General features: G+C 39.6%; 1 protein-coding gene across 1 annotated transcript; it reads left to right on the forward strand.

The window, feature by feature from the left end:
• The first annotated feature begins 30198 nt into the window (after positions 1–30198).
• On the forward strand, positions 30199–60683 carry LOC128857027 (pituitary homeobox 1-like). The gene is made up of 3 exons (XM_054092546.1): positions 30199–31697; positions 59655–60028; positions 60177–60683. Exons 1-3 carry the CDS (start codon positions 30977–30979, stop codon positions 60627–60629), a joined length of 1548 nt encoding a protein of 515 aa, XP_053948521.1. The 5' UTR covers positions 30199–30976; the 3' UTR covers positions 60630–60683.
• The last annotated feature ends 265 nt before the right edge of the window (positions 60684–60948 follow it).

Genomic DNA, 60948 nt, shown 5'->3' on the forward strand with positions numbered 1-60948 from the left:
TACAGAAAGCTTCCTATGAGTTCGTCACACAGGGTGTAATATAAATAAAAGTAGTACAGTAAACTACAATAAAACCGATCTTACTGTAGGGTAAATTACAATTTATTCAACTAAAGGAAAGCAAACTATTTTTTATATTCTATTTTTGACAAAGAAGTACACATTTGAACATATTTATGTATGTATTGTACATAAAAGAAGTTAATAAGACGAAAATAATAATTATTAAAAAGAATTAATAGGTTTAAGTAAACGGTATACTTTTTTTTGCTGATAGTTTCGTTGAGTAGTGGATTTTCCAGCATAACAATGCAGCCGTTCAAGCTTCCAAAGTTTTTATTTGAGTTTTTGGGAGCGAAAACATTGCAATTTTAGAATGGCTTGCCTAAGCGCTGAGTCTAACACAATCGAAAATGTATGGGCAATACTTTCTCAATCAGTTTTCAAACATGAAAAAAGTGCCGAGAAAGTGGTATTTATTACCTTATCAGCTTATTGTCTATTGCCTCAATATCTGGAGAATATGGCGAGTGGGGTAGCATTTCCCATTTCTGTGTTTCCAGGTAGGTTTTAATCGCATCAATTGAAGTCGATACTGATCCCCAGTGATGGTTTCGCTTGGTTTTAACAGCTCATAATAAATAACACCAACTTGGTCCCCCCAAATACATAGCATAACCTTCGCAGCGTGAATATTCGGCCGAGGCGACGACTTAGAAGCATGACCGGGCAGTCACCATGACTTTCTTTTCTTTCGATTGCTGTAATGAATACATTTTTCATCACTCGTCACAATGCGATGAAGAAACCCCTTCCTTTTTTGCCGCTGGAGCAGTTGTTCACAGGCGAAAAAAGGACGTTCAACATCCCTTGGTCACTCATAAGGAACCCAAGTCCTCTGTTTCTGAATCATTCCCAAAGCATGCAATCGCTTGGAAATGGATTGGCGGGTAACTCCTAATACTGAAGCAAGGTCTTCTTGCGTTTGACACGGATCCTCATTGAACAATGCCTCCAATTCAGCGTCCTCGAAGGTTTTTGGCCATCCCTCACGCGGACGGTCGTTAACATTAAAATCAACGGCTTTGAAGCGACGAAACCAATCTCGGCACGTTTTTTCACTTAAAGCAGCATCTCCATAAACTTTTTGTAGTTCTCGATGCGCTTCAGCCGTCGTTTTTGCGAATGAAAGTGAAATGAAAATCAACACTTCCCGCAAATGACGATTATTCGGCACAAAATCAGACATTTTCACAAAAGCAAAAGTAGATGATACCAAAACAAAATCCCGAATGTGTCGAAGCAGTTTGCTTACCATATGTCTAAGCTTGGTTTATGACGTTTAGGTTATGTTAGAATCGACTAGAGACACACTGCTGGCGACATCTTAGTTGCGCAATTTGGCTTCAGAAAGACTGACGTTACCATCGAAAGGGTGCACAGACTCGTGAATAGTATACACAAAACTTTTGAGCAGAAGACGTATTGCACACTCGCACATTTCTCGACATATCACAAGCCTTTGATCGTCGTTGATTTGTCATGACGGATTGCTATAAAGAAGGAGACTCTACTCATAAATTATTACACTTTTATCGAGTTCTACCTCAAAGACCGACATTTCTTTGTTAAGTAAAATGAAGAACACTTTGAACTCTGTGAAAATTTAGTTGGCGTCCGGTAAGGCATTGGAATGGGCCGAATCCTATACTGGACCTACACCCACGATTTATCAATCACTGAGGAAACTATCGTTTTTGCGGATGCCACCGCTGTTCGCTAACTCTAACCCCCAGAAGGCTTCACTTAAACTACAAAAAGGACTTGTTGGTTTAACTCAATGGCTAAAAGATTGGAGCATAAATTCCAATGAGACTTGGAATTAAACTCCGAAGTCTACGAGGTGAAAAACCGAATCGCCGAGAGAGCTCAAGGATATACCAAGAAGTGTATATTTGAACTGCTTTGAAGATTGGAAAAAAGGCTGGCACAAATGTATTATATCTGAGAAGGAAGACTACTTTGAAGGAGATAAAATAGAAATTGATGAATAATTCTGCACATTCTACTACCCCTCGCACCCTGTCAGTAAAAACCAAATGTTAATTCGGTCTTCCTATATGGTTCTGAGATCTGGCTTGTGTCGATGTCTTCAAACATTTGTCAACAATTGACTCAGATTTATGTGCCGTATCTTTTGACGGGAACAATCGCTAATATGGACCTTCTTCTGCTTACTAAAAACTGAACAGTTAACTCCGAAATAAAAAGACGAAAATGGAGTTAGATTTGACAGACTCTCCGTAGAGAAGACGATACTATTGCCAAAATGACTTTTGAATGGAATCCGCAAGGAAGTCGATGCAGAGGTCGCTCACGTTAAAGTTGGATGCGCACAATCTCCCACGAGGAACCAAATCAGACACATAGCGGCTGACAAAAATCGTTAGAGAACATTTGATTCCGCCCTATGTTCCGACCAGGAATGCATGCAACTTAACTTTTGCACGAAGCGCGGAAGGTTTTTAAAAATTAAACTACCTTGCTTGGTGTTTCAATAATAATCTCCTCTCTTTATTCATCTTTTCTTATTTATAACTTATTTACTTACTACTACATTCATAACCCTAGCTTAATTCTTAATATGTGTGAAGCGTAGGATTCTTTGTATATCTTAAGGGGAGATATACACCTAGAAGGTCGTGAAAAATCGATTTTTTTTTTTTGCATTTTCTTAAAGTTTGAGGGCTCTAGAATATCTAGTGAAAAGGACAAGGTAATATTTCGATAAATAAGCTAGTTACAGCCGAGAACGTGAAACTTGATTTTATGGGCCGGAGCTGACAGGCAAATTTCAAACGTGTTTTTCTCAAAACCACGTTTTTCAAGTTGGTACCCAAAATTTCTCGAAAAGTAATAAACCGATTGCCTTGAGGCTTTTTGTGGTTATTCTATACAACATTATCTAGTAGATGTCATAGGATTTTTTTTTTCCGTTACATAGTTTTTGTTCTATAGGCAAAATAAGAACTCATTTTTAGCCCAATAATCAATACTTATGTTCAAACGTCCGCCATTTTGTTAAAAATCGATATTTTCAAAATCGGCTACGACAAAGACTAGATTTTAGTATCTGGTTTAATAATCTTTTTGGTTTTCTTATTTCAAATGATTTTTGGAGAAACGCCATTGGGTACCGCGGAGGCTGATTTTTTCAAGGACTTCCAAGGATTCTACATTATCCTTTACAATTCTTATTATTTTAAGCTAAAACAAATTTAACACATTTTTGAATATATGTACTTTTAGATAAATAAAACCCCAATCATACATTTTAAATAGTTTCCTTTGAAAAAAATTCATAAAAATGACCTTTTTTCCGGCTTTTAGGTGTATATCTCCCCTTAATTCTATGGAAAGCGGACCATAAGTGTTAGGTGACGGCCGCTTCCTCCATTAGCAAAGTGTCAATGACATATTTGACACTTTCGCTAATGGTACATAAGTGCTTCTATTAATTCTTTATTTATTGGGAATTGGTGTGTGGTATTAACTTATGGTTAATTGCTTACATACTGGGTAAGTAGTGTGTGGTATGGGTGGCGTTAACTTGCATTATAATATTTTTTTTAAGGGGTTAGGGGTAGTCAGAATTTTCAAAAAATTGAATTTTTTGTCTGCGTTTAATTACAGTATAATATCTTAAAAATATTGTGGTAAAATTTAAAGTGAGTCCGACAAATTTTTTTCGAGTTATTCAATAATTAACAAAAAGCGCTCGGGCGTACTGAAGCGTTCGAGAGCAAGTAGCTAGTAGCAGCTGCAAGCAACTGAGCGCTAACGATAACACTCGAGAAGGTAGAATGCTACGTAGGCAACAGCAAATCGATATTGTGGAAGCTGCTATGGCAGCTGAAGAACTATTATATGGTCCAGGAATAGAGGACACGGTGTAAGTAATTAAATAATTTGTTTAATTCTACAAAAATCGTTAGCAAAACTTTAAATGCGTTTTCCTCAAAACTATGTTTTTGAACTGGTGATCACTAAAACTTAAAAACCGCTTTATAGATTTCAGTAAAATTTATACTGCTTTTGAAAAACATAAAAAACTCGTGCCTGAGTGAAGGGTTTTTTCTTTTCTGAAATTTCGATTTTTGTTTTAACAACACTAGTCTACAAGGAAAAGTATCCGAAATAATTTAAACTAATATCTGCTTCTCTGTCCATGCAAAATTCGGATTGATAACTAAAATTAATTTATTAGTTTGAGTTTTTACGATAATCGTATCTTTCGTGTTTAATGGAACTAGGCCGACAAAATTTAACCAACATTCAGACCCAGAAACCAGACTATATATTTCCGAAGGTTTATGATGCGCTGAATCCAAATCTGGCCTCAGAATTGCTCTATCGGCTCTGGTTTTCGAGATATCCTAACCTAAAAGTGCAAAAACCCCCATTTTTGCCCATATTTGAGGTTATGTAGCCTTGCAGATGTTTTCTTTCACCAAAATTAAAGGATGGCATCTTTAAATACAATCCTTCTTTTTTCAAATGGCGTTTTGTTTGCTCAAATATAATTTTTTGTCGCAGAGATATCGCATTTTGAAATTTTCATGTTTCGAAATTTTCCTACACCTGAAAATCGATTAAGATAACATAGACATGATATAGTCGCTTACTAATTTTCTTGGGTTTGAGGGCCTGAAATATATGGATTAATAGTATGTAAATTTGGAGTTTGTGGGAAAGCCTGCTTGCGGTTATGTGGGTTAGCCTGCTCGCGGTATGATAGGGGTGGTTTCTAGGGGTTAGGGCTGTGTGTGACTCGGTACCCAAAGGTTAGATAGTGTAGGGATGTGGTGAGTCAGCACACTTATGGTGTGAGACAAAATTTTAAGAAAAATAAGACTCAATTCAAGAAAATTAGTAATCGAATATATCATGTCTATGTTATCTTAATCGATTTTCAGGTGTAGGAAAATTTCGAAACATGAAAATTTCAAAATGCGATATCTCTGCGACAAAAAATTATATTTGAGCAAACAAAACGCCATTTGAAAAAAGAAGGATTGTATTTAAAGATGCCATCCTTTAATTTTGGTGAAAGAAAACATCTGCAAGGCTACATAACCTCAAATATGGGCAAAAATGGGGTTTTTTGCACTTTTAGGTTAGGATATCTCGAAAACCAGAGCTGATAGAGCAATTCTGAGGCCAGATTTGGATTCAGCGCATCATAAACCTTCGGAAATATATAGTCTGGTTTCTGGGTCTGAATGTTGGTTAAATTTTGTCGGCCTGTGCAATTAATTGTCAGTTTTTTTCTTGAAAATCTGAAAAATACTTCCTGAGGCTGCCATATTGTTAAATTCGAAAAAAAAATCTGCGATCAGGCACAAGTTTATCTATAAATAAAACTAATTTCTCCTGTTCGATTGATTTTAGATGAATCTCCAAAGACTTGTGATGATCACCGCAAAGGACTTCCGGAGAAACGGGCTCCACACAAACAGCGATAACTTTAACAATGTTTTTTTATTAAATTTTGCTAAAGTCAAGTCGAAACAAGATGTATTAATGTTATGTTTTTATTTTTGTAAAATAAAGCTGGTCAGTTGCAAAAGAAAATTATTGAAAATCATCAATTCATTCATTTCATTGACTACCCCTAATCCCTTAAATAGTTTCTTTATTTAGGTCATCTAAATGTATAATTTGTCAAGGAATAAAAAAATTAAAAATGGCATGTGAAATCCCAAGATCATAACATCTGAGACGTAAAATATGTAGAACAATTTTAAGTGAAATGCGGCGGATATAAATTTTTAGAGGTATTAAACCTTCAACTCTGTGCATCTGTTGGTCCCCCCCAGGGAAAAAAGAACTGCAGAGTTTAATATACAATAATTTTTTGGTAATCACCTAACATTTCAACTGCGATATTTGAATACATACATACATATACATGTATATATTGTATATTATATATTAGTTACATACATTTTTATACACATACACACAGATATACATACATACATTCATATTAGCATGTAAAACTTTTGTACATTTTTTAACTTACATCCACTAACTGAAATGAGTTAATTGGAAGTGTTTTGTTTTCTTTTGTATTATTCCAACAATAATAAAAACACCTAAAACAATTTTAAATATATACATAAAAAAAGTTAGTCATCAAATTCCGACACGTACAACATCTTCACACTTATTTATTGTATATGTACTTTGGATATGCTGAGAATGATTTGAAGAGTTCGTTTCGTACCTATTTGGAGTTAGTGTCGAAGTTTTTCACAATATTTTTCTAAACACTTTTAAACAGCAATCATTATTTATTATGATATGTTCGCCTGTTAAAAAACGCTACAAAGGCAAGAACATTCACACTCTCGTAGCTGACTTATGTTGGATTTTTTTTGTTTTTAGATAATTTGCCAAGAGACAAAAGAAACAGAAAATTGTATGTTGAATGATTTATTTTTAAATCATCTTTGTATTTATTTGCTGAAATTTGTTTGAATTCATATGGAACTGTATACTTTTAATTAACCCTTAGAATTAGTATCCGCGTATCTGCACAGAGGTACAGCTGCGTGCATTAAATAGAAGTGGAGACTGAAAATGTATGCGGATTTAATAAAATGTCTGTATATATATATTTTTTAATTGGTGCATTATTATTCACGCATATATAATATATAATAAATACATATACATATAACCGATTGGGGAATAAGTTCGTAGCGTTTTTACCGAAGACTTTTATTTCAACAAAAAACGAAAATTACATCAATAAGTTAATCAATGTAATATTCGCCGTTGCTGTTTCCAACCTCCTCCCACCTCCCGACTAATTTGTTTATGCCGTTCCGCCAAAAATCGCATGGTCTGTTGTCAAAGAAATTGTTGAGCCAAACTGGCCTCAAAGGACCTCTTTGTTGTCAAAGGTGACACTTCACACCCTTCATATGGTTTGACAGAGAGCGGAAAGGATGATAATCGGTCGATGCAAGGTCCGGAGAATACAGTAGATGCTGAAGGGCCTCCGATTTTAGCACTTCAAGTGCGCCTTTGACGACTTTTGCAACATGGGGCCTGGCATTGTAGTGGAGGAGTATGGTTGGTCCATTTCGATCAGGTATTTTCAGTCAAATAGCCTCATTCACGCGGAGTAGGTGGGCAATGTAGAGCTCGTTGCAGTGCACCATGCCCTCCCAGTCCCACCAAACACTTATCAGGATCTTCTTTGGATGAAGATCCTTCTTGACTCCCTGCTTTGGCGTGTCTCCTGGAGTCGCCCACTCCTTTTTTGCTTCATATTGATGTATAGACACCATTTCTCATCTCCCGTGACGATTCGATACAAAAAACGCTGTCGATGACCGCGCGTTGCTCGATGGCGGGCGGGATGCTGCGTAGCAATCTGAAGGCGACTTTCTTTGTTTTTTTCGTTGAGCTTGTGAGGCACCAAGGCTCCCAATTTCGCGGTAAATCCCATTGAGTGAAGGTGATTGTGAATGGCTTTATGATCGCCGTTCATTTGTTTCGCCAATTCACGACTGGTTTGGTGACCTTTCTCTGTTCTCTTTCAAAAGTGATTTGAGACGTTCTTCATCAATTTCAGAAGGCCTTCCGCTCCGCGACGTGTCAGCGACGTCAAAGTCGCCATTTTTGAATTTTGCAAAACAATTCCCTGCTGTAGACTCGCCTATGACACCTTCTCCATACACGTCGCTAATGTTCCGGGCTGCTTCGGCCGCTTTTTGACCTCAATGAAAAGTAAAGAAGTTTTCCATTTCTAAGCCTCAGAACTAATAAGAAATTAAATAGCTCAAAAATAAGCCCCCCCAATTGAGTATCACTTCATCTTCGGCGAAGTGCAACACAACGTCATGCATTATTTCCACGTATGCGTTCTGATACATACAAATTTTTATTCAATGTTAAAGTCCCCATATCTTTGGATGAAATAAAGGAGGTACTTTTTCGAATAGGGTTTTTCGACAGATCACGCGTGACTACTGTCCTACTAAAGACATAATTTTTTTCAGTATGCATTGACATTTCATCACAGAAAGACTCGTGCCTAAACAAAGTTTGCAAAACATACAATTCCATTACGAAATTCTGTGCTCTGTGTTCATCGCCCGCTCAGGCTAACTTATGGTGTTCAGCGAAGAGGCCCATTTTTGGCTAAATTACCAATAAACAAAATTACCATATTTGAGCCGAAGAACAACCCAAGGCCATCCAAAAACAGCCATATTACATCCATTAAAAACAATCATTTGGTGCGGCCTATGGGCTGGAGGAATCATCAGCTCATATTTCTTCAAAGACGAGGCTGGCGCGAATGTAACAGTGAATGGCGAACGCCATGGTAAACAACCTTTTAATGCCGGATACCGGAAATTGAAGTCTGTGATCTCCACAATATTTGATTCTAACAAGACGGCGCTACTTGCCATACAGCCCGTGAAGCAATGGGTTTTCTGCACCGTCGTTTCGGTGAGCAGTTTATCTCTCGTCTTGGTCCAGTAGATTGGCCACCGAGATCGTGTGATGTCACACCTTTGGACCTTTATTTGTGGGCGTATGTAAAATCTAAATGCTTTGTGGTTAAACCAGCTTCGATTAGAGCATTCGAAGCAACTTTACTTAAGTTTACACGAGATAGTGACCGAAATCTTCCAGCGAGTCATTCAAAATTGGTGTTTACAGATGACTCTTTTTGGGTGTTTGGCCGAGCTCCTCCTCCGATTTGTGGTGTGCGTCTTGATGTTGTAACACAAATGGAGGGGCCTACAATTTCAAGCCGACTCCGAACGGCAGATATTTTTATGAGGAGCTTTTTCATAGCAGAAATACACTCGGAGGAAGTGTCTTTGTCTGCCAAGGGCCGACGGCTATTAAAAAAAACGTGGTGCTTCATGCTCGGCGTGTCGAACCCCATAACTTCCGAATGGTAGAACGCATTAACCCATTCACCGACATAAATATAGTCCAACTGTGAAAGTATGCGATGCCGTACCTGTTGGTGGTAGCAGAGAAAGAGAAAGAAAGAGAAAGGACTCTTCTGTGTTTGAAATATCAGGTGGAGAAGGACTTAGTGTGCCAAACTCAAAGAAACGATTGGCGAGTCTTGTTAAACTCGGCCGGAAGCGGCAAAGCAGGAGGAAGACATTCTTGGTCGAGCGTTTTGAATTATTGATGATCTGTCGCACGGCAGTCGCTGTTTATTTTTATAAGATAGCGCGATATGAATCATGGGAGTCCACTTTCTTGTATGTACATTCGTATATATGTTTTACCACTTCCAATAATTTGTTGAATCATTTCAAGTTTTTCGTGAGTGCGCATCTCGTCCCCATCAAGATCATAAAAAATATGTTTTTTTTTTATTTATTAAATAAAAAAATACTACTTATTTTGTATACAGAAAAATCAAAAATTTTGACTTCAAATAAATTTTTATGAATTTAATAAAAAAAAAACTCATAGTCCTCAAATTATTGTTGAACATATTTTACGGCTCAGATCTAGGGATCTTGTGATTTTGTATGCATTTACAACATAATCTTTAAGAAACCCGTATGACAGATATTATTTTTTGGCACTTTTTATTATTTATCGTTAGAGGAACTTCCTTATTTTGAAAAAAGTTAAATTTTGTTGTAATGTGTAATAGGCATACCTCAATGCTAATTTCACTTTCCTCATCCATTAGCTTTTGAATGCAATACTTTACCGACAGATGTACAACTTTAACAAACAGTCAAACTAAAGTCAACATACACATAATTCGTACCATGAAAATGCGTACAATCCAAAACTGTGAAATCACACGACATGAGCAGAAGTATATGGCTTTCGGAACTTACCGTCAGATATTCAGGTGACAATGGAGATGAACGACGTTGCTGATGCCGATATCGATGATGAGCGGCCGACGTAGGCAGCGAGAATCGTAAAATTCACTTTCTTTTTGCGCCTGTGATGTGAGAGCTTAGTTCATAGCAGAAGGCAACAACACGAAATGGTATTCAACACGCACTACACGGGTACGATCGAGAGAGCGGTAATACTTAGTATGCATGTATGTAGGTGAAGAGTACAGATGTTTTATAGAACTAATTATGAGCACTAAGTTGACGTTGTGGGTGACGAACAGAGATGAATGCGATTGACTGAGCAGCAGGTGTTTTTGTTTGTTGAGTTTTTATTGTTTTCTGCGGCTGTGTTCAATTCTTTACATTCTTTAATATTTCTTTGAGGTATGAATCAAGTAAGTGAATCAAGGGGCAGACTGTTTAACATGGAAGTGTTTATTTACATACACTCATGCATATGTATGTATTTATGTATGTACATATATAGATAACATTTCAACACCCACTGTTATCAAATAATACTTTTTTAATTTTTAATAACCACTTCATGAAGCACAAATAAATATTTTATAATACCGATCACACATTTTTTTATTTAATAATTTTTTTTGTTTTTGTTTCGCCGCCAATTTAATGAGTTTTATTAAAATTGAATTTTTTAGCCTATGAAATTTTATTTATTTTTATTACAAAACATGTGTTAATTGACGCGAAAAACGTTCGCCTCTGTAGACACAAAATAACAAACCGGCTTCGATAAAGTTTCAACAAGAACTAAAATTGTACATAAATATTCGGCTGTTGGTCGATTTGCACATATACATACATACATACAGTATACGTATCCGAAAGCTTTACACAGTGCGACAAGGTGTGTTGCTTTTCGGGCAAAATAGTTCGTGTGATAAATTTCAGTTTAATTTCGCTCTGAATGATGAAATAGCTAAATACGTCTGCCACGGGTACCGACGAGTTTCCCATTCAAATTTTGCAATCAAAAACAGCTTCACAAGGGCAAAAATTGGATTCCACAAAATGCGAGAAAACACTTTTTATAATTTTTTTTTAAAGCGTGTTAAATCGAGGATTGCCAGATCGGCACTTCAACCATTTCACCTACCTAAATCAAATCGTAAACGGAAAACTAGGCATTGGCAAACCTCCGAGTATATTTCTGCTATGAAAAAGTTCCTCATAAAAAGATATCTGCCGTCCGGAGAGGGCTTGAAACTGTAGGTCCCTCCATTTGTGGAAAAAATAGAAGGAGGAACACGGCCAAACATTCAAGAAGGGTTTAAGCGCCAAATATATGTGTATATATATAAAGGGTGGTTAAATTTTAAGGGCCGATGTTGAATGAGAACCTCACCTAAACGTGAAGTTTTTTTTCTGCATTTCATTTGACATTTTTCAATTTCAGACTAACTCTATTTGAATCCTGGAAAGATACACAATCGAGCCACGCGTTAAAGCTATTCAGGCTTATTATGAAAACGGGCGTTCAAATGGCAACAGTGAATGGCCAATTTTCGTAGAAATTCATCTTCAGTGATGAGGCACATTTTCACCTCAGTGGATTCGTCAATAAGCAGAATTGCCGCATTTGGGCGAATGATAATCCAAGAGTGATTGCCGAAAATCCAATTCACCCACAAAGCGTGACTGTTTGGTGCGGTTTATGGGCCGGCGGCATCAATGGGCCGTATTTTTTCCAAAATGAGGCGGGTCAGGCACTTACTGTGAATAGTGTTCGCTATCGTGAGATGATAACGAACTTTTTATGGCCCGAATTGGAAGATATGCATGTGGACGATATGTGGCTTCAACAGAATGATGCCACTTGTCACACAGCTAACGAAACAATGGCGCTTTTGCGCGAAAAATTTGATGGTCGAATAATCTTAAGTCGCGGCGATGTCAATAAGCCAGCAAGAATTCAAGAGCTAAGGGAAGAGGTAATTCGTCACATTAACGGCATAGAACCTCAATTATGCCTCAGCGTCATCGAAAATTTGGACCATTGGATGGAGGTGTGCTGCCGAGGCCGCGACGGCTGTTTGGCCGATATTTTGTTCTATGCGTAATTGAGTCAGTATTATCATAATAAAGAGAAATTACAATAATTTTCTAAAAAAGTTGTATTTGATTCAAAATCAATACCGGCCCTTGAAACTTAACCACCCTTTATATATTCAGAACTGACGTCTAGATGTTAGTAGTGAATAATTCCTAGATGGCACCCGTTTTTACGTTATCTTGGACATTTTTCAAGCGCAAAGTGTTGCGGAACAAACTTTAGCATCGTTCTAACAATTCATTATCATTATCTTTTGGCACTACAGCTCCACGTGCGACTTGAATACATCTCGATCGCCTTCGACTTTTTTCCAATTCCTTATCTGAAGATAGCCGTGACACTGGTACAGTGTGATACAATACCTGGAGACAGGCCCGTGCGCAGAACCTCAGATTTAGGGGGGTTCCAACTTTTGTTGCAGTGCTATTTTTTTTTTTTTTTCATATCGATTCATGTGAACAATTTTTTTTTAAACTTCGCCCCCCGTGCGCACGGGCCTGCCTGGAGAAGATATCTACATTTTCACTGATAGCCAGGCGCCTATAAATAAAATCACTCACAAAATAGTCGAATACCTCCAAGGTAGCCATGAAATGCCGCGCAAATTTACTAACTAGTCGTGTTGGAAAGGTTTTTAAAAAACACATCAAATCAACCGAAACGTCGTCAAGCTTTTACCGTGGATCTTTAACAACTGACTTTATTTTCATTTCTTTGATTACATTAAACTTATTGTTAACATCTATTTCTGCTATATTTTAAAATGTTTGCTTACTTATGCGTAATGTTGACATTCCTGGTATGCAACCGATAAATAATTTTGTTTTCGGAACTTAAGCGGAAATGAGTTTGCTGTAACAAAGTTTGTTGTTTATTTTATTTTGTACTTATTCTTTTTTCTATGAATGCATCAATCGTGTCATTTTTTATGTAAGTGTTTGCGTTTGAGTTTGTGTATGTAACTCGCATTTCTTAACGAGATGTCTGAGTCATTTCATCTAATGATAACATGGGTTCCTGGCCATTGTGACATTGAGGGGAAATTGGATTTTCTCAGCCCCAGATCCCACAATTTTGCTTGTTGACGAGGCCACCGAGGTGGAAATGGGCCTCATCACTCAAGATGACTTTTCGATCCGGATCAATTTCATGCATTTGAACGACCCAATCAGCAAAGACACGACGTTGTTGATGATCGGCCGGCTTGAGTTCTTATGTTAACTGGTCTTTATAAGCCTTAAGACCTAAATCTTTATGTAAAAAATGACGTTTGTAGAATACCTAATTCCAAAGAGGAATGGACAAACCTGGGTTTTCTTCAACACTTTCAGCTGTTCTTGAGCGACGTGCACGGGTTTTATTTTTCACATCACTAATTTTTCCAACAGCTCGAATTTGTTCACCAATTTCTGTATTGCGGTCCGACAAGGTGCTTCACGATGACCCAAAAATGTTCGAGTTTTACGAGCCGTCTCTGCCAAGTTTTCACCATTTTTATAGTGAATTTTAATAATTTCAATGCGTTGTTGAAGCGTGCGGCGTTCTATTTTTATTAATGGCGTAGTTTCTACTTGTCAAATATCAAAAATGACAGCTTCAAAATAACACCTGTTATTAGAAAACCCTTTATAATAAGCAACTGTTTATATTGAGTTATTATTTAATTTTTTTTTTTTTCAAAAAGTGTCGAAACAAACTTAGGTACACTATATTTTCTCATAAGTTGAGCCTTTTTTTGTTTTATTGTTATAATTTTTTTTTTAATGAGCTATGGCAGGACTTTTTAACCCAGAAAACAGGCAGGCCCTTAATCTTAGAATTCCGATTACTGCCGAGCTCTTATAGAATTTCAGAGTTCTTAGATTCATCATAAATTGCCTCAATTTCTCCTTTGAGTGCGGTGTACCGAACAATTTTGTCTTGACATAACAAAAAAAAAAAAAAAAAAGAACTTAATCGGCGTATGCAATGAGCAAAGAACCAAAGCAATAGAAAAAAAATAAACAAAATAAGAAGGAAAAAAAAAATCAAAACATATATACGCCTCTTTTGAGACTCTTAAACAATATAAATTTCAAAGTTATAAAAAAGTTTAAAAATGAATTGATAATCAGACAGACCTGATACACAGGTAGAAGTCTTATACTTTGCATTTTCTATCACTTCTGCGTTTATTTTTTTTAATTTTATATTTTATATTTTTTTAAATTTTATATTTCTTTAAATTTTATATTTTTTTAAATTTTATATTTTTTTAAATTTTATATTTTTTATTTTTTTTTCTTTTTTTCACTAAATCTAAATTTACGCTTCTGATGTAAAGTTGCTTAATTCTTTAAGAGTATTTGTGTCTCTTTTTTACAATTCGTCGCAATCAGCTTAACTCAGAACTGCATCGTATCTTTCTCTATGCTTCGGGCAGGCAAAGATCAGGTGAGCATAATTGTCGGTGATACTGACTGGCATTCAATACACCTAACATATAGTATCTGTGTCGATTACCTTAATTCTCTTTAAACACTTTTTGCCATACGTTTGCCCTGTTAACAGTCTGTATAGTTTGAATTTTTAAAAACTTGTTCTTATCCGTTAAAATTTATTATTTCCTCTTCATTTTCTTCTTCTTCTCAAAACCAATATACTTACTCATTTAATCACTGAGAACAACTTGCCTCTTTCAACTCTTTCGTATATTCCATCAATAATAAAACATAATCCAATAAGGGGTTAACAGGCGCACTAAACCTCACATTGTTTCATATTTCACCACTTCTGCAAATGATTCACCATCACTATTGAAGACACAAACCTGCTGCTGAAAAGTTCAATGTGATGGGTGCGTGTCTTTGCTTACTAGCGTTGTTAACAGCGTCCGCCAATTTGGTGTGCTTTTTACAATCTATGCTTTTGTATTGTGCTTCAGCTTCTTATGGAATGCGTAAAGTTCTTAGCAGCTGTATTTCTCATAAAGTTGCAGTCGCCTAAATGCAATTAGTTACGCGGCTATGGCGCAGATTTTAAACCTTAAACAGTTTCTCCATTCTATACGCCACAGAGGTTTAAATTGTATACCAAACGATACCAGGGATGACTAAAAATAGTTTAATTTTGTTTGTGTTTTATTCCTGTTTCTGTTGAGTTTTGAGTCATGTGAAGAAAAATATAATACATATATTATATAATAAAAAAATAGAAAAAAAATATTTCTCTAACATTTTAGGAGATAGATATAGTAACTACCGTTTTTTTCCGAAATGAAGACACTGACTTATAGTACGTTCACATATAAGTAGATGATCTACTTTTTCGCGCTTAACTCAAAATCTGTAATTAAAAAGCGCGATTTCCCATACAAAATTTCTCTCCCAAAATCTGAGATTAAAAAATAATCCTAGAAACCAAAAGCGCCGAAATATTCCACCAAAGTAATTTCTATGAAGAAAATCCTCTCAACAGTGTTGGCAGTATAGAATCAAAGCACTTTCTTATAATTGCTTGAGTACAACAGGCTATTTCACTTTCAATGACATATATTCTGGAAACACGTTGAATCTGGTATCTTTTACCTTTAGTGATTACATTTGGCGATACTTTCTTGCCATCAGGACGAATTACCAAAATACAGGTAACACGTGCACTATCGCAACCGGTAGAAGGAACGTAAATTGACAAGGAAGCTTTGTGTTGAACTGTCGTTTCAGCTTCATGGCCTAGGAATACCGCGGATGAGAATCCATAGTAATCATCTGGGAGAGTTGGTATTTCAAAAATCGATGACATCAATAAAAAGCTTAAACGCAAGTGCGCACTTAACAACTTCATTGTCTTCCAGCTTAAACAATGTTGTTGATCTCCTTAGAGGGAGTTCATATCGTTTAAGGAAGTTGTCCAACCTGTGCGACGATGCTTTAAATTCTTCTGTGGATATATCAAAATCAATTGCTGTTTCAAGGGCACATTTTCGAATATCAGCCCTGTGCACAACCAAAGCCATTGCTTCCTGCTTGCAATCCATTCCCTGATGCAATCTCCCAACTCAGAAAATAACGGCTGCCGACCTGATCCAACTCTGCGGTTTTTCTTATTTCCTTGGCCCACCAGTTGTCACAGGTAATCGAAATCTGCACGCCATTTACGAATCATACGGAGATCCACCATCTGCTACAAGATTTTCACCCCTGGACTCTTTCACAATTCCCTTTTGTACTCATTTGTATACATCTCAGTAGCAACACTGTATCTTTAAGACGGCAAGTCTCGCCGCGGCTGTAGAAGACAGTTTTTTTGCAATTTTCTAATCGTGTTAGAGCGAAACCGTGTTATAAGATGCCGTGTTGAAGGCGGGCTACCTGTACTTAAAATTGCTTTCAATGCGAAAATTGAATATTAACCCATTCGATCCCATTGTACTCGCTTGAGAACAGAAAAAGCATCTTTTTCGAAACGACGTCAACAGCCAACGCTTACAAATTTTTAAATGTACTCGCCACTTTATAATACAGAGAAATGTCGAAAAGGAATACACATGTTTCTCCTTCTTTTTTTTGAGTCCCGTTATCCGTTATTCACTAGTCTTTGCGTGCACCTTTGCTATTTTTCTTCTTTTCATGGTTTAGTTTGCAACAAGCTCTCTGTTTGACAAAATCTAAGTTATCACGGAAAAAGTTCAGAGTTTTAATATTCATAATACATATAATTTGTATACTTTATACCAAAAAAACGAAAAAAGTTGTGGAAAAGTGCCTTTCGGTAGGTTTAAATTCTAGTGTACTCGCATGGGTACAGTGGGAACATTCACATATATTTTGTGTGCATATTTCATGTAGATTTGGTAATGGATGTAAACAAATTTTACGGAAAGAGGTTTCATAACCTTTCTGCGGCCACCGACTATATTGAATCAAGCGACCGTAGTCACTTCGACTTCGCTATTATACCGCCAAATACCCACTGTGACACAGATGAGGAGGACATTGAAGAGGATAATATATTGCGTGATGATATTCCAACTTTGGAATCGTATTTTTCGATTCTTCTTTACGTCATATGACCTTCTTAGAATTTTGAAAGAACAAGGATTTAAGGCTACTGGGACTGTTCGTGAACGGCGGACCAAAAAATGTCCTCTGAAAACGAACAAAGAACTACAAAAGAAGCAACGGTCTCCCCGTTTGATTTTATGTAAGTTTATCATAATGATTTATTTGAATAGTTGTTTTGTATCAAATTTTGTAGGTTTTCTGACTCAGGAATACTTTTTGTGACGTGGAATGACAATAGCGTTGTGACAGTGGGAACAAACTTTGATAGAATTGCACCTTTACATACCGTCAAACGATGGTCAAGACAAGAGAGGCGCAAGGTGAATGCCCAGCAGCCGAAGTTGATAGCGGAATACAACTCAGGAATGGGAGGAGTTGACCTCCACGACCAAGATTTGAATACTTACAATATAAAGTTTAGAGGAAAGAAATGGTGGTGGCCTCTTTTCACCACAATGATAAGCTCGTGCGTAGTAAACGCATGGAAGCTTTATAAAATGGCAAGTAAGAGTCAATGCGACTTGTTGCAATACCAACGTGAAATTGTGCGATTTTATTTACGCAATTATAATATCCGGGACATATCTTCGACAACGGCATCAATAGCTGGTTCCTCATATAACCATTTTCCCAAAAGGATATCGAATCAGCTGAGGTGCAGGGAGTGTCACCAAAGAATTCGATGGATTTGCGAGTTATGCAATGTAGCCCTTTGCGTAGAGAGAGAATGTTTCAAAAACTTCCATACTGTTAACCGAACTAATAACCAAGGAAGTCTTTGAAAGTGTCTTTTTATTTAATACTCCATATTTTCATATACAGGCAATGTATATACACACATATTATCCCATTGTGCTCGATTGGGTACAGCCCAAAAAATGCATTTCTTTGATTTTTTTTCGTGTTTTTTTTTTTTAAGGAGCTTAATTACACTATTTCAATAAACGTTTTATAAACGCATTTAAATAAAATTGTTATATATAAGGTTGGGATTTAATGGGTTAAGTTATAATACTTAAATTGCATTTGGCCCCGCACTGCGTGTGACAAAAATCAAATCGATGTCAATTAAGTAACTTCGAATGTCATAAAGTACAATGTCGACGTGGGCGTTGTTTATTGACATGGAAGGAAGTGAAACCGCAAACACACAATAAATTCCCATTAAAATGCCACTTGTTAAGACACACCCGAGACTTCCTTTACCAGGACGCCTACAAGCCAAGTCAGCCATAGAGAGTCTGAAAAGCAGTTGGAGAAGTCAGGCGTGCGGACAATGAAAGGACTTACTTGTAAATACATGCAAATGAATGACTTCTTATTGATAGAAAAACATGAACCAGACACAAAGTAAACACTAGAAAAGATTTTCACACATGCCAATGCTAACTGACACAAACAAGCGACGCCACATGCGTCTTTATTCGCTTACACGCGTACGTATGTATGTGCATACAGTTAGTCCTTAAATATGTATTGGCGCCAACGCCCCAGCATTTAAGCCTACTCCAAATTGATTGTATTTTTTCTCCTTCAAATTCTCATCTTCTCCGCTTCATTTCTCCGCTCCGATTGATTTGTGATTGTGGCAATTAGCCATGACTAAGATTTAATATTTGATTTATGTGCATATTTTTTTGTTCCTTTCCCTCTCTATTTCCCGCTGTTTTTATGCTCAGCACATTCATATTTTATTTCCTCAAATACACACACACACACACACACACGCAAACATATGCTGGCATATGAAGGGAATGACTCCTGTTGCTGCTCGCTCAAGGACATTACGAGTATCGTTAAGTTGCCAATGTGTGTATGCGTATGTGAGACACATCTGGTCGCTCGACTCGATTCCACAGCTTCGTCGTCTTGTGCGTTTCATGAATATTTTAACGAATGATGGAATATAATATCCAAATTTTGTGTGGCAGTACGCACATATGCGCATATGCGTAGATTTGTATGCCTACTTGTACGTGTTGATGTGGAGGGGGCGTGTCCGTAATGGTGACATCTTAATTGGTATTTATTGCTACTTGAATCGAAGTATTCTTGTTGACAATTTTCACCTCGTATATCAAATATTATCAGCCTTTTGATATATTGAGTTAACCCAGCAAACCTTTAGAGTAGTAAATGAGTCATTGAAGAGTCCTGCCCTTTTGTGTACGCAAGGCAATGCTCTGAAGACAATTGATGTGTTTTTTTTCCTTGTTCACTCCTCTCCGGAGCATAGGGCCTCAACAAGACTATTTCATCGTACACCGTCCCATGAGATGTCGGCATCTGCTCCCTTGCAGGCTCCAGTTAAGTGCCATCCTCGTGATGCTATCTGGTGATTTTCTCAGTGTGTGACACCACTTTCCGCGTTTGATTTGCCTAAGGATGGGTTTCTCTTTCGTTAATCTCCACAGTGCGTTGTTACTGATGGTGTTTGGCCAGAATATTCTGCAGATGATGCGGAGACATTTGTTGATGAAGGATTGTAGCCTCTGTGTGATGGGGTTAGAGACCATGTTTCGCTTCCGTACAACAAAAGGGACTTCACGCATGAGCCGAATATTTGTAGTTTAGTGCGCCTGGAGATTTATGAACACGCCCATATTGTATGCATTCACCCGAATGCCGCCCTTGCTTTGTTTAGCCTGCAGTTGACATCTTCATCTGCTCCCCCATCTGCCGTGATGAATTCCACCGGACATCCGTCAACACATATCTACCTTGCGTTATTGTGGAAAACTCTCATAGCCTTGGTCTTGGCGATGTTGCGCTCCAGTCCGATAGTGCATGGCAGCGCGACTAGTTTGTCCGCCTTCGCTTGCATGTCGGAGAGTTTGTGAGAGAGGAGGCAGATGTCAGTTCAGCGCCTAGTGAGGAAATGTAGCATCTGGTGGATGCTCTCTTGCCCGAAAAAGAAAACGTCCTGATCGGCTGCGACGCGAATGCCAGACACACAATGTGGAGCAGCAGTGAGATTAGCGAACGAGGTGAGTCTCTTTTTGATATAATTAGCTGTAATCTACTCGTTGGGAACACTCCAACGTTTGTTTTACCAGCATCGGAAACATCAAACGGCTAAGAGGAAGTTCTTTATACTCAGGTCAGGTTTGATAATTCGACGGTTTCTCAAAAGAGCTCTTTTTGAGATCACAGGCTGATCCTTTTCGAACTTGATTTCGTTAAGGAAAGCTTAACTCCCTGTAGGAGAACTGACTGGACACTTTTTTCAAAGCGTTTTCAACAAGAATTTCAACAGGAGATATTTTTCAATTTCCACTCCGGAGCAACTGGACATACAAGCTGCACACTTAGAGAGGTCTTATCAGACTTCCTTTAAAGTGGCCTCTCCAATATCTTTTAGAAAGAAAGACTTTCTTCCCTGGTCGAGTAAGACGCTGACCGACTTGGAAGAGAAGTTTAGGAGAGTTTTCAATTACTGCATTAAAAAGCTGTCACGCTTACCGGGTAATTTTGAGAGAATACATATAAGAACATATAAGACATCAGATAGCATCACGCGAACGGTTCTGGACTGGAACCCGCAAGGGAGCAGAGGTCACCAAAAACACTTCGAGAAGGTCGATGCTGCACGAACTAGAGGATGCCAGCATCTCATGGGATGGTGCAAAAACAACAGCATAGAACCGTCTACGATGGAAGAGTATTGTCGAGGCCCTATGCTCCCGAGGGGAGTGAGCAAAGAAATAAAAAGCCATTAAAAAAGCTATTAGAGATGCGAAGCGTAAACTCCTGAGTATTGCGAATCTATAGAATCCGTGAAAGACTCTACAATACTCAGCCAGATCCTCTTCATCTAAAACTCTTGTCAAAAGAGAGAATGGGGAGTGGGCCGAATCCGCCAAAGAGCTTTTAAAAAGTCTTGTTGATGCCCATTTTCCGGGGTTTTCTCTAAATCAGTCAACTTATCTTCTTCTTCATCTTAATTGGCGCGAGGAGGATGGTTCCATATGTAAAAGTTCACGCAAGTGGGGAAAGTTACTGATCGCCATTCACTTGGGAGTAGTCAGGAAGAGTCTTCTGCGTACGGTCCAAGCAGCTCACAATTTCCGGGATTAGCCAAAGTATCCTCTGGGTAGCTTCCGAACACCCGTTCGGCAGCGAGCTAACGAGTGAAGGCGAATCATTCGAGGATAGCTGGTTGTGCGCTGGATTTGGGACCCGCCACGTAAAAATCCCCCCAATAAAAACACGAGTCAACTTATGTAATTTCTTAAAATTGCCAATGCTGCAGCTGCTGCTTTTTAGGCAGAAGTCTTTGGGATCCTGCAGGCATGTAAAATGTTTCAGGAACGTGGAGGCAAGGAAGATATTAACATTTTTTCCGATAGTCAAGCCACGATCAAGGCTCTGACTGCGCCATGGTGCAGGTCCAAACAAGTCAACTCTTGCACGGAGGAGATCAAATCTCTTGGGTGTTCAGGTAACATTTCTCTGATCTGGGCCCCAGGACATAGGAACATACTGGGAAATGAAATGGCTGATGAGCTTGCCACTGCGACCATATTGATCTATTGTGCACCCTATGCTGTCTATTGACTGTTAAGTATGCTTATGAATTGTACCAGCTCCTTCTGAGGGAGTGATTGAAGGTCTTCATCTGTAAGCATGAACTTGTTTAAAAAACCTTTTCCTTCTATGCGTCAACCCCGGACATTCGATAATGAGATGTTCTATAGACTCCTCATCTTCGCAGCAAAATCTGCAGGTGCTGGTGTTAGTTATGCCTAATTTATGTAAGTGTTTGTTGCAGGTGAAGTGACCCGTGAGGGCGCCTGTGAGAGTGCGAATGCTCTTTTTGTTTAACGTGAGGGCCATGTTAGCTCTTTTAGCGTTGAAACTTAGGAACTTTTTGGAGTGTCTAAGACCCTCTACGTTGTTCCAATGCCGATTTAACAGAGTTTTGGCCCAGTATTTTACTTTTTGTTTCAGGTTGTTTTTGTTGAATCCGAACATGAACATTGGACTAGGTCCGATGAAGTTTTCATCTGCCCCTTTTTTGGCTTGAAAGTCTGCCTTTTCGTTGCCGTCATATCCCTCATGTCCCGGTACCCAAATTAATGAAACATTGTTTTTGGATGCCAGGTTATTGAGTGCCTTGTGGCATTCTAAGAGGGTTTTTGAGTTGTAGGTATAGCTATCTAAAGCTTTTAGAACTGATTGGCTGTCCGAGAGTATTCTAATCTTTACTCTCTTGTGGTTTCTACGTTGCATGATGTTTGCTGCTTCCATTACTGCGTATAATTCCGCTTGGAAGATGGTGGTGTCCCTGGTAAGAGTGAATGATTTGTGGATTCTGGGCCCCACTACTCCTGCTCCTACACCATAAGGTGTTTTTGATCCATCAGTGTACCATTTTTGTGAATCATCATTCATTTTGGGTTTGTTTTCCACTCGTTCCTCTCAGGAAAGGTAACTGTGTATCCTTTTGTGAAACAGTGAGTTGGATCAATAGTGTTTGAAACTTGAGCCATGCTTATGGTGTTTTTGACTTTATTTAGGATACTTAGGTGACCGGTGAGGTTGCCTAATTTGAAATTTTCTTTCACGTGTAGCATGAGTGCTTGCGTATCTGCTTCCTCCATTGAGGGGACTAAATTGGTGCCAGAGACTTCCTAGTGTTAAAGAAGAATTACACAACTTATTTCTCAGCAAAGCGCAGAAACGATAAGCACACACGACGGAAAGATAAGTTGACCTTTTAACCCCCATTACTGTTGAGGACTTTCTTCGTAAATGTCCAAGCTGGGCAGCTAGACGATTAGGGCCAATATGAGGCCGTGCGCTAACAGTTTTCTCCATTACATCAACAGCTCTGGCCAGCTACCTACCTACCTAAATGCCAGGTAAGAGGCCGCACTTAAGGTGTTTGCCTTTTACTGAAGGCCAAATATAAGAACCTCAATTTATACACCAAATAAGTCTTAATATTATTCGTATATGACATTTAGCCTCATATATAACTAATTAGGGGATTCGCATTTTACTCTTTTTTGACTTATTTCAGTCGATTTTTAGCCACTTACATATTTTTTTAATGGCATCATATACGACTAAGTTTGTGCTTCTAATTTGCAACTATAATGAATTGTTTTACATCGTAAATGAGTTACGCACTTGTTGGTATTTTTACATTTCTTTAGATCCATATGCCTTACATATGCATGGGGGACTTACTGACTCATAAATTCCGAAAGCTCTGAATTGGTTTGCTGGGATGTAGCATTCACATGTCTATGTATGTGTGTTAAGATGCTGTATGAATAATAGGTTTTGGCTGGACGTTTCCGCTCTTTCCAATACCAGTGGAGTTTATCAGTCGCTCAACCGGCAAAATGCTCCCATGGGAAGTTTAATATCCCCTCTACATTTAATAAAGGCCATACATGCAGGGTTACCGAGGAATCGTTCTAGATACTTAAGGACTTTATTATATATATATGACCTAAAAATTTTATTTGTACAAGCTCCGTTTTTGAGATATTCCATTTTAAAGATTATTTATAAAAATTAGTTTACTCGTAAATTCAAAAGTTCATCAACACAGCTATTTTTAATTGTCAGAGCTTGGCTCAAGTTTTATTCATGATTTTTATTGAAATTGAAATTTGAATTGGTCGAGCCAAGGAGAACCAAGAGATTTGGTGGCTCCTAAAACACGCTGGCTAAAAGCCCATTGTATTTAGACCTCTAAAAAGAGGGGAGATAGTCAAGGGGGAAAGAAGAAAAGTATCAGAGAAAGAGATAGGAAAGGTTTATGATGATGATTTTTATTAGTTGAATATTCTGCCATTAAAAACAGAAACAAATCGGATTCTTAAACTTACATTAAAAGGAAGTGGACACATAAGAATAAACTTTTTTTTTCAATTCATCTTTACAATCGAATATCTCAAAAATGGTTGCGTTGTGGGCATAATATAGGTATAACTATTGTACATTAATCAAAAATTGCTTAAATTATAATGCCTTTTACTGGAGCTCATAAACTCTAAGGAAGTTCCCATTAGTTCATTATACTGAATGAGAGGGAAAAAATTATCATGTTCCCATGTGAATTGCAGAGCTCTACAAATGGAAAGATTATCTTACAAATTATTTAAACCAGTTATTTGGTGAAGCTAGAAATTTTAGTGAGCCGAATATGGAGTGTTTTTTAAAAGCCAGATTACTTAAAATGATAAAACAGAACAGAAATATTATTGAAATGAATTTTAATATATTTATTTTTTTATTATAATCTGGTACATAATTTCATGGTATTTATTTTGTGAAAATGATATCCGGCTACGAGTCAATGGTCCATTCCACCAGTCTCATAAATTGATTGTTAAGCGCGCTGTATGGAAAATTACGCCATTTTTTGGGACCAAATGTCGTCGATGTCTAGCCGATAAATTTTTGGAAATAAAAATTAAGTCGAAATGGTTCGATAGCGCTATCTAGCGTCACCCGTAACGGCAGCTTCTTCTTGATTTCTATGAACTTCGCGAGTAGATTTATTTTTTTCGAAGTAAATTTACACAGTTTGGAAGCGTTTTTCTGGCGTTAAACATTCATGATGATTTGCCAAACTTGGCTTCAAGAAAACGTTTTCCGAAAATTTTGTGTGTTTGCGAAGTGAAAAAAGATAAAATTCAAAACTCAGCGTTTCCAGATTTTTTTCACAAAAAAAAACACTATATTTTCATCCAAAAACTATAGCCTCAAAACGACTGGATGAAGATGTTGCTGTCTCAGGATCACTAACCGATGGCGAAATTTTATCTGCGACAGATACGAATGAAGAGGGCAGCGATGAAGATGAAGACGCTACAACAGAACCTTTGATAGAGGTGCCAGTTAAGGAAGCATGAGCCTCATTCGATAACTTACAAAGCTTTTGTCTACAAAACGAAATTGATGAAACAACATATAGGGCCTTTTTCTCCTTAAAAAAATGATTGAAAACATTCGATAATTCTTCATATTTTAAGAGTCCCTCGAATTTCGAATTAACGAGAGTTGACTATATATGTTTTCCTTCAACTCCTTGGATGTCTACACAAACTTCTCTTGATACCAACTTCTACTAACTTCTCACTCTGGAAGTTGAATGACAATGAGAGATAAAGGTGAAAATCGCTTGGTGTCAGGTTCGGACCCGGAGTTTTTAGCGAGTCACCACAGACGCATGCAGCCTTGCGTTGTCCCGATGAAACACAACACCTCTTCTGTTGGCCAATTCTGGCCTTTCCTGGTCAATCCCTAACTTCAAGTCAACTCGTAATAAATAATCCTTTCAAGTCCCACCAAATACACAGTAGGACCTTCACTGCCGTTAGTCCGGGTTGGGCCACCGTTTGGGCTGCTTCTTTACATTTTGACCACGATCGTTTTCGCACAATTTTCTCGCATGTGACTCATTTCTCATGTTAAGTCACCATCTGCTTAAGAAATGGGTCGATTTCATTCTTTTTGGGTAAGGCTTCGCAGATAGAAGATGGTGTGGCACCCAAACATCGAGCTTCTGTTTGAATCCAGCTTTGCGCAAATGGTTTAAAACTGTTTTATGGTTGATCTTTAGCTCCAGGGCTACGTAAAAAATACAAGAAATGCCCACTAATCTGATTGTAATGCAAAACACAAAAAAAAAAAAAAAAAAAAAAAAAAAAAAAAAAAAAAACATGCAGGGAATTCACACCACGAATACATTGTTTTTTATTTTATGTTGAAAAATGAAGTAAGGCAAAATAAATGAGATGTTTGCATGCTCTGCAATCACTGCAGCACTCAATGACCTTGGGGTAGACTTCATTGACAAAATGCTAAATAGCAGATTCATTGAAACGAATGTAAGTGAATCGGTGCTCAGAAGATTGGTGAGTAGAGGTACACCGCAATGTGGAGTCTTCTCACCGTTTTTATGGAACGCAGTTGTGAATAAACTTCTGTTCCGCCGATGATGTTGCTATTGCGGTCTCTGGTAAATTTGTATCTACATTAAAATACCCAATACAAAATGCTCTCGATATACTTTCCAGGTGGGCAGAAAAGTGTGGTTTAGGAGTCAACCTAGGCAAAACACAACTCATATTGTTCACGAGGAAACACAGAATCCCTCAGCTAAGTCCAATTATGCTCAAGGGGAAGCTCTTGTGATTTCGGAAGAAACGAAGTATGTGGGACTAAATATAGGTAGGAAACTGACTTGGAAGTCAAACATCTTAAAAAGAGTTAGGAAAGCAAACCTAGCTTTTTAAGCCTGTAAGAGAACTTTAGGTAAGACCTGGGGAATTAAACCTAAGGTTGCTCGTTGGTTTATACTGCCGTCGTCAGACCCATTCTTCTATATGGTAATGTTGTCTGGTGGTGCGCTATGCAGAAAAAAACCTATTCTAATTTATTGAATAAGGTGCAGAGAACAGTAGAATTAGCAATATGTGGCGTCCTGAAAACCACGCCGTCGATGGCTTTGGACATCATACTACATCTGCCGCTCTTAGATCTCTTCTGCAAATACCCAGCGGCCTGCTCCGCTTTAAGGCTCAAAGCGAGCTCTCAATGGAGGACTGTCACAAATGGACATTAAACCATCTTAGACTCCTACATGGATATACCCAGTGACTGTGATTAACACCCACCCATTCTCTGCTTCGAAAGGAATTTCTTAATGAAAAGTCCTTCCAGACTGGAATAGCCTGGAGAAGATCCATCATGAAGCCTTAAAATGGTTAGAGATAAATAGAATATCATCAACAGATATCTGCATTCTATATCTGCATCCTATCAGACAGCCTTACGGACCTTGGTCGCATTCCAAACAACATCAAGGAATGTCTTACGTTGTCGCCAATCTCTAAATGAGGTGGCCAAGCAATATCGTATAATCTTATGCTGGGTTCCAGGCCACAGAGATATACCATGGAACTATAGGGCTAACCAACTTGCAAAAGAAGGTTTCTGTATGCTAAACATAAGTAATTTTATGGGGGTACCTCTCGCAACTTGTAAGTTTCTTATTAAGGACGCACTAATCAGTTATGTAAATCAAAAATGGATTAGTGCCAATACCTGTGAAATTGTTGGGCGAACATGACCAAGGCTAATTCTACGCCTGTCCATGAATATTATAAAATTGAGTAGACTTCGAATTAGGACCCTAGTAGGGGCCCTTACAGGACATTGTCTCATAGAAAATCATGCAAGGAGATTAGGCGTTTACATGCATGATTTCTGTCGTAGCTGCAGGAATGAGGAGGAGTTGGAAACCATTCAACACCTTTTTTGCACATGACCGGCTCTAGCCCGAAGCAGGAACCGATATGTAAGATCCTACTTCATCAATCTTTTACGCTTTGTCAAAAGCTCAGGATGGTTCAATATGGAAAGGGAATGTAGCCCAGCCCTGCGGCTCACAACGAACCCATTTCGTGGTCTAAGTGGCATCGCTGTCTTTATGTGCGATGGGGCTGCCAAGCCTAACCTAACCTAAACCTATGCTCTGTTTTTCCATTATCGCAAAATATTGTGGAAGAACACTTTATAAAAAAATCGTGTCTGTATCGAATAAAAGGTGAGTGACTGTGTACACAGTATGTTCAATAGATAACAGAACTTTTAAATTTAAAACTATTAAACTTTGATCATATTGAATCAGCTTTCAACCGCAGCCAACTTCACGTAAATCGTTTGACGGGCTAAAAAGTTACGCGCCTTTTATTGACAGTATGTTTCGTGCTTGTGTCGTAAAAACACAATGGAGCAAAGAGCAAATATTAAATTCTGTGTTAAACTTGGAAAAACATTTAGTGAGACGTACGAGTTGATGCAAAAAGTTTATGGTGATGATTGTTTAGCTCGTTCAAATGTATTGTATATAATTGGTTTAAACGATTTACAAATGGCATTGAAGATTTTAATGATGATGAAATACCTGGTCGTCCAGAAAAGAGTAATCGTGCTGAGTTGGTGGAAAAAGTCCTCGAAATCTGTTGACGGAAATTTCACAGTAAGAATGTTGGCTGAAGAATTAAATTCATCTACTGGTACTATTTGGAAAATTTTAACTGACGATTTGGGTAAAAGAAAGGTTTGTGCACCCTTCGTTCTACACCAATTAAATGGAGATCAAAAAATCGCTCGTGTAGAGCATTGTAAAGACATCATTTCAACAGGTGAAAACGATCCAGATTTTCTTCATTCGATCATAACTGGTGACGAAACATGGTGCTTCAAATATGACCCTGAAACTAAGCGTCAATCTGCAGAATGGAAGATGAAAGGAGAGCCAAAAGCCAAGAAATTTCGTTTTCAGATGTCAAGAATCCGAACAATGTTGATCACGTTCTACGATTCCAAGGGTATTGTACACAAGGAATTTGTTGCAGAAGGTCAAACTATTAATGGAGAATACTATTTACAAGTTTTACATCGTTTGTGGTCAAGAATTGTTCGTGTAAGACCTGAATATTCAGAGGGGAAACAGCTGTTTTTATTGCATGATAATGCACCACCTCACAAAACCAAAAATGTTTGTGAATTTTTGATGCAAAAACATATTTGTGTCATCGACTACCCTCCGTATTCTCCTGATCTATCACCATGCGACTATTTTCTGTTCCCTAAATTGAAAACTGCCATGAAAGGTGCGTTTATGATGATATTCCAGCCATTCAATCAGCCGTGACACAGGTGTTAAAGAACATTCCCTTAGATGACATAAAAAAGTCCATGCAGAAATTGGTTGATCGTTCTGAACGTTGTATCGAGTTAAATGGAGACTATTTTGAATAAAAAATAACTAAAATAATAAAAAATAATAATATAATAAAAAATAACACAGTACGATACGTGTTTTATTCTACATCTGAAAAGTTATGTTATTTATTGAACATACTGTGAATGTGTAATTTCACATACTCTACCTGATCAGCATTTTCACTCTTACGAAGAATCCAAAAAATGGTTCGACTCATGGGGTTCTCAAAAGGCGATGCATCCTTCCGGCGCGGGACACGTGAGCTGCCCGAAAGATGAGAAAAAACGAATAATACTTTGAAGTGTAAATATGTAAGCGCTTGTTTAAAACAACACCTTCAATTTTGATGAAAAAAAAAATGCGGAGGCAAAGTTGTACCCCTATATATTTATTCAATTATTTTTAAGCCTGACTCGAGTAATTTGAAAATTATAGTCTAGGTTTGTTTTCATTGTTAACGGATATCTTTGTTGGGAAGTGCTTGTGTTTGTTTTCTGCCCCCAATCAGTTAAGAATGAAGTCTTTAACCTTCTGACATGAACTGAACTTCAGGAAGCACTTAAACAGCTTACTTTTGCTACATTAGATGTCGAGCATGAATAGCCGGAAAAATGAAAGATGGGCGTCGACAAAGCCAACTCGAGTGGAAACGCCTACAAAGTTTTCCAAGCACTTACACACGCTTGTACATACAAACAAATATACATAAGCATACATGTATGTGTGTATGTGCATATCTAAGAAGAAAGCAGATAATTTCAAGAATCATTTGCGCGCAGCTCACAAACCAATTAGAAAACGCAAACTAAATTTAGAACCGCCATTGAAAGTGAGCAGGCGAAGCGACAAAGTGAGAGAGCATGAATGTGGTGTGAGAGGAGAACAGCATAAGGAGCGCACGCGATAAACACAAACATACACATGAACATAAATGTATTCATATGTAATTACTTGCGCTGCGCTGCGCTGCGGATCACCAACGATCAGTGGAAAGATCATCATCTGGTCTACATTAAGGCAAGAGCATCGCATTGCCTGTAGGCAAAAGGGGGTGTGCAGCAATGAAAGTGTACAACATAGAGGTGCCTCTGTGCAATGTAGAAAATGTCTTTAGTTGGGGAAAAATTAAGCAGAAAAAAAAAACAGAAATGTTGGGAAGCCAACAAGAATTTGAAAATAATTTCAGTAGTCATTCGACTTTGGCATTGTTTAGTGTTTGCGCAGCAATTAAGTTAATTAACTCATTTGTGTTTTTTGCTAATTGAATTAGGACGCGAAAGAATCAAATTGACGACAAAAAGACCAACTCAACAAACGCCTGCAAGGAACTTGAGGAAATGCAAAAACAAGAAAACATACACACATACATATACATGTACAGAAGCAAGGCAAGCCCATGATGAGGATTTCTAGCGGCACGAATGAGACTGATGTGATTCTGTAAAGACAAAAGTGGCGTAAAATCAAAAAATTGCACTGAAAAGTGAAATTGAAAATTCGAAAAAAATCGAAAGTGACTTTGAAAGTGAGAAAACTCCGACCAGAAGCGGCGACCAACCGGCTGAGAAAAGCGAAATTTGCAGCTAAATTACGCAATTGGGTGTTGATGTGAACGACGAGCGCGATTGGTGTGACAAAAGAAGCGTGCAAAATTAAAAAACAAAAAAATAAATAAAAATATTAGAATACAAATAAATCAATTGTGGCGGAAAATAGTCAAAATTAAAAGTGACAACTAATCAGCATGACGTTGTGTGTGTGCTAGCGTAGTGGCAGTATCCATGCGGCAGCATTGTCGTGCGCGTCGCCCCAATGCAACTTGACTCCATGGCGTTGCGCTGTCATCGCCAATAGAGATCGACAAATGTCCATGCGACAATTTTGTTAATTAATTGACTCCTAATTGAATTAATGCGCAAACACACACAACTCACACACACACACGCACGCTTACTGGCAACGCATATTCAGCGTGGCGCTGCCAGTTAGTATAACCAGTGGTCCAGTCAGCGAAATTCGACACTGATTTGCGCTAATTTAATGATTTTCACTGCTCGCGCGTCTCTCCTCTCCTCTCGTTTCCTGCGCACACACTTTTTAGCTGCTTCTTCTACTTGTTCTTCTTCTTCTTCCTCCTCCTCCTCTACGCTTTTGTGCAAGTGCGCTTGTGTACGTGTAAATTACGATGCTTAACTATCACGAACCACAACACCAACAGCAACCACAGCCAATGCCGCAATTGAGTAGCTCAATTGCTAATACCGACAATTTCTATTATCCACAAACGTCAAACGTGCCCACGCTGACATTGCAAAATGCTGGCAACGGTGCCGGCGGCGGCGGCGGCTGCGGTAATGGTGGCGGTGGCGGTGCCGTTGTTGGTGGTGACCGTAGCATGACAGCGCCATCATCGTTGAATCATCTGCACAACCTGACTCACCATAATGCATTCGGTGCGCATAATTGCAATGCCAACAACAACAACAACACCAACAATACTTCCAGCATCAATTCCAATACCATTAATATGAGCCCACACCAAGTAGTGGCTGGCGCAGCCGCTGGTACAACCTATCGACAACAACAGCAGCAACATCACCACCCTCACCTTCACCAGCACGCACAGCAGCAGCCACAATCAGATAGAATTGCCGTCGGCGGTGAGGTTACTGCTGCTGCCACTACCGATGCTGGCTGCGGCGGTTCTTGTTCGCCCGATGAACTTACAAAAATCGAAGATAACTATCCCTTGCACGTTGTCGGCAGTAAGCATTCTGAAAATGTGAAACGTTTCTCCGTGAACAACTTGTTAGAATTGGCCAATGATTGCCGCATTTCGGGCAAATTGCAGCATCAGCATCAGCAGCGACAGGAGAATTTGGATGGCACGCAAATCAACGATCTAGGTGGGTTTACTTACACACACATATTCACATACATATACGCATATAAACATATGATTGGGAAATATATGGGCTACTTATTTCGGATACCTCGAGGCGAAACTTTTAAATGGGTTTCATGTAAGCAAATATATACAGCCATGGACAGATAAACAGCACAAATGTGAACCTTAAATGTTAAGTTAAGTTTTTAGTACGAACTCTGCTTTGATCATTACATTTATGCGAGGAATTTACCGTTTTTTTTCGATGGAATTTTTTGCATTCTATTTTATTTTTGCTGCTTTGAAGTGGACACAAAAATAGCACATTTTAACTTGAGCAGCGGCGAGTAAAACTTTATATTGTTTCAGCGATTTTTAGTATCATTTTTTGTTACTTAAATCAAATTTTAAAGTAATTACTAAAAATGGTACGTGGTAAACATTGCACGACGGAGAAAAGATCTCTTATATACCAAGAAAGAAACATTCATCCTATCTAAGCAAAAAATAGGAAAGAAAACCAAATTCGCGAAAAACTGATGCTAATGTGGATAGAGCTATAATGCGCAAGAGCAAAGCAGGTCCTTTTAAGGGCGGAGCCTGCTTTAGAGGCTTCAAAAAATCGATTTTTTCGTGGATTTTTTTAGGAAGGAAAGAAATATTCGATTGAAACGAAACTTTCAGGTTTTATTGTTATATATTTCAACAGTCTTCTCAAAGTTTTCCATTAGAATATATGCCATACTCGTATTGTGCCTGGTACATGCATTTTGCTGAGGCGCCTCGAATGTGCATGTGTCGTGCGGCGGGAAAGTTGCAGGTCGCAATTTTCATCTGAAACCAAAAACTCAAAAAAAATTTTATTTTAGTATAGTATAGCTTCTTGTAAAACTAAGAAAATTGAACGTAAGAAATTCAACAATTTTTCGCTAATTAAATAAAAAAAAATTGTTTTTTTTGGAAAAACAAATTCACTTTAGATTGTTTAAAAAGTGGGTTAATCATAACTTTCTTAAGGTTTTTTAGGTTCAACTAGAAGAGAATTTAATTCCGAATACAATCAATGTAATCTCGTTTCGATAGGACGCTTAACTTTTTCCCTATCTTTCCCGCCAATTAGGAAAAATCATAAAAATAAAAAACCGAGAAATCGCACTTGGAGCGATTCGGCTGCTCGTATACCTGCTCGACGCTTGCTCACAATTTCTTCTGCAACTCCGAAAATATTTTGAATTTGCTTCTGAAATTTTGAGGGCACATTCTAGGATAGTTTGGGAAGACATTTATGCAAAAAAAATCGAAATTTGAAGCCTCTAAAGCAGGCTCCCCCCTTAAGTCGGCACGACAAATAATGCTTGAAATAAACCAAGAATCTTGTCTACAAGTGTCCAGAAAGCTTGTAGGAAGGCGACTTAACGCAGCCCAGAAAACATATCAAACACCGACTTGCCTTTGCAAAAAAGCCCACCAAGACAAAGCTATTCAGTTTTGGAAAAACGTACTTTGGACCGACGAAACCAAAATAAAATTGGATGGGATCAGATGGGAAAACTATTGTAAGTCGTCCAAAAAATCAAGCGCTAAGTCCTAGGCTCACAAAAAACCCGATTGAATACGGCGGCAGAATCATCATATTTTGGGGAGCTTTTTCCTGGCATGATGTTGGGCCGATTGCTCGCGTGGTTGGTAAAATGGATAGATTTCAGTATCTGGATATACTCCAGAATAAAATGGAGCCATTTATGTTTGAGTTTATGCCATTAAATTGGACATTTATGAAGGACAATGATCCAAAGCACGCTGCAAAAACAATGAAGCAATGCCTCAGAAGAGAAAAAATTAATGTACTGGAATGGCCCTGATCTCAATCCAATAGGAAATTTGTGGAATGACGTTAAGGCCAAAATCGCTAACAAAAATTTTAAAAATGTTGATGATTTGTGCGCAGCAGTTGAGGAGGCTTGGTACTCAAATCCAAAGGAAAGATGCCACAAACTTGTAGAAAGCATGGAGCGACGGCTTGAAGAAGTAATCATAAACGGTGGACATAGTATAAACTTCTAATCTGGTAAAACAATATTATCACTTAACTATCTGATTTGTTTACTATTTTTGCTTTTATTTGGAATTTTTTAGGATATGCTATTTATGTGTCCAAGAGATTTCGTGAGTTATCAAAGTTCTCGTAAATTAAATCAGAACTGAAATTCTGTTTGCCCATTTTTTTGTTTTCAAGCGGAAGTAAATGAGTTTTTTATTTTTTATGTTGCTTTTTCCCCAAAAAAAAAATTATTATTTAAAAACATTTTCAACCCTTTGCTTTCAAAGTCTAAATGTGCTATTTATATGATCAGGGCTGTATGTATGCGTGTGCCTACTTATTTGCGTGTGAGTGAATGTTTCAGGCAAATTTTTTCATGATTTCGCCTTGATAGCCAATTTCAGCAAAAAAGTGAGTTAAATAGGTGCGTTCGAAATGTGATTCCCTGCTTGTAGACAGCATTAAATATCGATTCGGTGGAGGTAATGTTGTTATTGTGATGTGGTAAAATGATTATTGCTTCCGACTTGCAGGAGCCGGGAGTTGGGTTTTAATTAGTCACATGCAAGGTGAGCGTACGTTGCTTTGCTATTTTCAAGCCGAAGTCGTTCGTTGTAAGATATGGCATTTGTGACGTTTTCTTTTTAAATCAGTTATATGGGTTTTTGAAGTGAAACTTCTTAGAGATGCCGCCAGTGCTTCCGGGGCGTACAAACTCCTTGTGGACGATGCCTCCAGAGTCGCTGTTACCAGCGAACTGGGACCGGTTTCTAGTGGAAGGGGAAGGTCAAACGATCATTTTTCCCCACTAGCCCATTCGGTTGATCGCTTGGCAGACGCTCCGCGCGGGAAGGCTCATTACTTTTCAAACAAACCCTGTATACTTTAAGAAAATTCAAAAAAATCCGTTTTTTTCTGATTACTCCTAAATTCTCCCCTTAAATTTTCAAAATAGCAATATTCAATTTTTTACCAAGAAGTTTTATAATTTTTCTGCCTATGCAGTTTTATAATCTATTGCGTTATTATACTAAACATTTGAAGTGCTAGGCTTTTTCTTTTATGGAGGGAAAAAAATTTCAAAAAATCAATGGTATTCTGTAGTCACTTGAAACTTACACATTACACATAAAGAATGAAAATTCTGGTTAAAAAATTTAAACATTTGATGACATTTCCAAAAACTTTAAGATACAAAAACTTTGAGCTACTTTATTTTTGTTGTAGCACAAACCAAAATATTCTTAAAACAGAAGCTTTTACTATTTTTGCTACCGCAAATCCTTGTATATGGTGGGCCACGTAAAATTTGCCCTTTGAATCGGCTATAAAAAAAAACGAATCAATATTTTTTCAAACTTTTTTTTTATTTTGAAGATTGAACATTGTCATTTATGAATAAAAAATAATATCGTTAAAATTACTGCCACGACTGGCTTTACAGTAGGCCATTCGATCAACCCAATTTTTAAGCACATTTTCGATTGTTTGGGCTCCAATTTCATGAATGGCAACTTCGATTTCGGGTTTTAAAGCATTAATCGTCTCTGGATGGTTCGCATAGCATTTTTCCTTAACGGCTCCCCACAAAGAATAGTCCAACGGGCTTAAATCACAGCTCCGAGGCGGCCAATTGATATCGGAATTTCGGCTGATTATTCGGTTTTCAAAAACGGTAGCCAAAACTTCGAGTGTAACTTTGGCAGTGTGACAAGTTGCACCGTCCTGTTGAAACCAAATGTCGTAAATGTCATCCTCTTCAATTTTTGGAAACAACTCGTAGAGCATGTCACGGTAACGCTCGCCATTTACTGTAACCGCGGAAGAAGAAGAAGACTCACCACTTTGGAAATAGGTTTTCAATAGTTCCCAATTTTGTTCAAGCGTATAGCGTCCCATTTCGTAAATGTCAAACCTTTAAGTAAATTATGAACACATTTGACATGTCATTTGTGTTACTTACTTACTTACTTAGGTGGCCATAACAACCCGTTACCGAGTTACGTCCGACCTCACTAGCTCTCTCCAGGCGCCTCTGCTCCGCGCGCGCCTTCTCCAATTCTGTACATCAAGCGAGCATAGGGTTTTCTCCACCTGGTCTTTCCACTGGAGCAATGGTCTTCCTCTGCGTCGGCTCCCTTGGACTTCGCCCTCGAACACCTTCTTTGCTGGAGCTTCTTCATCCATACGCACGACATGCCCTAGCAGGCGTTGGATGGCGATGCGTTGAACTACGTCAATGTCGGAGAGAGCTCATACAGCTCGTGGTTCATTCTTGAACGGTAGTCTTCGCCAACGCGCACAGGTCCGAAGATCTTGCGAAGAACTTTTCTCTCGAACACCCCAAGAGCGGCTGCATCGCTTTGTGACACTATCCATGCCTCCACGCCATAAAGCAACACGGGCATGATGAGCCATGATGTAAAGTGTCAGTTTGGTCATGCGAGAGAGGGCTCGACTACTCAATTGCTTACTTAGCCCATAGTAACACCTATTAGCAAGAGTGATTCTCCGTTTGATCTCCAGGCTGATATCGTTGTTGCTGTTAACGGCGGTGCCAAGATAAATAAATTCCGGCACAACTTCGAAAGTATAGTTGTCCGCAATGACGTGCGTTCCTACACGCCGTGTGTTCCGCGTTGTAGACAGCATATACTTTGTTTTACCCTCGTTCACCGCCAGACCCACTCGTGATGATTCCTTCTCGATAGCAGAAAACGCAGCCGTGACATCTCGCTTACAGCGGCCGATAATGTCAATGTCATCGGCGTACGCAAGGAGCTGGACATATTTGTAGAAAATAGTGCCATTACGATGAACACCTGCTTTTCGGAGCACCCCTTCCATCACGAAGTTGAAGAGGTTGCATGACAGTGGATCGCCTTGTCTCAAACCTCGAACGGTTCTGAATGGCTCGGAGAGGTTATTTCCTACCTTGACGGAGCTGGTTGTGTTGCTCAACGTCATTCTGCAAAGCCGTATGAGCTTTGCTGGTATACCGAACTCAGACATGGTGGCGTACAGGCAATCCCTTATCGGGCTATCGAACGCAGCTTTATAGTCGACAAAAAGATGATGGGTGTCGACTTGCTTTTCATGGGTCTTTTCCAGGATTCGGCGTAATGTGAAAATCTGGTCGATGGTGGACTTACCACTTCTGAAGCCGATCTGAGGCCCGATCAGTGTGTTTGCCAACACTTAAGTCTTCCACATAGGACGCTACAGGACCTTGTACGCGATGGTTAGAAGACTGATGTCCCGGTAGTTGGTGCAGATCGTCGGGTCACCCTTCTTCAGTACAGGACAAAGGACACTGAGATTCCAATCGTCGGGCATGCTTTCTGCTAGCCATATTTTGCAAATGAGCTGATGCATGCTCCCTATCAGCACATTGCCACCAGTCTTGAATAATTCAGTGGGCAAGCCGTCAGCGCCAGCCGCTTTGTTATTCTTGAGCCGCTGAATGGCAACTCTGACTTCGGCATGGCTAGGTGGTGGAACGTCCAAATTATAGTCGATTGGCGGTATCGGGTCATCTTCTACTGGGTCGGAATTGTGTGCGTCATCGCCAGCAAGTAAATTTCAGAAGTGTTCCCTCCATATGCCCAGTGTGGACTGTGTATCCATAACCAGATTTCCGTTTTTATCTCTGCAGGCTGATGCTCCGGTCTTGAAACCTTGTGTCAGACGCTTAACTTGTTGATAGAATTTTCGAGCATCATTCCTGCCCCTGTGCTCCTCTAGCAGCTCACGCTCACGCTTCTCCTGTTCTCGCTTCTTGCGTCTGAAGAGGCGCCTCTCTTCCGATCTCTTTCCCCTGTAGTTATCTCGCACGGCCCGCGTTGCAGCTGACTGCAGAGTTCTTTTGTAAGCTGCGTTCTTCGCTGCAGTAGCTTCGCGACACTCTTGTTCGTACCATTGGTTTCGTTTAGGTGGGCGTTGGAACCCAATGGTTTTTTCAGCGGGATATATGTGCCCAAAGTCCGCCTGCGTCTGCAGGTAGAGAATCGTGGAGGAGCAACTCCGAGAGGTGAGCGGAGTACGTTTCGGCAGTCCGTTGTGATAGCAGCTTAGCGACGTCTAGCTTTCATTGCGTAGTGCGGCGCACGTTCTTCGCATTGCATAACCGCATGCGTATCTTGGCTGCGACAAGATAGTGGTCAGAGTCGATGTTCACTCCACGGAACGTTCGCACATCCTGCACACATGAAGCAAGCCTTCCGTCGATCACAACATGATCAATTTGGTTGCGCGTTCTTTGATCAGGGGTCAGCCAAGTGGCCTTATGGATGTTGAGGTGTTGGAATCTGGTGCTACTAACTACCATGATTCGCGCCGCAGCGAAGTCGATCAGCCTTAGACCATTGTTCGATGAGGTCTCGTGGAGGCTGAACTGACCGACAGTGGGATCGAAGACAGATTCTCGCCCAACCCTTGCGATGAAGTCCCCGAGTACGATCTTCACGTCGTGGGCTGGGCAGCGGTCATATACTTGCTCGAGTCTCGCATAGAAACTGTCTTTGATGGCATCGTCCTTTTCCTCCGTTGGGGCGTGCGCGCAAATCAGGCTTATGTTGAAGAACCGTGCCTTGATACGGATTGTGGCTAGCCTATCGCTCACAGGTGTGAACCTAGAGACGTGGGACCGAAGCCTCCCGCTTACAACAAATCCGCATCCTAATTCGCGCCGCTCCGCATGGCAGCTGTAGTAGGTATGGCAGCCTGCTTGCTTAGAGTAGCCTTGTCCTGTCCATCTTATCTCCTGGATGGCGGTGATATCAGCCTTAATTTTTTCGAGGGCTTCCGCCAACTGGATAGAAGCACCTTCCCTATTTAGGGTTCCGACATTCCAGGTGCATATCCGTAAATCGTAGTCCGGTTTTCGTTTGCGATGGTCGTCAACGTTGAGGGGTTCATTATCCGAGGCTATTGCGGTCTTCACTGGTTGTTTTTGTTTTCCGTGGCGGGTCCCAAACCCAGCGCACAACCCAAATTTGATGTCCTGGGGGGACATTCGTCTCACACATTCGTTCACTGCCCGGCGGGTGCTCAGCAGCTAGCCAGGATGGCCAAGGAAAAGACGGGATCAAATCCAGGGGGCTATGTGTTGACTTGAATAAAGCAAGTGACAAGGATAGGTCCCTGGAGTTTGCCATGTTAAACCCAGTCAAGGCCGTTGCCTTGTATTGCTATATCCCATACATCATTTGTGTTATCATTCTCAAAAAATAGGTGGTTCAAAAACCAAACGCTATATGGCCCACCCTGTAAAAAATAATATTTTTCCGACGTCCTTCTAAAAGAAAATGTGGACACCTAACCATTAGAAGGTCTGTATTTATTGTTTACAATTAATTGTAAGTCTTAGCTAGTCAGCTCTGGCTGGCTGTACATATCTGCCTGTTCAAGGTCTCAGAATGGTATCAAAACGGCGCTTTAGTGCTACTTGAGGAGTGCCAGACTGGCACTTCGACCATTTTACCTACCTACCTACCTACGTCGCAACGCAATGTTAGATAATCACTGCTTTTGAAGGCGAAATTCTGTAGCAGCGGTTGAAAGGAGAAGCATTTTCCTTGCCATGACTAGTGATTACTTCGAACTGTTTTTGACATTTAAAAATAAGCTAATGCTTATTAATTTATTGATTTTTTATTTTATTAATTTATTGATTTCTTATTAAAAAACTTTTCTAAAGGACGAAAAAGTCGATTGAATGTTTCAATCAAAACTTTTGAGCGATTTTAAAGCACTATCATTTTTTTTATTCAACAGCACAGCAATTTGTCCGCTGCGCCACCTTTGCGTGATATGCACGCACACCAGTCCGAGGCTCAGTCGATTTGGAGCAACTCGGCAACGAGTACATACACACATACATATGTACATACACAGCAGCCATTCAAATTGAACGAAAAACTGAAAAATTCCAACATTCTCACAAATGACATAATGTTAATTCATGTTGACAGTGCCGGCTGCTGCTGACAGCCAGGAAGGCAGACAAATAGCACAGTCAGAGTAACCGCAAGCGTTAACACCGTACAAATACACATACACACAAACACGCGTGCACACGCAGGCTATAAAAAAGTCATTTTGTGCGGTAGCTATGCAACTCCAGAATCTAAGCAGTTTTGTTTGAGTGCAATTCGAGAGTTTTCGCCAAACTTTTTGTTGACTTGAATGTTGACGACGGCTGGTAAGCCTTTTTTACCCTTTTTTCATGATTTTTTTTTTAAATTTTTTTAAATTTTTTTTGCTCCTTTTTTTCTTTCCAAATTTACAAAACTTATATAATTATAATCATATTTTTGTCTGTGCTTGTCGGCTTGCCGCATGAATCCATCAGAATTTCGTTTCTCCGCTGGCTGCCTGACTGGCTGGCTGGCAGTGGCAATTTACTGTTATTTTATTGCACGCCGCTGCTACTCCCGCGAGGCCAAGCAGCAGGCAATGCAAGGCAACAACAACTGCAATAGCATTGCATGCGCTCTGTTCTTTGCTGCTGGCGCGGCATATTCAACGTCCAACTCAATTTAGTTGAGTTGCATGCCGCATGTGCAACGATGCAACACAAGGTGTATCCTTTTCAACTGAATAAAGCGCATGTTGCTCGTAGTTTTTGTAGTTGGTTTAGTTTTTGTAGTTTCTTATTGTTGTGCACGCCGCTTTGCCGTCAGTATTTCTCCCCATTTTAAGTTTTCGATTCTTCAATGTTTTGGTTGCGTTGCTCATTTACTTGCAACATTTCCATGACTGGCGAAGTGTATCGCTGTTTGTTTTCCATTTTACATTTTTTCTATTTTTTATTTTTTCTATTTTCTATTTGCTACTTTTTCTTTCCCATTTCTCTACCCCTGTTCCAAAGTGCCACTCAAAGGGTAGCGGGTAATCGCTGGCGTAGCCGTTTTTCGTTTTTTATTCGATCCCACATCGCTTTGACGCAGCAATTCCTTAGGGGCAGTGGCGGCAGCGGCGGCGGCGGTTATGGTTTTTTATACCCTGCAGCAAGCACATAGAATGCCAACAACAACAACCATAGCATTGGCCGCATTTGTACTAGCAATTGTAGCACAGCGGCATTTGAAGTTTGGTGACAAATTGGCATCGCTTGTGATGTGACAGATTTATTTTGTGCTACTCCGCTTTGAAGTGTATTTTTTATGTTTTTTTGTTCGTTTTTTTAGAACAGATATGTAAATACATATTCTACATACGCATGGCACTCGTTTTGTTCCTTTTAAACTACTTACTTGTTTTAATTTCTCTCGTCTGCTCAATGGGTAATTGACTGAATTATTGTCTCTTTAAAAAAAAAGTGTTAAATTTATTGTTTGTCGTCGTTTTCGGGTGATTCCTCTGTTTTTTAGTAGTTGCTTATTTGAATTGTTACAGCTCAGACTCTTAACTTTTTATGAACACTTAAATAGCAACAGCAACTCAATACGCGTGGTAGTTTTCTTGTTCATCTCCCTTTTTATGCACTCAACTGCAGCATGGCCCGTCAGTTGTTTCCGTCGCAGCTCATCAAAATTGAGACATATCACATCAAGCGTGTAAGTAATACGTCAACGTTTGTGAATTGCCGCTAAATGCCGCCGCCCAGGTTAATTCACACAAAGACCCCTGAAAGTGCATACAAAATGAATGCTTGGTTGTTGTGATCTCCCTGCTCATAATCGGCGATGATTTCATCTACAAACACTGCGCGCCATCCCTACCAGAAGTGCACGCATGCATTTAAATATCAAACTTACAGCAGAGTGAAAAAAATTGTATTCGAAAATATGCTTTTGACGTGATAATATCGATGGTTTTCGAGAAAAGTGACATAATTCAAAAATACAAAATACTGAGTTGGGTCAGTTTTCTAGATAAGTGACGCGCCAATTCGATCACCTGACAAAACGACACTAACGCCATCTCTCAGAATTGCTTCAAGATTCGCTTATGACGCTTTTCCAGATAAAAATATATAAACTCTGTAGTTGATTTTTGCTTTTAACGGCAAAACTCCGAATTTGAGTTAATTTTGAGTTGTGTCGCTTTTCTCGAAAACCATCGATATAGGGCCTTTCATTGAGGTCGGATTGATAGCGCCAAGCCAGTGTGCACTGTCAGTATTCTGGCATATGAAATAGACAGCTGAAGAGATAATCTTTTCGTGGGCATCTTTTCATCGCTTACCATTTCATTTCAAATATGTCAATGAGCAAAGCGCTTCACTGCTTTAGTTTTTTTTTTTTTTTTTTTATTATTATTTACATTGTAACTAGTTAATAAATTATAAACTAACGAACAATTTGGATTTAATTTTGTACAATACAACTAAATTTAAAAATACTCTGCATCAGGCTTGCAGGGAAATGGGCTACTGCGTGAGTTGGTGCGGTTTTTTTCGTTTCAGCCTTTCTTTCCATTTAACGGGGTCAATTAGGGCTGAGGCTTCGCTATTTACATGGTGGCGTAGTCTTTCCATATGAGACTTAGCGTTGATGTTGATCGAAGTGGCAACTGATTCGATGCCAAGGTCGCGTTCGATATCGGTGTTACGGACGTACCAAGGTGCATTAACAGCGCATCGTAGTACCTTATTTTGGAATCTTTGTATGGATTTTATGTTGGTTGAGCTTGAGCAGCCCCATAGCTGGATCCCATATGTCCAAATTGGTTTAAGCACCTGCTTATATAAAAGAATTTTATTGTATAGGGATAAGGCTGATTGGTTGCCCATAAGCCAGTACATATTTCTAAATCTGATATCTAACTCTTCTCTTTTCTTTTTAACGTGAGCATTCCATCTAAGCTTGGTATCTAATGTCATACCTAAGTATTTGGCGGTGTTGTGATGCGGAATTTGTACGCCGTTTATATGTAGTGGCAGATATTTGATTTTCTTCTGTGTGAAGTCTAAATGAACCGATTTTGTTTCGTTTAGTTTTATGCGCCATTTAATGGTCCACTCGGAGATTTTATTTAAATAAATTTGAAGGTTTTTGATTGAGTCAATCTGAGCTTCTCCTACCGATAAGGTGGCTGTGTCGTCAGCAAAAGTTGCTGTGGAGCAATTTATGTCAATAGGTAGATCATACGTAAAAAGAATATAAAGAATGGGCCCCAGCACGCTGCCCTGTGGGACGCCAGCTTTAATTTCCTTAAGTTCGGAATATGTGTCTTCGTATTTTATTCGGAAAAATTCGGGGAGGGGGTTGGACAAGTCTAAGCACTCAGTCAGGAGACCATTGTACTACAATCGAATAGATTTCAGTAGAAAGAATAGAATGTTAAAAAGTGGGTGGTAAGACGGCTAAATTAGTTTCAGACCACTCTTCAACAAATCTCTTGGGTTCCTTGATGAAGCTTAAGACATCCGCAAGAGGAAGAGTATGAACCTTATTCACACTCAGTATATCACAACTCAATATCCTAAGTCTGATTCTGGATAGCTACAGAGAAAATGCTCTACAGTATCGTCATTCTCAAGACAGGATAGGCATAACGGGCTGTCTACGACCGCCATGACAGCAATATGCTGGCCACAGCGTTGTGCCTGGTGATTACACCCACCAGTACTCTCAGGTCCTTCCTGCTGAGTTTTAGGGGAAAGGTCACTATTTTCCTGTTTGGTTCTTTCACAAAGCACTACTCTGCACGAGTTCAACCCAGACCAATGTCCTTTATGGGTAGACTGCATGAAATTGTCAATCTATAGAAGAATCGATGCGGAATTGACATCTAGAAAGGGCTCAGGGCCTAGTGGCATACTTGGAGAGCCGTCATTTGCCAATTTATCAGCTCACTCGTTCCCTGCAGTACCACAATGCCCAGGCACCCAAATAAGACTAACTTTGCTGTGTTTTGCAACACTGTTCAGTTTTGTCTTACATTCACCGACTAACTTCGACGAGCAGCGTGGGTTAGCAAGGGCTTTGAGCGCAGCTTGGATTGGTAGGACGGTTATGTATACCATAAATTGGACTGAGCGCGCGATGAACGGAGCGTTGACTTTCGTATGGAATGTTAATATTGGATGATTTGTAAACGTTGTTGTAAGTAAGACTTTCCACGATGAAATGACAATGAATACTGAACAAAATTATATATTTAGTTTGACAGTAGTCACGCATGATGTGTCAAAAACACGCTATTGGAAGAAGTTCTTCCAATCTTTTTTTGTTTTTTTTCCTTGTTTACTCCTCTCGGGAGCATGGGGCTTCAACAATACTCTTCCATCGTATACGGGCTTGTGCTATTTATTTATGCACCGTCCCATGAGATGTCGGCATCTGCTGGTGCGCACAGCATCGACCTTCTCTAAGTAGTTTTTGATCGACGGCAACCCCTGCTCCCTTGCGGGTTCCAGTCCAGTGCCGTTCTCGTGATGCTATCTGGTGTGCTTCTAACCGTGAGACCTCTACATCACCACTTTCTGCGTTTGATTTGTCTAAGGATGGGTTCCTCATTCGTTAATCTCCACAGTGCGTCGTTATTGATGGTGTTTGGACAGAATATTCTGCATTTGTTGATGAAGGATTGTAGTCTCTGTGTGATGGCTGTCTGATCACCCTTTAGTTTTTGAAGAATTAGATATGTATTAATATATTTCCCGTGGTTCCTAGGAGGCACAAAGAACCTCAACAAACAGGTTAAAGTTAGGTTTATTAAAAGCAAGAATTTGTATTTGCCTTCATGAACGGGTTTCTTGTAGCCCATCTGCTTCTGCCACCTCCACATGTTGGATGGTCTCCCGCGCCTGCGACTTCCTTGTGGGCACCAGGCTAAGGCTCCTTTTGCAATATCTCTATGAGGCTTCCAAAGTGTATGCCCAACGATTGCCATTTTCGTCGCCAAACTTTGAGATGAGCAGGAACTAGCTTCGTTACTCCAGACATCAGTGTTGGCGGATTGGACGGAAAACGCGCACAATCCTGCGGATACAGCGTTTGAAGAATGCTTGCAGAGTTTTTTTTTTTACCGCACTTTGTCGTATTCCATGTCTCGTTTCCTTACATAATAGCAGACTTAACATTTGACTCTAAGGCCCTTAGTTCCGTACTCCTGGATATATGTGAAGATCTCCAAACTTTGTCTGACATAAAAAATACAGCGTGGTCTTTCGCTATTCGATTGCATATGTAAGCTGCTGACTCGGTAGTTCCGAAGAGCCCATAAGTTGTCCCACAAAAAGAGCGGCATACAGCCTTTTTTATACACTCCGAGATTTGTCATTGCCTGTCGAGCGGAAACCGCTTTAGGAAACACTTTTTCTACTGAATGGTAGTCGCACACACCCCTATTTGGATACGGCGACCGCCAAGACAGAGGAAGAGGAATTCCTCTTTTGCATTGGAAAGATCAGGTGGAGAAGAACTTGACTTCACTTGGTGTGTCCAACTGGCGCCGGTTAGCACGAGAAAGAAACGACTGGTGCGTTTTGTTAAACTCGGCCAAAATCGCGTAAGAGGTTATTGCGCCAATTGTACACACCAAGTGAGGCCAAGTCCTCCTCCACCTGATCTTTCCCCTTCCTCTGCTGCTACCAGCTGGTACCGCATCGAATACTTTAAAAGCCGGAGCGTTTGTATCCATTCGGACGACATGATCCAGCCAACGTAGCCGCTGGATCTTTATCCGCTGCGCTATGTCTTTGCCTTCGTAAAGCTTTTACAGCTCATCGTTCCATCGCCTGCGATACTCGCCGTCCCCAACGTGCTAAAGTCCAAAAATTTTCCGCAAAATCTTTCTCTCAAACACTCCAAGTGATACCTCATCGGAAGTTGTTACAGTAAGAGCCTTATAAAGTGTGAGTTTTGTTCGTCGAGAGAGGACTGCAATTGCCTACTTAGTCCAAAGTCGCATTTGTTGGCAAGAGAGATTATTCATTGGATTTACAGGCTGACATTGTGATCGGTGTTAATGCTGGTTCCTAGATAAATGAAGTCTCTTACCATCTCGTAATCATAACTGTCAACAATAACGTGGCTGCCGATACGCCAATGCGCCGACTGTTTGTTTGAAGACAGCAGGTACTTCGTTTTGTCCTCGTCAACCTTACTGTGCATATTTTTACCCCAAACTGTACAAGTATGCTTCTCAGAAATCAAATTGCCTTTTGCTTTGCTTCATACACGAACCTTCTCCTTCCCTCACCCTTAACAACAAACGTACGTCAACTCTGTTGCTTTTATGTTGACAGCTCGGCTATGCGCCCCTGTCAAACCAAAATCACATGCACCGCCTTTCAGAAATTGCCCACATATGGCGCGTGTATGTGAGACGATTTATCATCACAAGCGTATACCATACCGGCAATAAAAGCAGCAACAACAACACATCAGCATAATTCAAGTGGCTGTCGGCGTGGCAGCCTACCGCAACCGAAATGAATAATTAAATTTTAAAGAGCACTAAATTTTCACCTAATTATAAATCATCGTCTTTTGTTGTTTTTATTTTTGTTTTCACATATTTTTGTGGATTTTTCTGCCCCTGTTTTCAACCAGTGACGACTACCGCTTGCCGACTGCGTCCTTCTCGTTATTTTGTGCGATTTAGTGAGTTACGCGTGTTCTGGTGTAATTTGTGTCATCCCATGGATCAGTGAGAATACATTTTGTGGCTTGTTGACAAACGATTCGCATAGCGTTTTTTTCGAGGCGGTTCATAAGCACCAGAAGCAATAGTTAGTAGGCCGCAAGCTGAAAGCCAGAGATACAACGAAATTGGTGGAGGTGGTGATGAAGAGGTTCAGGAGTCCAGAAAGATAAACGACGTAGAAGCGGCAATGAATTTCCTCATATAACAAGACGAGTATACGAACTGTGTGGCTGAAATCAAATACTTTTGGCGACGCTATCAGCAGATTGAGTACCAAGAGGGCTGAAGTATTTGTCGGTACGGTTTATGATCTACAGTATGGAAGCGTGACCGCCATGGCGTGGAAACTATTTAACCAATTCGATTCAAACAAACTGTATTGTATAAGTTTGGTTAGTTGGTTGAAGTGGGGATTCATCCAAAATTCAACTAGCGCTTCCGCACCATTTTGATGCCACATCCTCGTTACCAACTTGTTTAACAGTTATTTACAGCATGACTATATCCAGTCTGTGCGGTTTAAGAACCTTATTAGGTTGTTGACATCTAAGCCGGACTCTCGAACGGCGGTTTGCCCAGGGTTAAAATTCTGTCCTTCCTAAGGTTGTAGGTGGGCCATAACGTTCTACTAATTTTGCAATTCATCTGGTCTTTCCATCTACATACAATTTGCGATTCGGAGTTACTTTCGGGAAATTGCATTCCTGACTGTACCCAGTGGTGTGAAGATCGATTCTGCAAGAATATATTAATGGCACCAATCTCCCCAGTTCATCTGCTTTTTCGTTACTTTCAATATTGCGATGTCCCGGGACCCAGATTAAGGTAACTTCATGATTTTCACTCAAGGTGGTAAGGCTATTCCTACTTTGTTCCGCCAGTTTAGAGGTTGATGTAGCCGAACCCAGTGCCTAGATTATAGCTTGGCTATCCGAAAGAATAGCAATATTGCTATTAAAAGAGAAATCTGTGATTAGTAGCCTACAAGCTTCCCCAATTGCCAGTACTTCCATCTGGTATTAGGGAGACGCACAGATTTTCCAATTCCAAGTCTATGAGAATACATACCAGCTCCAACACCGCAATCCATTTTACTGCCATCTGTATAGACTGTAGAGTCGAAGTTGTTTAGAGAGAATCCCTTATACCATTCCTCCTTACATGGAAAGAGAGTGGCAAAATTCCTATTGAATGTTACCGTTCAGATGATATACTCAGTCTTCTCCGAGGTGAACTGAATTTGTCGCAGTAATAGACTGGCATGGCCATGAGCCTTTTCGTTCCAGCGACTTGCTTCATTTAACCTAAATGCACTCATGGGTGCCATCTTCTTGATATATACAGGGTTGGCCATATTAAACTGACCCATTGAGTAACCCTATAACTTTTTACTGTAATTTCAGATCAGCTAATGACATACCGCGTTGGAAGCGTCAGTCGAAGGAGATTTATACCATGAAACAGTACACCCCAATAGAATGCGCTGAAATTGTTCAGCTGTACATTCAAAATTCCTTCTCGATTGTAAAAACGCAACGTCATCAAATCATTATGAGTGATGAGGCCCATTTCTCCTTGAACGGAACCGTAAATAAGCAAAATTGCCGTTTCTACGCCACTGAAAACCCTCAAATTATTGAAGAGGTACCTCTCCACGACCAAAAAGTTACAGTCTGGTGTGGCATTTGCGCTGATATGGTCATTGGGCCGTTCTTCTTTGAAAATGGTCAACACCAACCATTGACCGTCAATCAAGAGCGTTATCGGGCCATGATAACCGATTTTGTGATGCCGATTGTTCGTGAAAATGGTATGGAACACTTCTGGTTTCAGCAAGATGGCGCACCACCACACACAGCACGAGCCACCGTCAACTTATTGAAGACTTTGTTCCCTGGCCGTTTGATATCAAAAAGCGGCGATTTTGACTGGCCGCCACGATCACCGGATTTGACGCCACCGGACTTTTTTCTTTGGGGCTATTTGAAATCTAAGGTTTACGTCAACAAGCCAAAGACACTAGGCGCACTTAAGGCCAATATCCGACGGGAAATAGCCGCCATATCGGCCGAGACGCTGGCCAAAACTATGAAAAACGCCGAAAAACGGGCACATTACGCTATACGAGCTAAGGGCGACCACTTGCGCGATATCATATTCAAAAAGTGATGTAAACGAATCTCCTTGAACTAAATTAAATGTTTTTCACAATGAAACACAAAAAAATGTTTCTTTTTCCATATTTTTTTAATAATCACATGGGTCAGTTTAATATGGCCAACCCTGTATAATATAATAGATCTACCGGAATAACGTGTGTCAGTGCGTTGAGAGTCTCCCTAGGACATGATCTGATTGGACCGACTGTTATTGCACAGGCTGATCTTTGTATTCTGCTAAGTAATTTGATGTTATATTCTCTTTCTAGAGTGTATGAGCTTATATATTAAATATATTAAATGAAATGTATAGTCACCACCATTAGCTATAATGGCTTCACATCTTTGAGTCATACTTTGTGCTCATTTCTGCGCACGTTGTCCACAACGGCTCCAAATCAGGCGAATTTGTCTCGATAACTGTTTGCGCGTCCATATTAATTTTCCTTTAAGTTTTTGCTTAACTCCTGCCCAGACATTTTCAATAAGATTGGCATCAGGCGACTGTGCAGCCATACCTAACATATCAATCTCCTTTTGCGGGTTTCACTCTACATACCTTCGGCTTCAATATTTGGGATGGTTTTCTTCTTGTAAAATCCAGAGTTGGTTAGTTCTTCCAAATGTCCTAACAGCTGATGATAATGCAGCTTCTTGGCAAATTTTATTCATCAGAACCAATTCTTTGGAATTACTGTTCTGTTGAGCTGTTACTGGTCATGAAAGTCATTACATTTGCATGCTTGTAATCACCACTTATACACCAACGACTCCAAGATGGAAAATGGGATTGAGCAGCGACATTCTCTGACTTCTTGGGAAAAGAAGATTATTAGATCTACCAGATTTTGTGAGTATTTTTGAGGCAAAAATGATTGCTACGGCCGTTTGGAGGGACATAAGCCACAATATCTCGAAAATTATTCGCCATTTTTGCTGGTAGTTGAGCTACTATTCATTGGGGGAGGAATATCCATTATTTTCTCGGTAGATGGTATAATTTTATAGGTATAAGACAGGCCGCTAAGATTGTGAATGCTGTTTACGGTGCCGATACTGTAACAGCTAATTACATGCAATTTTGGTTTGGTCGATTCCGTTCGCGCATTTTTGATGTTAAAGAAAATGTCGATAAAGTCGTAAATGTCGGTAAAATCACAGAAATAATCGAAGTTCACCGGCATCGTAGCATCACTCTGGAGCTAAAAATCGACCATAAAACAGTTTTAAACCATTTCCGCAAATCCAGATTCAGCAAAAGGTCGATATTTGGGTGCCACACTGGGTATGAGAAATGGGTCACATATGACAATATTGTTTATTTCGCTTATTACTCGTATAAGTCTAAAACATAATTACTGTTTTTACAGACGACTTAGATCTAATATGAGCTTAAATTACTACTATTTTACTATAATAATTAAATAAATTAGAAAAAAGAGTTTAGAAATTTATAAAATTCATTCTTTGAAACCGAAAAGTCAAGCGGAATAGAACTCGAGATCTCATTGAATTCTCTTAAAGCGCGGGCAATAGGAGAATTACGCGCATAATTCGTGTTAAGAAATTTAAGATGAAATGGATAAGTATTGCGTAACGATCTAGTAGGACTATGAAAGTAAATGCAACGTACTAGGGATGAACAGTCCACTTCTCCTTTCATTACACTAAAAACAAAAGACAGTGAGAGTATAGACCTTCTACTCTCTAGAGACTTTAAGTTAATTAAAATCAAACGAGAATGATAGGAAGGGATAGGATTTGAGAATTTTAACGACCTGGGAGCATATTTAAGGAACACCTTCTGTACACGTTCAATTCTCTCAATAGCGAATTGGTGGCAAGGCCTCCAGATAAAAGTTGCATATTCTAATCTAGAGCGAACGAAGGAAGTGAAAAGTAGTTTGTGAGTGTAAGGGTCCAAGAACATGGAGCTATTACGCCGTATAAAACCTAAGACTGAGTAAGAAGTGGACACAACAAAGTTAATGTGACTGTTGAAAGGAAAATGTGATGACTGGAAAACCTTTTGAGTTTTAGCGAAGGTGACATGAAAACATTTCTTAAGATTTAGAGAGATGCCAGAGTTACTGCACCAGCGAACGAGCGCATTAATTTCCGTTTGAAATATAGGAACATCCTAATTTTTTCTAATGGCCAAATCATCAGCATATAAAAGAAAGTTGGCAAATGAAAAACAGGTACAAAATCATTAATAAATAGAACGAAGTGAAAGGGGCCCTAAAATACTGCCTTGTGGCACCCCTGAAGATGCAATGAATGGTTCCGAATATTCACCCTCAATCGTTACCACACATCAGCTATCGGATAAATAAGATTTCAACCATTGAAAGAAAATGGAATGGAAACCAAGCGAGGCTAATTTACGTAATAGAATTGCATGAGAAACTCTATCAAATGCTTTAGAAAAGTCCGTGAAGTCGACTTGAAAACCTTCAGCAAAAGTTCCAAAGCAGTATTCACCAAAAGCAGCCAGGTTGGAAACTGTAGACCTACCCGAGATAAATCCATGCTGATTGGGCGAGATTAAGCTCTTAGTTGCAAAGTACATTTTTTCTTTTACAATTCCTTCGAAAAGTTTGGAAGTAATAGAAAGCTTCGAGATCGGCCTATAGTTGCACACAGCATTCTTTTTGCCACTCTTGAAAGTAGGGGTGATAGTTGTGATTTTCCAATCGTTGATAAAAACTCCCGAAGATAGAGATTTATTTAAAACTAATTTGAGAGGAATGACAATAGCCGGGCAGTTTTTAAGAAAAATTACGGACAGCCCATCCTTATCAATCTGCGAAGAAGGTTTTAAACGCAAAATCCCATTCTCAATGTCCGGAGAAACCAGGTTTAAATAGCCAAAATTCAAAGATGAAGATGATTATCACGGCAAGGAGAAAACGAGTACATATCATCACTAGTGGAATTAGATTTGAAAAAAATCGGCAAATAAATTGGCTAAGTCCACAGGAGTATACGCTAATTTCTCATTATAATGAACCGCAGAAGGGACTCGAGCGCTTGACTTTTTAGATTTAACAAATCGCTAAAAGGCCTTAGGATTAGACTTAATATTCTCTTCAATCCGAAGAATATAGTTCCTGTATAAAATATTTATTTAAACAGTTGAATTTTTTTAAGCAATGCTTGTAATTTATAAAGATAGATTCATTCTTTGATGCTAAAAATTGCTTGTGAAGCTTATTCCGCTTATTTATAAGTTTTTTAAGTTGATAAGTGTACCATGGAAGTTTAAAGGGTTGTTTTTTTAATTCTGGTACATATTTCATAAAAATTTGAAGCAAATGCGCTTTAAAGATAGAATAGCATTCAACAATATCTAATCCAGAAAGCAAATCTTCCCAATTGATGTTATGTAAAATGCTGTTTAACCTAGAAAAGCCACAAGAGGAGAAATTGAAAGCTATTGTCTCGTCTGGTTTACTACTCGCAAACTCGCAAAACTCGACGTTAAGCATTCAAGTGACATGATGTTTATCAGCAGGCGAGAAGAATGAGAAGCATTCAGAGAGAGAACTATTAATATTAGCACTGACGAAGATGAGATCAAGAATTCTATTAAGCTTATTTTTGAAAGAATTAATTTGTACTAAATCAATGCTTAATAGATTATCAATTACATATAATTCTAGTGATGATGTGACATTAGTTGGGATTAGACTGTACTTACAGAAGTTAGTGTACCAAGAAACATTTAGAACTAGGGAAACAATGTTGTCCGTATGCGACTTGTAAAGATCAAAATTACTTAGGCGCTATGTAAGATACAATTAAGTATAAAGAGCCAAATCGAGATGATCCCTTTATACAAACACACAATTGATCAAGAATGGGATCCTCGTTTAAAAGCGAGATATGGGATGCTTGTAGCTTACGTTGAACTGCAATGAGAACTCCACCCCCTAAAGAGCAACCCGTACTTTCTACATTTCGGACTTTACGAAAAACACTATATAAGTTTGAGTCGAAGTATTCATCGTCAAAAAAAAAGAGTGAGCGATGAGCCAGGTTTCAACAAAAATGATGACGTCAACACGTTACACGTATTGTGTAAAAACGATCGTAGTCAAAGCATGATGAAATAGTTCAAACGGTGGACAAACCAGGACTTACGGCCTGGAAGGTTCTACTGTGTATTTACTGTGTGGAAAGGAATAATTTCTTAAGAGTTGCTTCCGTATGGCCAAACATTAAATTTAGATCTCTACTATCAACAACTGGACCGCTTGAAGCGAGCGATTGACAAGAAACATCCAGAATCGGCCAACAGAAGAGATGTTGTATTCCATCAGGACAACGCCAGGCCACACACATCTGTAGTGACTCGCCAAAAACTCCGGGAGTTAGGTTAAGAAGTTTTAATGCATCCGCTTAATAGTCCGGACCAGGCACTATCTTTTTCTCGGTTACCATCTTGTCATCGGATAAGAAATTAGTATCAAGAGAAGTATGTGAAAATCGATTACTGGAGTTTTCGCCAATAAGGGCGAATGCTTCTATGAGATAGGCATTATGAAGCTACCTTTCAAATCTAAATATGTAAATATGCATAAGTACATAGATACACTTATATAAAGTAGAGCAAGGTGCAATCCGAAAATTGGCACTCAGTTTCAGATTTACTTCTACAAAGTTAACATCAAATTAAACTAACATAGAAACAAGCAACATATGTATGTACGATTATATGCACACACACACACACACACACGCACATACCTTGAAATGCTTCTAGGAAAATCAATTAGCTGATGAGCTCGAAATAGAGTCAACACGGCGATTTTATGCATTTCATGTATGTTTACAAGCATGTACGAGTATGTATGTATGTATGCATTTGTGAACTCTATCAACCGTCAGCTATTTATTGATGCATTAAACGTTTGGCGAACATACAAACATATTTCAGCAAATGCCAACACTAAATCATCATTTTACGAGATTTTAATTCGATTACAAAATAATGCCTTGTCTTTCAGCGATTTCAGCTAATGGCATACAAAGTGTCGCAAAGTGGGGACAAAGTGAAAGGCATTTCTGCTTAAATTTTTATGAGCGCCAGAAGCAAAAAGAAAAAACAAAAACAAAAGCACAAGAGAAAGTATTAAAGGAAGAAATTTAATAGAAATCCATGAAAAGTGTTGTTGAAAAGTAGTATTTAAGGATGTGTGAGTGTTTGGCTTGTTTGCAGCCTGCCGCCTGCCGCCTGCCGTCTTCTGTCTTCTGTTTCCTGTCAGCTGACAAAAGGTGTCAAGTAAGCAATAACATCAATTGTGTTATTTGCGTTAGTAGTAGTAGTAAGCACAGTTGACCATTTTGTTGTTGCCTGCGAGGTTGTAAATATGATGTGCAACAATACGAACCAAATTTAACGATCCACCACAGCGGCACAATGAAATTGCGGCACATAAAATCAGATTTGATGGCTCCTCCCTCCGGCGCTATTGACACCCGGTAAATGCTGACGCGTCGTAAAAATGTTCATGCTCCGGGAACTATGCTATGTTATGTGCATGTGTATGTGTGTGTGTGTAAATACATGGGCAAGTATGTGGTCATTTGGTCCCTAATATGCAATTTGAGCTTTAATTTGGAATCTTCTCGCATTTCGTGGAATTGATTTAATGTTTGCTTGGGAATTGTGTTATTGCCTTGTTAAATGTCAACTAAGAGCGCCTTAAAGTTATTCAAGTGTTACTCGTGTAGGCGCATCTGTAAATTTGTAGGAAATAAATTTAATATTCGGAAACGCATTAAATAAAAGGCCACTTGCCGCAATAGAGTACCACTAGAAATTCTCGAGTATGTGAATAATGAGATTTAGAAGCGAAAATATTTAGTGCAAAAACTGCCCATTATTCGTTTTTATTTTATGCGTTATTAAGAATATTTCATATTTTCTGCGAAGAGCAAAAAAACAATAGTTTTTTAAAAAATCTTTAAAATTTCATGCCTCGAAAACAGTTAAGCTTTGGACATCATCAGCAGAAATAGCTAAACTTATGTTCTGCGAAGAGAAAAAAAATATTTTATAAATTTTTTTTAATCATCTTTTTAAGTATCTAGGCGGACTTTACCGGTAACGCTGCAGTATAAAATAAAAGCTGCAATAATGTAGTCAATGAGAACACAATGGTAATGGTAATGCTTGCTCGGGTTAGGTTAAGGCCTTTGCGCACTGCGACCAGGTTGATCTATTGTGCGCCCCTAACTACTTAATTAATGGGTGGTTGAATTTCAAGGGCCGATGTTGAATGTGAACCGCACCTAAACGTCAAGTTTTTTTCTGCATTTCATCCGACACTTTTGAATTTCAGACTAACTCAATTTAAACCGTGGAAAGATACACAATCGAGCAACGCGTTAAAGTTATTCAGGCTTATTATGAAAACCGGCGTTCAAATCAAAATGCATATCGCGCACTTCGTGATTTCTTCGGTCAATTTAATCGTCCAAATGTGCGTACAATCGGAAAAATTGTGCAAAAGTTTGAGCCAACCGGCTCTGTAGGAGATGTGAAAACACCAGTGCATGCTCGTACAGCTCGTACTGCAGAAAATAAAGGGTGTTTTTTTTAGAGGTTAGGTTTTCAAGTTGGCTCTACTTTTTTCGTAGATGGTCTTTTTGACAGCTGTCACTTTTTGCTCTAGTGGATAATACGCATCCTCAGAGACGTCGTACAGTGCGCACCGAAGACGCTATTGCTGCTGTGGAGCAGAGTATCGAAAAATACCCGAATAAGTCCATCCGCCATCGCGCGCAGCAATTGGAGATGTGCCCATCCACTTTATGGAAGATTTTGCGGAAGGATCTTGGCTTGCGGGCTTACAAAATCCAACTCGTGCAAGAATTGAAGCCGAACGACCATCAACCGCGTCGCACGTTCGGTGAATGGGCCCAAAACGAGATGGCCACCGATCCCGATTTTCACAAGAAAATTTTGTTCAGCGATGAATCTCATTTTTGGTTGAATGGGTATGTCAATAAGCAAAATTGTCGCAGTTGGAGTGAACATAATCCACAAGCCATTGCTGAGACGCCGTTACATCCTCAAAAAGTCACTGTTTGGTGTGCTCTATGGGCAGAGGGAATCATTGGTCCATATTTCTTTAAAAATGAAGCCGGCCATAATGTTACAGTCAATGGAGAACGCTATAGAGCCATGATTAATGACTTTTTCGTGCCTGAATTGGACGATGTTGATGTGGACGACCTTTGGTTCCAACAAGACGGCGCTACATGCCATACAGCCAACGCAACAATCGATTTATTGAAGGAAACTTTTGGTGAGCGCATTATCTCGCGCCGTGGACCTGTGGCGTGTCCTCCAAGATCGTGCGATATAACACCGCTGGACTATTTCTTGTGGGGCTATGTGAAGTCGCTTGTCTACGCAGATAAGCCCGAGACGATTGACGTCTTGGAACAGAATATTCGGCGCGTTATTGCTGACATACGGCCCCAATTGCTGCAAAAAGTGGTCGAAAATTGGGCCTCTCGGCTGGAATTTATTCGAGCCAGCCGCGGCGGCCACTTGCCCGAAATCATTTTTAAAAGATAATGGCAAACCCTTGTCTTTATAATAAAGCTAAATTCTTTGCCATAACATTAAATTATATACGTTTTATTTCATCTTGAAAACCTAACCTCTAAAAAAACACCCTTTATTACTGCTGTTCGCGATAGTGTGGTTGAAGAGCCGTCCATCTTAACTCGTCGTCGTGGCCACAAAGAAGTGCACCTCTCACGCTCTTCGCTGATGAACATTTTGCATAAAGGCTTGCATTTACACGCTTACAACGTGCAATTGACTCAAGAACTAAAGCCTCTTGACCATTTCAAGCGTCGTCAATGGTCAGAATGGTGGCAGGAAATGGCAACAGTAAATGACCAATTTTCGAAGAAAATCATCTTCAGTGATGAGTCACAATTTCACCTCACTGGATTCGTCAATAAGCAGAATTGCCGCAATTGGGCGAATGATAATCCAAGAGGGATTGCCGAAAAACCGATGCACCCACAAAGAGTGACTGTTTGGAGCGGTTTATGGGCCGGCGGCATCATTGGGCCGTATTTTTTCCAAAATGAGGCCGGTCAGGCAGTTACTGTGAATAGTGTTCGCTATTGTGAGATGATAACGAACTTTTTATGGCTCGAATCGGAAGATATGGATGTGGACGATATGTGGTTTCAACAGGACGTTGTCACTTGTCACACAGCTAACGAAACAATGGCTCTTTTGCGCGAATAATTTGATGGCCGAATAGTCTCACGTCGCGGCGATGTTAGTTGGCCGCCAAGATCATGTGATTTGACACCGTTGGACTTCTTTCTTTGAGGTTATTTGAAAGAAAAGGAGTACATCGATAAGCCGGCAACAATTCAAGAGCTAAAGGGCGAGATAATTCGGCACATTAACGGCATAGAACCTCAATTATGCCTCAGCGTCATCGAAAATTTGGAACATCGGATGGAGGTGTGCCGCCGAAGCCGCGGCGGCTATTTGACCGATATTTTATTTCATGCGTCATTGAACTATACCAATATTATCACGATAGAGAGAAATGACAATAATTTCTTAAAAAAATTGTGTTTTATTCAAAATCAACACCGGCCATTGAAACTAAACCACCCTTTATAATAGTTTAGTTTATGGAGGAATTGAACCAGCTCCTTAGGAGGGAACAATATTAGGTCTTCCTCCTCTAACAGGTACGAGCTCAGGATTCTGTGTCTCCTCTGGCCTAATACCTCACTGTTGGTGATTAAGTGTTTCATAGGCTTCTCTTCATCATAGCACAATATGCATGTTCTCGTACTAGATAATCCTATTGTGTTAAAATGTTTATTACAGACAAAGTGACCTGTAAATGCTCCACAGAGTAATCGGAGGCCCTTTTTAGCTAGGGTTAGAGCAGATTTTGTTCTGTTGGCATTGAAGTTCAAAATTTTTTTGGAGTGATTAAGGCCACTTGTGTCGTTCCAGTGTACCCTGATATTAGTTTGGATCCATTTTTTGGTTTCCTGTTTTATATTATTTTGGTTAAAGACGAAAAATGGGGTTGGTCCAATAAATAGCCCTTCTGCCCCTTTTTTAGCATACAAGTCTGTATTCTCGTTTCCTTCGTGCCCCTCATGTCCTGGTACCCAAATCAGTGAGACCGGATTATGAGTGGCCAGTTTGTTGAGTGTTATGTTAAACTGTGTTAGGACTTTTACTTGAATGTCAAACTATTCAAGGCTTTGAGAATCGATTGGCTGTCCGAAAGTATTTTAGTTTTTACTTTCACGAACCCTCTTTTGGATATGATTTCCACTGTTTCCATTATGGCGAAGAGATCCGCAAGCAAAATTTTGGTATCTGTACTTAGTGTTAGGGATTTGTGTACTCCAGACCCCACTATTCCTGCTCCTACTCCCTGGAGCGTTTTGTAACCATTTTTGTGAGTCATCATTTAGCCATGTTGGGTTAGTATTGCACTCTTCCCTAGATGGGAAGATAACCTTGTATATCTTTATAAAATTGAGCACGGCTCCCGTGTGGTCAATCGCCTGGATTATGCATACAGGGTTTGATTGAAAAGTAATGAGCCTTCCCACGCGTCTGCCAAGCGATCAACCGAATCGGCTAGTGGGAGAAAATGATCGTTGGACCTTCCCCTTCCACTAGAAACCGGTCCCAGTTCACTGGCAACAGCGGTGCAATCAACATCGCTCCGCGCGTGAAAGCTGTTTTAAAAGTGTGTTAGGATTTTGCAGTGGCGAAAATGCAGCTGATCATCTTTTTTGACTGTCGGGGCATTGTCCACAAGGAGTTTGTACCACCAGGAAGCACTATAAACGCGGCATTATACAAAGAAGTGCTCCTTTGGCTGAAAAATCGCGTCGCCCGGGTTCGGCCCGACCACGTCAACAATTGGACCCTTCATCACGACAATGCGCCGGCGCACACTGCCTTCCTCTGCACCTCTGCATTGGCCAAGATGGGGGTTCCGGTGCATCCCCACCCTCCCTACAGCCCAGACCTGTCCCCTCCGGACTTCCTCTTGTTCCCGCGCCTGAAAAGAAAGCTGAAGGGGAGGCGTTTAGATTCCATCGAGGCGATCGAAAAAACTGTGACAGCCGAATTGAACGCGATTCCAGCGGATGAGTTTAAAAAATGTTTCCTGCAGTGGAAGGACCTATTTTGAAGAATATTAGTTGTATAAGCCAAAAGGTTTAATAAAACTGCTTAGAAAAAATAAGGCCTATTACTTTTCAATCAAACCCTGTATAAAGCCACTTTCATCATTATTTTACTGTGATTTCATTATTGGGCACAAACTACTTAAGACATCCCTCGTATTATTACACCTGCGGCAAGTACTTTCACCAAGCAATAATCTAATAACTAAAATATTATTTTGAAGGAACTGTTTTCACTTAATCTGGTAATGGCTTGCTCACATGGAGCCCATATGGAGTTCACACGATTAGGCTGATAATTTTCAATTTTAATTCAAACATTAAAAATCTGTTCCGTTTGCTAATATTTGTTCTGTTCTTTATGCGATATTTGTTTATACGTAAAATCTCTTTCAAAAGCGATGCTTCCGGCTTCTAAAGTCACAGTGGCCACGTTGAGGAACATGTCCTGTAGGGTATAATTTGGCGGAATCATTTCCGGCATATTGGCTTCGAAAATTTGGCGTCAATACCTTCTTCACTTTCCAGTGGCGGATTGCTGTCATGTATCAGAAATTTTAGGGCATGGTTAGCTTACGCATTTGCAAACGAAATAAATCAACGATTTAACGATAAGTGATTTTTTTAGACTTTTTTCCTTTGGGACTATCTTAGTTTGCAGTTCTATACAAATAAATTTCCAATATTTTTCGACGATAACGAATGCCATCCAGCAAGACATATTCGACAAAATCATGGAAAGTTTGACCTCATGAATACCTGCCAGCAAGTAAAGAAGAGTCAGATATTTGAGTAACCACGAAATGCCACGAAATGTGTTTTTCACTAAAGATCGAACAACCCTCCAAAAAGACCCTGTTCTTTTATAGTTGCACTTGAAATTTCAATACAAATTTACAATCCACAGCCACTTTAAAGTATTAATAATTTCTTTCCACTTCCATCCATTCCTTTCCAGATGACAGTTTTCGTAGCAGCAGCGACGATTATCCGGACGCGTCCAGCTTAATGGGCACGCCACACACTCACCATCCACAGCAGCAGCCTTTACAACAACACCATACCCAACACCTGCAGAGCCTCTCCTCGCACATGTTGCCACATCATAACCAACCACAGCAAATTCACTCGCAACATTCACAGCATCCTCCAGCAGCGACGGCACCATCGGCCACGCAACAACTTTCACGCAAGCCGCGTCGTAATCGCACCACATTCACCTCTGGCCAATTGACTGCTTTGGAAAAGGTTTTCGAACGCACCCACTATCCGGACGCATTTGTGCGCGAGGAGCTGGCCACCAAAGTGGGTCTGAGTGAGGCACGTGTACAGGTGTGTGTGTGTGTGTGTTGTCCAAGTGGAAAAAATCCCAAATAAAATTTTAATATTTCTGCATGCAATGACTACAATTCATTTCTCAAAATCCCCTCCACTTCAATTTTATGCTACCCTTTTATTCGTTTTTTTTTTTTTGCCACAGGTTTGGTTTCAAAATAGACGCGCGAAATTTCGTCGCAATGAACGCAGCTCAACGAGTGGCCGCTCGATATTGGCGGGCACACCTCAGCCGGTGCCACCCATCAGCGTCACGCACAAATTCGATAAAGGCATTTCCGGTAGTTGCAGTGCTGGTGGATTTTTCCATCAACAAATTGAAGATGCGGCCGCAGCAGCCGCCGCTTACACGCTGAGCTTCCCCACACTTGGCATGTATTCGTCCGCAGCGGTGGCCGCGGCTGCTGCAAAAAATTATGCAAATTCCTATGGTGCCTTTGGTAGTGCAACATCGGTGGCATCCACTGCGAGTGGTCTCAATGGTGGTGGAGGTGGCGGCTTCTTTGGCTCTTCGAATTATTGTGCGCCTGCGACTGGCTATCAACACAGCTATGCACCGTTAAGGTATAAGGCGGCGCAGGGCTTTTCGGCGTTATAAGCGAGAGCTGCGTGGAGGGTGGAGAGTGAAGCGTATAAGTGAATATAAAGTACAAGTTAGTTAAATTTTCAATAATCTACTAAGAGGATTTCGTTCAATAAAATATTTATTTAATCAAATTTACTGGCGTCCGTACACTAAAAGACCAAAAATTTGAGGTGCAATGAATGCAAAATCACGAAATACCTATTTGATTTCAGTGTTGATATCCTGTCAATGGGAAATCAATAGAGCTTTGGACGGCAAAGAGATGATGGTAAAATTATTTTGCATTAATATACTGGTTGGTACAAAAGTATTTGAAGATTTATTCGGTAGT

This window comes from Anastrepha ludens, chromosome 3 (assembly GCF_028408465.1).
Source record: "Anastrepha ludens isolate Willacy chromosome 3, idAnaLude1.1, whole genome shotgun sequence".
NCBI classification, from domain to species: Eukaryota; Metazoa; Arthropoda; class Insecta; order Diptera; family Tephritidae; genus Anastrepha; species Anastrepha ludens.

Excerpts from the sequence above, each read along its gene's own strand:
- LOC128857027 (XM_054092546.1), top strand. The coding sequence starts at position 30,977 with ATGCTTAACTATCACGAACCACAACACCAACAGCAACCACAGCCAATG. Across the intron at positions 31,698-59,654 it reads CACGCAAATCAACGATCTAG|ATGACAGTTTTCGTAGCAGC; the intron begins GTGGGTTTACTT and ends ATTCCTTTCCAG. Across the intron at positions 60,029-60,176 it reads TGAGTGAGGCACGTGTACAG|GTTTGGTTTCAAAATAGACG; the intron begins GTGTGTGTGTGT and ends TTTTTGCCACAG.